At 43.9% G+C, this 71,034-nt stretch overlaps 3 protein-coding genes and 1 long non-coding RNA gene across 15 annotated transcripts in view; 1 reads left to right on the top strand and 3 right to left on the bottom strand.

Moving 5' to 3' along the window:
- The window catches only part of LOC106585945 (ras-GEF domain-containing family member 1B-A), a 147,849-nt gene extending 129,019 nt beyond the window's left edge, over window positions 1-18,830 (top strand). For both annotated transcript variants that reach the window (XM_014172695.2, XM_014172696.2), the window contains 4 exons: window positions 1,073-1,168; window positions 3,106-3,229; window positions 3,670-3,742; window positions 14,178-18,830. In XM_014172695.2, coding sequence (XP_014028170.1) covers window positions 1,073-1,168; window positions 3,106-3,229; window positions 3,670-3,742; window positions 14,178-14,202 — 318 coding nt within the window. In that variant the 3' untranslated portion in view covers window positions 14,203-18,830. The remainder of the gene's footprint in view (window positions 1-1,072; window positions 1,169-3,105; window positions 3,230-3,669; window positions 3,743-14,177) is intronic.
- An 8,459-nt stretch (window positions 18,831-27,289) lies between these two features.
- On the bottom strand, window positions 27,290-42,027 carry LOC106585944 (nucleotide-binding oligomerization domain-containing protein 1). Of its 5 annotated transcripts, XM_045706839.1 has the most exons (8): window positions 41,651-42,027; window positions 41,182-41,265; window positions 40,311-40,394; window positions 37,792-37,875; window positions 35,691-35,774; window positions 35,459-35,542; window positions 35,076-35,159; window positions 27,290-28,988 (listed from the first exon to the last, which is right to left on the bottom strand). In XM_045706839.1, the coding sequence occupies exons 1-8, from the start codon at window positions 41,743-41,745 to the stop codon at window positions 28,919-28,921; spliced, it is 669 nt and encodes a 222-aa protein (XP_045562795.1). In that variant the 5' UTR covers window positions 41,746-42,027; the 3' UTR covers window positions 27,290-28,918. The 5 variants fall into 5 exon arrangements, with proteins under 5 accessions (XP_045562795.1, XP_045562796.1, XP_045562797.1 ...); XM_045706840.1 differs by lacking the exon at window positions 37,792-37,875; XM_045706841.1 differs by lacking the exon at window positions 41,182-41,265.
- A 415-nt stretch (window positions 42,028-42,442) lies between these two features.
- Window positions 42,443-43,532, bottom strand: LOC123730389 (nucleotide-binding oligomerization domain-containing protein 1-like). The gene is made up of 2 exons (XM_045706831.1): window positions 42,729-43,532; window positions 42,443-42,454 (listed from the first exon to the last, which is right to left on the bottom strand). The coding sequence occupies exons 1-2, from the start codon at window positions 43,530-43,532 to the stop codon at window positions 42,443-42,445; spliced, it is 816 nt and encodes a 271-aa protein (XP_045562787.1).
- LOC106585942 (uncharacterized) lies at window positions 43,498-65,841 on the bottom strand. 7 transcript variants are annotated; one of them, XR_006761760.1, is made up of 13 exons: window positions 65,573-65,841; window positions 65,355-65,442; window positions 63,831-63,977; window positions 63,520-63,621; window positions 55,552-55,656; window positions 54,794-54,895; window positions 47,117-47,221; window positions 46,990-47,037; window positions 46,327-46,428; window positions 44,800-44,904; window positions 44,673-44,720; window positions 43,851-44,085; window positions 43,498-43,627 (listed from the first exon to the last, which is right to left on the bottom strand). It is a non-coding gene; the product is annotated as an uncharacterized lncRNA (long non-coding RNA). The 7 variants fall into 7 exon arrangements; XR_006761758.1 differs by having other exon boundaries at window positions 43,851-43,994; XR_006761759.1 differs by having other exon boundaries at window positions 43,498-44,085.
- Between the last annotated feature and the right edge of the window lie 5,193 nt (window positions 65,842-71,034).

Genomic DNA, 71,034 nt, shown 5'->3' with positions numbered 1-71,034 from the left:
CTCAGCATTTTCTGACTTCTCTTTCTGGGTGAAGTGGGGAATTCGTTTGACAGGTGTTTTTTTTGTGTGGTGATTAACAAGAAACTTCATCAGCAAACTGTTACCTGGAAAACCCCTTGTACTGTTACCTGGAAAACCCCTTGTACTGTTACCTGGAAAACCCCTTGTACTGTTACCTGGAAAACCCCTTGTACTGTTACCTGGAAAACCCCTTGTACTGTTACCTGGAAAACCCCTTGTACTGTTACCTGGAAAACCCCTTGTACTGTTACCTGGAAAACCCCTTGTACTGTTACCTGGAAAACCCCTTGTACTGTTACCTGGAAAACCCCTTGTACTGTTACCTGGAAAACCCCTTGTACTGTTACCTGGAAAACCCCTTGTACTGTTACCTGGAAAACCCCTTGTACTGTTACCTGGAAAACCCCTTGTACTGTTACCTGGAAAACCCCTTGTACTGTTACCTGGAAAACCCCTTGTACTGTTACCTGGAAAACCCCTTGTACTGTTACCTGGAAAACCCCTTGTACTGTTACCTGGAAAACCCCTTGTACTGTTACCTGGAAAACCCCTTGTACTGTTACCTGGAAAACCCCTTGTACTGTTACCTGGAAAACCCCTTGTACTGTTACCCAGGCAGCTGAATTAAATCCTCACCTCTTCTCTCTCTTCTCTCTCTTCTCTCTGTCTCTTCTCTGTCTCCTCTTCTCTCTCTCTCTCTCTCTCTCTCTCTGTCTCCTCTTCTCTCTCTCTCTCTCTCTCTCTCTCTGTCTCTTCTCTCTCTCTCTCTCTCTCTTCTCTCTCTCTCTCTGTCTCTCTCTCTGTCTCCTCTTCTCTCTCTCTCTCTCTGTCTCCTCTTCTCTCTCTCTCTGTCTCCTCTTCTCTCTCTCTCTCTCTGTCTCCTCTTCTCTCTCTCTCTCTGTCTCCTCTTCTCTCTCTCTCTCTGTCTCTCTCTCTCTATCTCTCTCTGTCTCCTCTTCTCTCTCTCTCCTTTCTCTGTCTCCTCTTCTCTCTCTCTCTCTGTCCCCTCTCTCTTTCTCTGTCTCCTCTCTCTCTCTCTCTCTCTCTACAGATTGTTATCCCGTTCTTCAGCCTACTGATTAAAGACATCTACTTCCTGAATGAGGGATGTTCCAACAGGATGCAGAATGGACACGTTAACTTTGAGGTGGGACGTTAAATGGGTGTCCTGACTCTCTGTGGTCACTAAAGATCCCATGGCACTTATCGAAAGAGTAGGGGTGTTAACCCCGGTGTCCTGGCTAAATTAATTTAACCCTAGTGTTCAGGATAAATTCACAATATGGCCCTGACAGAGAATGAGGAAGTGAGACTTTCCATTGGTAAACCCCAGCTACACTACATCAGAAAAAATGTGGAATTAACCTTTAAACTACTTTTTATTATTGGAGACCCCCATACATGTCAACATACAGTGCCAGTCAAAGGTTTGGACACACCTACTCATTCAAGGGGTTTTCTTTGTTTTGACTATTTTCTACATTGTAGAATAATAGTGAAGACATAAAAACGATGAAATAACACGTATGGAATCATGCAGTAATATTTTAGATTATTCAAAGTAGCCACCCTTTGCTGTGATGACAGCTTTGCACACTTTTGGCATTCTCTCAACCAGCTTCACCTGGAATGCTTTTCCAACAGTCTTGAAGGAGTTCCCACATATGCTGAGCACTTGTTGGCTGCTTTTCCTTCACTCTGCGGTCCAGCTCCTACCAAACCATCTCAATTGGTTTGAGGTTGGGTGATTGTGGAGGCCAGGTCATCTGGTGCAGCCTGGAGGTGTGTTGAGTCATTGTCCTGTTGAAAAACAAATTATAGTCCCACTAAGCGCAAACCAGATGGGATGGCGTATTGCTGCAGAATGTTGTGGTAGCCATGCTGGTTAAATTCTAAATAAATCACTGACAGTGTCACCAGCAAAGCACCATCACACTTCCTCCTCCTCCATGCTTCACGGTGGGAACCACACATGAGATCATCCGCTCACCTACTCTGCGTCTCACAAAACACGGCGGTTAGAACCAAAAATCTCAAATTTGGACTCTTCAGACCAAAGGACAGATTTTCACCGGTGTAATGGCCATTGCTAGTGTTTCTTGGCCCAAGCAAGTCTCTTCTTCTTATTGGTGTCCTTTAGTAGTGGTTTCTTCAGCAATTCGTCCATGATGGCCTGATTCATGCAGTCTTCTCTGAACAGTTGATGTTGAGATGTGTCTGTTAATTGAACAGTTAACTCTAATGAACTTATCCTCTGTAGCAGAGGTAATTCTGGGTCTTCCTTTCATGTGTCGGTCCTCATGAGAGCCAGTTTCATCATAGAGCTTGATGGTTTTTGCGACTGCAGTTGAAGAAACTTTCAAAGTTCTTGAAATTGTCCGTATTGACTGACCTTCATGTCTTAAAGTAATGATGGACTGTCGTTTCTCTTTGCTTATTTGAGCTGTTCTTGACATAATATGGACTTGGTCTTTTACCAAATAGGACTATCTTCTGTATACCACCCTTACCTTGTCACAACACAACTGATTGGCTCAAACGCATTAAGAAGGAAAGAAATTACACAAATTAACTTTTAACAAGGCACACCTGTTAATTGAAATGCATTCCAGGTGATTACATCATGAAACTGGTTGAGAGAATGCCAAGAGTGTACAAAGATGTCATCAAGGCAAAGGGGTGTCTACTTTGAAGAATCTCAAATATAAAATATCTTTTGATTTGTTAAAAAAAAAATGTAAATGTAGTTACTACATGATTCCATGTGTTATTTCATAGTTTTGATGTCTTCACTATTATTCTACAATGTAGAAAATAGTAAAAAATAAAGCAAAATACCTTGAATGACTAGATGTGTCCAAACTTTTGACTGGTAATGTGTGTGGTCACCAACATACTGTAAGTCAATCAGTGAATGTTATTATCAGGTTGTGGTAGGGTTAAAAAACGTCTTTATTAACATTCATATTGTTTTCACATTGCTGAAATGTGTTCCTCAAATACTAACATTACATCGTTTTTTTTCACAGTGTTTCAAATGTTATTTTTTAAACATTTTTTGTTTATTTTTAACATCGTTTTCAGAAATTCTGGGAGATGGCGAAGCGGGTCAGCGAGTTCATGGTTTGGAAGAAGGTGGAGTGTCCGTTTGAGAAGGACCGCAAAATCCTCCAGTACCTGCTCACCGCACCGGTTTTCAGCGAGGACAGTATGTACAACCACTCATAACCACTCAATGTACTGATGTCATGGTGCCATTCCAACTAAGTCAACTCAGGAAGACTTAGGAACCTGTCCAACTACAGGAAAAGCTGTTTTAATGTCCTGCTGCTGTGACTGTAATGAGTTGAGGCTGATGGTGTTTTTGTGTCCTCTCTCTCTCTCTCTCTCTCTCTTTATCTCTGTCTCCTCTCTCTCTTTCTCTCTCGCTCTCTCTCTCTCTCTCTCTCTCTCTCTCTCTCTCTCTCTCTCTCTCTCTCTCTCTCTCTCTCTCTCTCTCCTCTCTCCCCTCTCTCCTCTCTCTCTCTGTCTCCTCTCTCTCTCTCCCTCTCTCTCTCTCTCTCTCTCTCTCTCTCTCTCTCTCTCTCTCTCTCTCTCTCTCTCTCTCTCTCTCTCTCTCTCTCTCTCTCTCTCTCTCTCTCCTCTCAGCTCTGTATCTAGCCTCTTATGAGAGTGAAGGCCCTGAGAACCACATGGAGAAGGACAGATGGAAGTCTCTGAGGTGTGTGTTCCCTGGGGGTCAGCTTCATTCATCATAGTTGTCACCCCCCCTCCCATCCCCTCCCCTCGTCAACCAAAAGGGGGGGTACATGTTAATCTGCCCCCTAGTCAGTAACTCTCTCACACACACTGTGTTTTCACACACACGCTGACCCATCCACTAGTCAATAACTCACACACACAGTGTTCACACACACACACAGTGTTCTCCCCCTATACACACAAACTAATATCATGTCATCATACACGGTGCTGGGTGTGTAACATGTCATCATACACGGTGCTGGGTGTGTAACATGTCATCATACACGGTGCTGGGTGTGTAATATGTCATCATACACGGTGCTGGGTGTGTAATATGTCATCATACACGGTGCTGGGTGTGTAATATGTCATCATACACGGTGCTGGGTGTGTAATATGTCATCATACACGGTGCTGGGTGTGTAATATGTCATCATACACGGTGCTGGGTGTGTAATATGTCATCATACACGGTGCTGGGTGTGTAATATGTCATCATACACGGTGCTGGGTGTGTAATATGTCATCATACACGGTGCTGGGTGTGTAATATGTGTGTATCTCAGACATGATGGATGAAGAATCAGTGTCTTTGTTCAGTGTGGTTGAATATTATCCTCAGAGCCCAGGGAGCTGACGAAGACCTAGGCCGCCAGTCAGTTAGTCAGCCAGCCAGTTAGCCAGCCAGCCAACCAGCCAGCCAGTTAGCCAGTCAGTTAGCCAGTTAGTCAGCCAGCCAGTTAGCCAGCCAGCCAGCCAACCAGCCAGCCAGTTAGCCAGTCAGTTAGCCAGTCAGTTAGCCAGCCAGTTAGCCAGCCAGCCAGCCAACCAGCCAGCCAGTTAGCCAGTCAGTTAGCCAGTCAGTTAGCCAGCCAGTTAGCCAGCCAGTTAACCAGCCAGTTAGCCAGTCAGTTAGCCAGCCAGCCAGTTAGCCAGCCAGCCAGCCAGCCAGCCAGTTAGCCAGCCAGCCAGTCAGTTAGCCAGTCAGTTAGCCAGCCAGCCAGTTAGCCAGCCAGCCAGTTAGCCAGCCAGCCTGCCAGTCAGTTAGCCAGCCAGTCAGTTAGCCAGCCAGTCAGTTAGCCAGCCAGTTAGCCAGTCAGTTAGCCAGCCAGCCAGCCAGTCAGACAGTTAGCCAGCCAGCCAGTTAGCCAGCCAGCCAGCCAGCCAGCCAGTCAGTCAGCCAGCCAGTTAGCCAGCCAGTTAGCCAGCCAGCCAGCCAGTTAGCCAGCCAGTCAGTCAGTTAGCCAGTCAGTTAGCCAGTCAGTCAATCAGTTAGCCAGTCAGTCAGCCAGCCAGTTAACCAGCCAGTTAGCCAGCCAGTTAGCCAGCCAGTTAGCCACCCAGTCAGCCAGTTAGCCAGCCAGTTAGCCAGCCAGTTAGCCAGCCAGTTAGCCACCCAGTCAGCCAGTTAGCCAGCCAGTTAGCCAGCCAGTCAGCCAGCCAGTCAGCCAGCCAGTTAGCCAGCCAGTTAGTCAGTTAGCCAGCCAGTTAGCCAGCCAGTTAGCCAGCCAGTTAGCCAGCCAGTTAGCCAGCCAGTTAGCCAGCCAGTCAGTCAGTTAGCCAGTCAGTTAGCCAGTCAGTTAGCCAGCCAGTTAGCCAGCCAGTTAGCCAGCCAGTCAGTCAGCCAGCCAGTTAGCCAGCCAGTTAGCCAGCCAGCCAGTTAGCCAGCCAGTTAGCCAGCCAGCCAGCCAGTTAGTCAGCCAGTCAGCCAGCCAGCCAGTCAGTCAGTTAGCCAGTGCTGAAGGATTGTCTGACGGCTAGATGACAGAAACATTGGCATACTAACCACATGGATTGTTCAGTAGGACCTACTCATTACTCCCCACCCCCCATTTATTTTTGGTAGAGCATGGTGTTTGCAACGCCAGCATGGTGTGTGCAACGCCAGAGTTGTGGGTTCGATTCCCACGGGGGGCCAGTACAACAACAACAAAAAATGCACGAAATGAAATGTATGCATTCACTACTGTAAGTCGCTCTGGATAAGAGCGTCTGATACATTAAAACAAATTAATCATAATGAATGTGCAAACAATTGGCTCACAGCAAATACCTAAATCGTCTTTCCCAGGTGATATGTCTTCTATTGTGTATATATATATATATATATATATATATTACACTATATCTGACTGAGCCCAGACCTGAATGTGTACCATCCATCCAGATAGTCCTCTTGCATTAAGTGGCTGGTTAGGCGGGTCCTGGCTCCAGTGGGGTAAGATGGGCTGGGTGAATCCACCTGTCTGTTTCCGGGTGCTGATAGCCAGCCAGCCAGTCAGTCAGTCAGTCAGTTAGCCAGCCGGCAAGGTGAATCCACCTGTCTGTTTCCGGGTGCTGTCGCGTTTCTCTGATAGCCAGCCAGCCAGCCAGCCAGCCAGCCAGCCAGTCAGTCAGTCAGTCAGTCAGTTAGCCAGCCACCCAGTCAGCCAGCCAGCCAGTCAGTCAGTTAGCCAGCCAGCCGGCCAGCCAGTCAGCCAGCCAGTCAGTTAGCCAGCCAGCCAGTCAGTTAGCCAGCCAGCCAGCCAGTTAGCCAGCTAGTCAGCCAGCCAGCCAGTCAGTCAGTTAGCCAGCCGGCCAGGTGAATCCACCTGCCTCTAGCCCCACTGCTGATAAGCCTGGAGTATGGCTAAGAGCCTCTAGTCTCTAGCCCCACTGCTGATAAGCCTGGAGTATGGCTAAGATCCTCTAGCCTATAGCCCCACTGCTGATAAGCCTGGAGTATGGCTAAGAGCCTCTAGCCTCTAGCTCCACTGCTGATAAGCCTGGAGTATGGCTAAGAGCCTCTAGACTCACTGCTGATAAGCCTGGAGTATGGCTAAGAGCCTCTAGCCCCACTGCTGATAAGCCTGGAGTATGGCTAAGATCCTCTAGCCTCTAGCTCCACTGCTGATAAGCCTGGAGTATGGCTAAGAGCCTCTAGCCCCACTGCTGATAAGCCTGGAGTATGGCTAAGAGCCTCTAGCCCCACTGCTGATAAGCCTGGAGTATGGCTAAGAGCCTCTAGCCTCTAGCCTCACTGCTGATAAGCCTGGAGTATGGCTAAGAGCCTCTAGCCTCTAGCCCCACTGCTGATAAGCCTGGAGTATGGCTAAGAGCCTCTAGCCTCTAGCTCCACTGCTGATAAGCCTGGAGTATGGCTAAGAGCCTCAAGCCCCACTGCTGATAAGCCTGGAGTATGGCTAAGAACCTCTAGCCTCACTGCTGATAAGCCTGGAGTATGGCTAAGAGCCTCTAGCCCCACTGCTGATAAGCCTGGAGTATGGCTAAGATCCTCTAGCCTCACTGCTGATAAGCCTGGAGTATGGCTAAGAGCCTCTAGCCCCACTGCTGATAAGCCTGGAGTATGGCTAAGATCCTCTAGCCCCACTGCTGATAAGCCTGGAGTATGGCTAAGAGCCTCTAGCCTCTAGACTCACTGCTGATAAGCCTGGAGTATGGCTAAGATCCTCTTGCTCCACTGCTGATAAGCCTGAAGTATGGCTAAGATCCTCTAGCCCCACTGCTGATAAGCCTGGAGTATGGCTAAGATCCTCTAGCCCCACTGCTGATAAGCCTGGAGTATGGCTAAGAGCCTCTAGCCTCTAGCTCCACTGCTGATAAGCCTGGAGTATGGCTAAGAGCCTCTAGTCTCTAGCCTCTAGCCCCACAGCTGATAAGCCTGGAGTATGGCTAAGAGCCTCTAGCCTCTAGCCCCACTGCTGATAAGCCTGGAGTATGGCTAAGAGCCTCTAGCCTCTAGCCCCACTGCTGATAAACCTGGAGTATGGCTAAGAGCCTCTAGCTCCACTGCTGATAAGCCTGGAGTATGGCTAAGAGCCTCTAGACTCTAGCCCCACTGCTGATAAGCCTGGAGTATGGCTAAGAGCCTCTAGCTCCACTGCTGATAAGCCTGGAGTATGGCTAAGAGCCTCTAGCCTCTAGACTCACTGCTGATAAGCCTGGAGTATGGCTAAGAGCCTCAAGCCTCTAGCCTCACTGCTGATAAGCCTGGAGTATGGCTAAGAGCTTCTAGCCTCTAGCCTCACTGCTGATAAGCCTGGAGTATGGCTAAGAGCCTCTAGCCTCACTGCTGATAAGCCTGGAGTATGGCTAAGAGCCTCTAGCCTCTAGCCCCACTGCTGATAAGCCTGGAGTATGGCTAAGAGCCTCTAGCCTCTAGCCTCTAGCCCCACTGCTGATAAGCCTGGAGTATGGCTAAGAGCCTCTAGCCTCTAGCCTCACTGCTGATAAGCCTGGAGTATGGCTAAGAGCCTCTAGCCTCACTGCTGATAAGCCTGGAGTATGGCTAAGAGCCTCTAGCCTCTAGCCTCACCGCTGATAAGCCTGGAGTATGGCTAAGAGCCTCTAGCCTCACTGCTGATAAGCCTGGAGTATGGCTAAGAGTCTCTAGCCTCTAGACTCACTGCTGATAAGCCTGGAGTATGGCTAAGATCCTCTAGCTCCACTGCTGATAAGCCTGGAGTATGGCTAAGAGCCTCTAGCTCCACTGCTGATAAGCCTGGAGTATGGCTAAGAGCCTCTAGACTCTAGCCCCACTGCTGATAAGCCTGGAGTATGGCTAAGAGCCTCTAGCCTCTAGCTCCACTGCTGATAAGCCTGGAGTATGGCTAAGATCCTCTAGCCTCACTGCTGATAAGCCTGGAGTATGGCTAAGAGCCTCTAGCCTCTAGCCCCACTGCTGATAAGCCTGGAGTATGGCTAAGATCCTCTAGCCTCACTGCTGATAAGCCTGGAGTATGGCTAAGATCCTCTAGCCCAGCAATGTGCTTTATGACTGTTCCAGGACAGGGAAGGGGGTTGGTGTTATTAAGCCTTCTCTAAGTAGACACACAGAACAGACTGTGTTGTATTGATTTCTACAATTGTAGCAGTAATACATAGAATAATCATTGTCTTTGTTCAGTGTGGTTGTATATTATCCTCAGAGCCCAGGGAGCTGACTAAGACAGACCTAGTTAGCCAGTCAGTTAGCCAGCCAGCCAGTCAGTTAGCCAGCCAGTCAGTTAGCCAGCCAGTCAGTTAGCCTGCCAGTCAGTTAGCCAGTCAGTTAGCCAGCCAGCCAGTCAGTTAGCCAGCCAGTTAGCCAGCCAGCCAGCCAACCAGCCAGCCAGTTAGCCAGTCAGTTAGCCAGTCAGTTAGCCAGCCAGTTAGCCAGCCAGTTAACCAGCCAGTTAGCCAGTCAGTTAGCCAGCCAGCCAGTTAGCCAGCCAGCCAGCCAGCCAGCCAGTTAGCCAGCCAGCCAGTCAGTTAGCCAGTCAGTTAGCCAGCCAGCCAGTTAGCCAGCCAGCCAGTTAGCCAGCCAGCCTGCCAGTCAGTTAGCCAGCCAGTCAGTTAGCCAGCCAGTCAGTTAGCCAGCCAGTTAGCCAGTCAGTTAGCCAGCCAGCCAGCCAGTCAGACAGTTAGCCAGCCAGCCAGTTAGCCAGCCAGCCAGCCAGCCAGCCAGTCAGTCAGTCAGCCAGTTAGCCAGCCAGTTAGCCAGCCAGCCAGCCAGTTAGCCAGCCAGTCAGTCAGTTAGCCAGTCAGTTAGCCAGTCAGTCAATCAGTTAGCCAGTCAGTCAGCCAGCCAGTTAACCAGCCAGTTAGCCAGCCAGTTAGCCAGCCAGTTAGCCACCCAGTCAGCCAGTTAGCCAGCCAGTTAGCCAGCCAGTTAGCCAGCCAGTTAGCCACCCAGTCAGCCAGTTAGCCAGCCAGTTAGCCAGCCAGTCAGCCAGCCAGTCAGCCAGCCAGTTAGCCAGCCAGTTAGTCAGTTAGCCAGCCAGTTAGCCAGCCAGTTAGCCAGCCAGTTAGCCAGCCAGTTAGCCAGCCAGTTAGCCAGCCAGTCAGTCAGTTAGCCAGTCAGTTAGCCAGTCAGTTAGCCAGCCAGTTAGCCAGCCAGTTAGCCAGCCAGTCAGTCAGCCAGCCAGTTAGCCAGCCAGTTAGCCAGCCAGCCAGTTAGCCAGCCAGTTAGCCAGCCAGCCAGCCAGTTAGTCAGCCAGTCAGCCAGCCAGCCAGTCAGTCAGTTAGCCAGTGCTGAAGGATTGTCTGACGGCTAGATGACAGAAACATTGGCATACTAACCACATGGATTGTTCAGTAGGACCTACTCATTACTCCCCACCCCCCATTTATTTTTGGTAGAGCATGGTGTTTGCAACGCCAGCATGGTGTGTGCAACGCCAGAGTTGTGGGTTCGATTCCCACGGGGGGCCAGTACAACAACAACAAAAAATGCACGAAATGAAATGTATGCATTCACTACTGTAAGTCGCTCTGGATAAGAGCGTCTGATACATTAAAACAAATTAATCATAATGAATGTGCAAACAATTGGCTCACAGCAAATACCTAAATCGTCTTTCCCAGGTGATATGTCTTCTATTGTGTATATATATATATATATATATATATTACACTATATCTGACTGAGCCCAGACCTGAATGTGTACCATCCATCCAGATAGTCCTCTTGCATTAAGTGGCTGGTTAGGCGGGTCCTGGCTCCAGTGGGGTAAGATGGGCTGGGTGAATCCACCTGTCTGTTTCCGGGTGCTGATAGCCAGCCAGCCAGTCAGTCAGTCAGTCAGTTAGCCAGCCGGCAAGGTGAATCCACCTGTCTGTTTCCGGGTGCTGTCGCGTTTCTCTGATAGCCAGCCAGCCAGCCAGCCAGCCAGCCAGCCAGTCAGTCAGTCAGTCAGTCAGTTAGCCAGCCACCCAGTCAGCCAGCCAGCCAGTCAGTCAGTTAGCCAGCCAGCCGGCCAGCCAGTCAGCCAGCCAGTCAGTTAGCCAGCCAGCCAGTCAGTTAGCCAGCCAGCCAGCCAGTTAGCCAGCTAGTCAGCCAGCCAGCCAGTCAGTCAGTTAGCCAGCCGGCCAGGTGAATCCACCTGCCTCTAGCCCCACTGCTGATAAGCCTGGAGTATGGCTAAGAGCCTCTAGTCTCTAGCCCCACTGCTGATAAGCCTGGAGTATGGCTAAGATCCTCTAGCCTATAGCCCCACTGCTGATAAGCCTGGAGTATGGCTAAGAGCCTCTAGCCTCTAGCTCCACTGCTGATAAGCCTGGAGTATGGCTAAGAGCCTCTAGACTCACTGCTGATAAGTCTGGAGTATGGCTAAGTGCCTCTAGCCCCACTGCTGATAAGCCTGGAGTATGGCTAAGATCCTCTAGCCTCTAGCTCCACTGCTGATAAGCCTGGAGTATGGCTAAGAGCCTCTAGCCCCACTGCTGATAAGCCTGGAGTATGGCTAAGAGCCTCTAGCCCCACTGCTGATAAGCCTGGAGTATGGCTAAGAGCCTCTAGCCTCACTGCTGATAAGCCTGGAGTATGGCTAAGAGCCTCTAGCCTCTAGCCCCACTGCTGATAAGCCTGGAGTATGGCTAAGAGCCTCTAGCCTCTAGCTCCACTGCTGATAAGCCTGGAGTATGGCTAAGAGCCTCAAGCCCCACTGCTGATAAGCCTGGAGTATGGCTAAGAACCTCTAGCCTCACTGCTGATAAGCCTGGAGTATGGCTAAGAGCCTCTAGCCCCACTGCTGATAAGCCTGGAGTATGGCTAAGATCCTCTAGCCTCACTGCTGATAAGCCTGGAGTATGGCTAAGAGCCTCTAGCCCCACTGCTGATAAGCCTGGAGTATGGCTAAGATCCTCTAGCCCCACTGCTGATAAGCCTGGAGTATGGCTAAGAGCCTCTAGCCTCTAGACTCACTGCTGATAAGCCTGGAGTATGGCTAAGATCCTCTTGCTCCACTGCTGATAAGCCTGAAGTATGGCTAAGATCCTCTAGCCCCACTGCTGATAAGCCTGGAGTATGGCTAAGATCCTCTAGCCCCACTGCTGATAAGCCTGGAGTATGGCTAAGAGCCTCTAGCCTCTAGCTCCACTGCTGATAAGCCTGGAGTATGGCTAAGAGCCTCTAGTCTCTAGCCTCTAGCCCCACAGCTGATAAGCCTGGAGTATGGCTAAGAGCCTCTAGCCTCTAGCCCCACTGCTGATAAGCCTGGAGTATGGCTAAGAGCCTCTAGCCTCTAGCCCCACTGCTGATAAACCTGGAGTATGGCTAAGAGCCTCTAGCTCCACTGCTGATAAGCCTGGAGTATGGCTAAGAGCCTCTAGACTCTAGCCCCACTGCTGATAAGCCTGGAGTATGGCTAAGAGCCTCTAGCTCCACTGCTGATAAGCCTGGAGTATGGCTAAGAGCCTCTAGCCTCTAGACTCACTGCTGATAAGCCTGGAGTATGGCTAAGAGCCTCAAGCCTCTAGCCTCACTGCTGATAAGCCTGGAGTATGGCTAAGAGCTTCTAGCCTCTAGCCTCACTGCTGATAAGCCTGGAGTATGGCTAAGAGCCTCTAGCCTCACTGCTGATAAGCCTGGAGTATGGCTAAGAGCCTCTAGCCTCTAGCCCCACTGCTGATAAGCCTGGAGTATGGCTAAGAGCCTCTAGCCTCTAGCCTCTAGCCCCACTGCTGATAAGCCTGGAGTATGGCTAAGAGCCTCTAGCCTCTAGCCTCACTGCTGATAAGCCTGGAGTATGGCTAAGAGCCTCTAGCCTCACTGCTGATAAGCCTGGAGTATGGCTAAGAGCCTCTAGTCTCTAGCCTCACCGCTGATAAGCCTGGAGTATGGCTAAGAGCCTCTAGCCTCACTGCTGATAAGCCTGGAGTATGGCTAAGAGTCTCTAGCCTCTAGACTCACTGCTGATAAGCCTGGAGTATGGCTAAGATCCTCTAGCTCCACTGCTGATAAGCCTGGAGTATGGCTAAGAGCCTCTAGCTCCACTGCTGATAAGCCTGGAGTATGGCTAAGAGCCTCTAGACTCTAGCCCCACTGCTGATAAGCCTGGAGTATGGCTAAGAGCCTCTAGCCTCTAGCTCCACTGCTGATAAGCCTGGAGTATGGCTAAGATCCTCTAGCCTCACTGCTGATAAGCCTGGAGTATGGCTAAGAGCCTCTAGCCTCTAGCCCCACTGCTGATAAGCCTGGAGTATGGCTAAGATCCTCTAGCCTCACTGCTGATAAGCCTGGAGTATGGCTAAGATCCTCTAGCCCAGCAATGTGCTTTATGACTGTTCCAGGACAGGGAAGGGGGTTGGTGTTATTAAGCCTTCTCTAAGTAGACACACAGAACAGACTGTGTTGTATTGATTTCTACAATTGTAGCAGTAATACATAGAATAATCATTGTCTTTGTTCAGTGTGGTTGTATATTATCCTCAGAGCCCAGGGAGCTGACTAAGACAGACCTAGTTAGCCAGTCAGTTAGCCAGCCAGCCAGTCAGTTAGCCAGCCAGTCAGTTAGCCAGCCAGTCAGTTAGCCTGCCAGTCAGTTAGCCAGTCAGTCAGTTAGCCAGCCAGTCAGTTAGCCAGCCAGTCAGTTAGTCAGCCAGTCAGTTAGCCTGCCAGTCAGTTAGCCAGCCAGTCAGTTAGCCAGTCAGTTAGCCAGCCAGTCAGTTAGCCAGTCAGTTAGCCAGCCAGCCAGTCAGTTAGCCAGCCAGTCAGTCAGTTAGCCAGTCAGTTAGCCAGTCAGTTAGCCAGCCAGCCAGTCAGTTAGCCAGCCAGTCAGTTAGCCAGTCAGTTAGCCAGCCAGTCAGTTAGCCAGTCAGTTAGCCAGCCAGCCAGTCAGTTAGGCAGCCAGTCAGCCAGCCAGCCAGTTAGCCAGCCAGCCAGCCAGTTAGCCAGCCAGTCAGTCAGTTAGCCAGTCAGTTAGCCAGTCAGTCAATCAGTTAGCCAGTCAGTCAGCCAGCCAGTTAACCAGCCAGTTAGCCAGCCAGTTAGCCAGCCAGTTAGCCACCCAGTCAGCCAGTTAGCCAGCCAGTTAGCCAGCCAGTTAGCCAGCCAGTTAGCCACCCAGTCAGCCAGTTAGCCAGCCAGTTAGCCAGCCAGTCAGCCAGCCAGTCAGCCAGCCAGTTAGCCAGCCAGTTAGTCAGTTAGCCTGCCAGTCAGTTAGCCAGTCAGTTAGCCAGCCAGCCAGTCAGTTAGCCAGCCAGTCAGTTAGCCTGCCAGTCAGTTAGCCAGTCAGTCAGTTAGCCAGCCAGTCAGTTAGCCAGCCAGTCAGTTAGTCAGCCAGTCAGTTAGCCTGCCAGTCAGTTAGCCAGCCAGTCAGTTAGCCAGTCAGTTAGCCAGCCAGTCAGTTAGCCAGTCAGTTAGCCAGCCAGCCAGTCAGTTAGGCAGCCAGTCAGCCAGCCAGTCAGTTAGCCAGCCAGTCAGTTAGCCAGTCAGTTAGCCAGCCAGCCAGTCAGTTAGCCAGCCAGTCAGTTAGCCAGCCAGCCAGTCAGTTAGCCAGCCAGCCAGCCAGCCATTACTGCTACAATACATAGATAGAGAGATACCTGTTAGATGTCTTGCTAATAGATGTCCTCTTCTTTCTCTCTCTATCTCTATCTCTCTCTCTCTCTCTCTCTCTCTCTCTCTCTCTCTTTCTTCCTGCCCCCCTCAGATCCACTCTGCTAAGTAGAGTCTAGATGCTTCTGAACAGAACCCTGTCAAACCCATCTGACAACCAAGCCTTACCCTGCGGTGATGTCCGGATAACAGCGTCCCTGTTTGGAAGGGAAACAACAATCTGAACTGTACTATTCAGCAGGGGACAGTACCTTTTTCCTGTTCCTCAGTCATGGATTTCTAGCTAAGAATCCCTCCAGTTGATTGGCTCTTCTTCGCGCTACATTTCCAGGACAGCTTTTTTCATCTCTTTGTATGAATTTTGTAGTCTTTTATTAAAGACGTTACGCCCATTAACGACGAGAAGAGGAATACCCAGGGAGATGCTTTGTTGTTGTTGTCCTTTTTCTCGTCTGCTGAAAACCTTTTTTTTTTTTTAAAACACACCATGTATGTATTCACACCAAGTGAAAACCACAGTTGATGCAAATTGTCCCCGTGACATTTTCAAGATGTATTTTCCTTTCTACAGAAGCTAGGAGTTGTCTGCTGGTTAGCCGACTCGGTTCGAACAGGTGCAACGAACGAGATGCTTTTTCTCTCTTTTAAATAAGCCACCATTTTGTTTACTGGGAACCAGTATACTGTGTAATAGTGTTAATCCTAACCTACAGCAACGTTGGTAGAGATATATGAAGCTAACATTATTTGTAGTGTTTGTTTGTTTGTTTGTGTGTGTAATATTTGTTTTAATACGCTTTTTTTTCTCTTCTTCTTCTATGGTCATTTGTTTGTCTACGGTTATTGCAGATGTGTTCCATATTAACCCAGTTTGGTCGACCCAAGCCTTGACAACTTTACCGCTAAATATGTTCAAAGTGCATTGGATAGATATTATGATGTCATTTTTTTTTTGTGTGTTTGTGTTGATATAAAGCTTTGTGATATTCTACAACAGGAAGAAACCCCTTCTCTCCTCATCCTTTCTCAATGGGACACTTCAGCCACGGGCAGAGAGGTGTGTGGGGATTTTGTGAAGATGGATAATGGCACCCTATTCCCTATGTAGTGCACTACTTTTGATAATCAGTGTTATAAGGCTCTGCCACTAGCCAGTATGTCCCTATGTCCCTGTTAATCAGTGTTATAACACTCTGCCACTAGCCAGTATGTCCCTGTTAATCAGTGTTATAACACTCTGCCACTAGCCAGTATGTCCCTGTTAATCAGTGTTATAACGCTCTGCCACTAGCCAGTATGTCCCTGTTAATCAGTGTTATAACGCTCTGCCACTAGCCAGTATGTCCCTATGTCCATGTTAATCAGTGTTATAACGCTCTGCCACTAGCCAGTATGTCCCTGTTAATCAGTGTTATAACACTCTGCCACTAGCCAGTATGTCCCTGTTAATCAGTGTTATAACGCTCTGCCACTAGCCAGTATGTCCCTATGTCCATGTTAATCAGTGTTATAACACTCTGCCACTAGCCAGTATGTCCCTGTGTCCCTGTTAATCAGTGTTATAACACTCTGCCACTAGCCAGTATGTCCCTGTGTCCCTGTTAATCAGTGTTATAAGGCTCTGCCACTAGCCAGTATGTCCCTATGTCCCTGTTAATCAGTGTTATAACACTCTGCCACTAGCCAGTATGTCCCTGTTAATCAGTGTTATAACACTCTGCCACTAGCCAGTATGTCCCTGTTAATCAGTGTTATAACACTCTGACACTAGCCAGTATGTCCCTATGTCCCTGTTAATCAGTGTTATAACACTCTGCCACTAGCCAGTATGTCCCTGTTAATCAGTGTTATAACACTCTGCCACTAGCCAGTATGTCCCTGTTAATCAGTGTTATAACACTCTGCCACTAGCCAGTATGTCCCTGTTAATCAGTGTTATAACACTCTGCCACTAGCCAGTATGTCCCTGTTAATCAGTTATAACACTCTACCACTAGCCAGTATGTCCCTATGTCTCTGTTAATCAGTGTTATAACACTCTGCCACTAGCCAGTATGTCCCTATGTCCCTGTTAATCAGTGTTATAACACTCTGCCACTAGCCAGTATGTCCCTGTTAATCAGTGTTATAACACTCTGCCACTAGCCAGTATGTCCCTGTTAATCAGTGTTATAACACTCTGCCACTAGCCAGTATGTCCCTGTGTCCCTGTTAATCAGTGTTATAACACTCTGCCATTAGCCAGTATGTCCATGTTAATCAGTGTTATAACACTCTGCCACTAGCCAGTATGTCCCTATGTCTCTGTTAATCAGTGTTATAACACTCTGCCACTAGCCAGTATGTCCATATGTCCCTGTTAATCAGTGTTATAACACTCTGCCACTAGCCAGTATGTCCCTGTTAATCAGTGTTATAACACTCTGCCACCAGCCAGTATGTCCCTGTTAATCAGTGTTATAACACTCTGCCACTAGCCAGTATGTCCCTATGTCCCTGTTAATCAGTGTTATAACACTCTGCCACTAGCCAGTATGTCCCTGTTAATCAGTGTTATAACACTCTGCCACTAGCCAGTATGTCCCTATGTACCTGTTAATCAGTGTTATAACACTCTGCCACTAGCCAGTATGTCCCTGTTAATCAGTGTTATAAGGCTCTGCCACTAGCCAGTATGTCCCTATGTCCCTGTTAATCAGTGTTATAACACTCTGCCACTAGCCAGTATGTCCCTATGTCCCTGTTAATCAGTGTTATAACACTCTGCCACTAGCCAGTATGTCCCTATGTCCCTGTTAATCAGTGTTATAACGCTCTGCCACTAGCCAGTATGTCCCTATGTCCATGTTAATCAGTGTTATAACGCTCTGCCACTAGCCAGTATGTCCCTGTTAATCAGTGTTATAACACTCTGCCACTAGCCAGTATGTCCCTGTTAATCAGTGTTATAACACTCTGCCACTAGCCAGTATGTCCCTGTTAATCAGTGTTATAACACTCTGCCACTAGCCAGTATGTCCCTGTGTCCCTGTTAATCAGTGTTATAACACTCTGCCATTAGCCAGTATGTCCATGTTAATCAGTGTTATAACACTCTGCCACTAGCCAGTATGTCCCTATGTCTCTGTTAATCAGTGTTATAACACTCTGCCACTAGCCAGTATGTCCATATGTCCCTGTTAATCAGTGTTATAACACTCTGCCACTAGCCAGTATGTCCCTGTTAATCAGTGTTATAACACTCTGCCACCAGCCAGTATGTCCCTGTTAATCAGTGTTATAACACTCTGCCACTAGCCAGTATGTCCCTATGTCCCTGTTAATCAGTGTTATAACACTCTGCCACTAGCCAGTATGTCCCTGTTAATCAGTGTTATAACACTCTGCCACTAGCCAGTATGTCCCTATGTACCTGTTAATCAGTGTTATAACACTCTGCCACTAGCCAGTATGTCCCTATGTCCCTGTTAATCAGTGTTATAACACTCTGCCACTAGCCAGTATGTCCCTATGTCCCTGTTAATCAGTGTTATAACGCTCTGCCACTAGCCAGTATGTCCCTATGTCCATGTTAATCAGTGTTATAACGCTCTGCCACTAGCCAGTATGTCCCTGTTAATCAGTGTTATAAGGCTCTGCCACAAGCCAGTATGTCCCTATGTCCCTGTTAATCAGTGTTATAACGCTCTGCCACTAGCCAGTATGTCCCTGTTAATCAGTGTTATAACGCTCTGCCACTAGCCAGTATGTCCCTGTTAATCAGTGTTATAACGCTCTGCCACTAGCCAGTATGTCCCTGTTAATCAGTGTTATAACGCTCTGCCACTAGCCAGTATGTCCCTGTTAATCAGTGTTATAACGCTCTGCCACTAGCCAGTATGTCCCTGTTAATCAGTGTTATAACGCTCTGCCACTAGCCAGCCACTCTGCTGGAATAAATATAGACTTGGAGGACTGGACTGTACGCTTCAATCACTCCAGATCATCCATCCTGTGTTAGAGTGCCTGTACCTACACACACACTGCACTCCCTCTCATGAGTTTGATAGTACAGAAATACAATGTGGTTGTATCGCCCCCTGGTGGTTGAGTGAATGAGTTGTCTGTATATGATGTGTGAGAGCTGAGGATTTGGAAGGTTTTTTCCTCTGTTTAATGCTGGATCAAACTTTCCTTTTCTCCTATATTTTTTTTCTTCTTCATATTGTAATTTTCACCAAATGTTGTTTTATTTATGATCCTCTGTGTAGTTATTATTTCATGTTATGGATATTTACGATTATTTTATTGTATTTCTGCTTATTTAATTTTGTACTAGGTACATAATATACTTCAGTAGTTATCAGATATTAGCCTAACAATTTTTTTTTATACAGGTTTATATGAAAACACTTTCGTGGTACAAGCTAACACTATGAAGTAAAAAATGATGGGCGCGTTCCCGGCCGACTACATTGCAGGTGTTGCATAGCCGATGTCTATCCAGGCATTGTGAGATCTAGCAGGCATCTGTAATTTAGTCAGTCTGGAACGTGGCCATTGACTGATGTCTAGCTTGCCTTGTCTTTGCATTTCTCCGCTCTACATGATACTGTGGTTTACTGTGTAAATGATTCTGTTTTTCCTACCTGTGTTTATCTGTTTTAATTTGGACTGTTACGATGGAATAGAGGATCTGTTTATTACTGAGTTAGTTGTGTTTAAAAGAGAAAGTGACAAAGTTAATAAAAGATTGCCTAAAAAGGGACACTGTTCATGTTTTTTAATATATATATTTTTTTTAAAGTCAGAGATTAACCGTGAAATACCAGAACTATCAAACAACACACATTTCAAACACGCTCACACGGACTGATGTTAGATAACGGTTCAATGACAACCCGCCGGTAATAGCCTATCCACAGTAATTACAGATGGGTAGCAATGAACCTTTTTAATATTAACGGACTGACTTTTTAGGATTTCTTTGAGGGTTTTCATGGTCATTTGTGAAAACAGAAGAAGGAAATAGGTAGTTTTAAAAAAACAAAGAGACAAACAGACGGAAAGAAGACAGCAACGAGAGGTTGAGGATAAAGGTGACGGCGTAAAGGCCAAGAAAGTATAGAAAGGAAGGAGACAGGAAGAAAAAAACGGATTGCTAGAGAGTCGGGCCGGAAAGCTGTAGAGAATCATTGAAAACAAGATCAAGGGTACAAAGGCCTTACACCGTAGTGACATGATGTAATAAGGTACATTGACAAATTTATATACCTATTAACCTGGCAGTTACCTTGGCTGCAGATAACAAAGTTACCTTTGTACAGTACAAAGTATTACAGCTTGTCTTGGATTTTGTTTTGCATCTCTAAATATACTGAACAAAAATAAAAAAATAAAAAAAATATATAAACGCAACATCTAAAGTGATGGTCCCATGTTTCATGAGCTGAAATAAAAGTTCCTCCGAAATGTTTCATACACACAAAAAGCTTATTTAGAGAATTTGGCAGTACGTCCAACTGGCCTCACAACCACAGACCACCTGTAACCACGCCAGCCCAGGACCTCCACATCCGGCTCCTTCACCTGCGGGATCGTCTGAGACCAGTCACCCAGACAGCTGATGAAACTGTGGGTTTGCACATATCCAACAACTTCGCACAGCCATTGAAGAGGAGTGGGACAACATTCCACAGGCCACAATCAACAGCCTGATCAACTCTATGTGAAGGAGATGTGTTGCGCTGCATGAGGCAAATGGTGGTCACACCAGATACTGACTGGTTTTCTGATCCACTTCCTTATCTTATTTTTAAAGGTATCTGTTACCAACAGATGTATATCTGTATTCCCAGTCATGTGAAATCCATAGATTAGGGCCTAATGAATTTATTTCAATTGACCTATTTTCTTATATGAACTGTGACTTAGTAAAATCAGTGTTGCATGTTGCGTTTATAGTTTTGTTCAGTGTAGCTTGTTCTGCGGTATTACCAGCTACAGATCGACAGTATAGGTAAGTACATGTCACGGTTGTCGTCGGTTAAGGAGGACCAAAATGCCGCAGGTATGTGTAAACTCATCTTCTTTATTAAATGGAAAGAAGGAAAACCCAAAATAAACACGTATACAAAAGAAACACACCGATAATAAACAGTCCTGTAAGGCTTGATGCTATACACGGAACAATCTCCCACAATTAAACAGACAAACACACCCAACTAATATAGGACTTCCAATCAAAGGCAACACCACACAGCTGCCTTCAATTGGAAGTCCACCCCAATTAACCAAACATAGACATACAACTAACTAGATCAACATAGAAATACGTAAACAAAGAACAGTGCCCAAAAAAACCCGGAATACTTAAATCAAATGCCCTTTTTAGAAAAACACCACCCCTAACCACATAAAACAAATACCCTCTGCCACGTCCTGACCAAAGTACAATACCAATTAACCCTTATACTGGCCAGGACGTGACAGTACATCTCAGTAGTAATAGGCTGTTACAGTATTATAACAAACTGTTAGCTGTTTAATGGTGTCAATAATATTTAACTGCATTGAAACTCTTTAAGGAGCTTGTCTCAATGTTGATCGTCAGTGTTTCTGCTGTAGTGGGAACATGTTGAACATGTTGAACATAATTACATGAATTGAATGTTGCTAATGTCTATATCTTTTTTTTTTTTATTTAACCATTATTTAAATAGCAATCTGCAGTTCAAACAATAGCAAAGCTGTCAATACAACCATCCCAGCTCTGTAGATTTTGCTGCGAAGAGAAAGAATCATTAGATCATTTGTTTTGGTAATGTCCATATGTAGCTTGTTTTTGGTCGCAGGTCCAGGAATGGCTGAAGAATAGCAACATTTAGCACTGCTGGGTGATTTGAAAAGTCAATCGATCAATAATGTAATAACGCTTTTAGCAAAAAATGTTTTATTTAATTTACAATCTCTAGAAACTATCAGAGTAGAAAGGTTGAGAACTTTTGTGAAACATCACAGATTAAAAATACATGGCAAATAGATGTAAAAATTGGATGGTGTTCAGAGATAGATGGGAGGGGTTGAGGGGAGCTGAAGGATGGGACTGGATGGTGTTCAGAGATAGATGGGAGGGGTTGAGGGGAGCTGAAGGATGGGACTGGATGGTGTTCAGAGATAGATGGGAGGGGTTGAGGGGAGCTGAAGGATGGGACTGGATGGTGTTCAGAGATAGATGGGAGGGGTTGAGGGTAGCTGAAAGATGGGACTGGATGGTGTTCAGAGATAGATGGGAGGGGTTGAGGGGAGCTGAAGGATGGGACTGGATGGTGTTCAGAGATAGATGGGAGGGGTTGAGGGGAGCTGAAGGATGGGACTGGATGGTGTTCAGAGATAGATGGGAGGGGTTGAGGGTAGCTGAAAGATGGGATTAAAAACAAGATAACAAATGTAAAATATATTGTGTCCGTAAAATGTATATAGTATAAGCTGGAAGTAGAAACCTAAGTGTTGATGTTCATTAGTTTACTCCAATTAGGAGAGGGGTGGGAGGGTTAGTGGAAAATAATAAAGGAAAATATATTTCAAAAAAGAGAAATGTAACCACTCTGAAATTCAGGATGGAGCTATGGATGCCAGGTCTGACCATCCAAGGTATCTAAATGATAGTTTTAACCATGTTTAGAGGCTATATAGTTTTTGTTTATGATTACATTGTTTACAAACAATGGAATGAAACTAGCTTATTTGGCTTCTGATGGGGGACGGCACTTGAATTAATGAGGCATTTATAGGGGAGAGTGGGGTAAGTTGAGCCAAAGGGGTACGTTGAGCCACCCTTGTTTCTAGGAAACCACGCACAAAATGTATAATTTGACCAAATACTTAGGTAGAGGTCATCATTTCATGGATTCTGTTAGTAAGGAAGAAACCACATGGAAAAAGTGGTAAGCAAGTTAGGTCCAAAAAACAGATTTTCACCAAGTCAAATGAATGTATTGTGTTAGAGGTTTCATGATGCTTCAATCTAAACTTAAGTATATCATTCTAGAATGAAAGTGCATCTTTGTTGCTGTGTGGGCTAATATAGTCAAAATGGGGTAAGTTGAGCCAATATTTGAGCCAATGGCAAGTTGAGCAAATTGAAGTGTTTAACAAGGCCTGGTCTATGTTAAAATAGTTTGTCAGGTATTAAGCCTATTTTAAAAGATGCTTAAAATGATTAACGGGCTCCCAAGTGGCGCAGCGGTCTAAGGCACTGCATCTCAATCCTTTGAGGCGTCACTACAGACACCCTGGTTCAGCGGTCTAAGGCACTGCATCTCAGTGTTAGAGGCGTCACTACAGACACCCTGGTTCAGCGGTCTAAGGCACTGCATCTCAGTGTTTGAGGCGTCACTACAGACACCCTGGTTCAGCGGTCTAAGACACTGCATCTCAGTGTTAGAGGCATCACTACAGACACCCTGGTTCAGCGGTCTAAGGCACTGCATCTCAGTGTTAGAGGCGTCACTACAGACACCCTGGTTCAGCGGTCTAAGGCACTGCATCTCAGTGTTAGAGGCGTCACTACAGACACCCTGGTTCAGCGGTCTGAGGCACTGCATCTCAGTGTTAGAGGCGTCACTACAGACACCCAGGTTCAGCGGTCTGAGGCACTGCATCTCAGTGTTTGAGGCGTCACTACAGACACCCTGGTTCAGCGGTCTGAGGCACTGCATCTCAGTGTTTGAGGCGTCACTACAGACACCCTGGTTCAGCGGTCTGAGGCACTGCATCTCAGTGTTTGAGGTGTCACTACAGACACCCTGGTTCAGCGGTCTAAGGCACTGCATCTCAATGCTTTGAGGCGTCACTACAGACACCCTGGTTCAGCGGTCTAAGGCACTGCATCTCAGTGTTTGAGGCGTCACTACAGACACCCTGGTTCAGCGGTCTAAGGCACTGCATCTCAGTGTTTGAGGCGTCACTACAGACACCCTGGTTCAGCGGTCTAAGGCACTGCATCTCAGTGTTTGAGGCGTCACTACAGACACCCTGGTTCAGCGGTCTAAGGCACTGCATCTCAGTGTTTGAGGCGTCACTACAGACACCCTGGTTCAGCGGTCTAAGGCACTGCATCTCAATGTTTGAGGTGTCACTACAGACACCCTGGTTCAGCGGTCTAAGGCACTGCATCTCAATGCTTTGAGGCGTCACTACAGATACCCTGGTTTGAATCCAGGCTGTATCGCAACTGGCCGTGATTGGGAGTCCCGTAAGGGCGGCGCACAATTGGCCCAGCGTCGTCCGGGTTTGGCCGGTGTAGGCCGTCATTGTAAATAAGAATTTGTTCTTAATTAACTGACTTGCCTAGTTAAATAAAAGTAAAATTAACTAAAAACGAAATACTTCTCTGCTATCTTTAACAGCAAACAATGAAGGAAAGCTAATTACATGGGGGCTAACAGGCAAATATTTCCTTTTTGTTGAAGGAGAAACAGAAAAAGATTGACAGAATTAGGATTATAGATCATACAGTATCATTCAAAGTGAAAAATGCAGCATGTCTTGATTTGATTGGACATCTATCTGTTCTATGTACCGAGCTGTGACGCAAAACGGAAACCTAGCCACTTTCTCGTATCTTAGCAACAGTAACTAGCTATCTAGCTACACAAGGTTTTAGCCAGCTAGCTAACGTTATATCCTGACAACATTGACGCTCAATATATTTTTGTTCTCAGTCATATCTAAGCAATATTCAAAATGGAATTCAAGCCAGATAGCCTTTATTGAAATGATATCTGTTTCGTAAGTTGACGTTGTAACGTTGACCAGGCTCCTCTGTTTGCAGTTTCGTATTAGTAGAAGGCCTGGTCGTGGCTAGATATGTTCGAGTTGCGTTGGGAACAATTGTATCATTTTAGCTAACCCTTTCCTAACCTGCTGCTTAAGTTCTCCTAAACTGTGCTACGAAAAGTCACTTCTGCTAGTAAAAACCTGCAAACCTTCCTTGGGAACAGTCTTGGTTTCCACTAATGCATGGGCTCACATCTCATCTGACCAGCCCAGCAATAGCACAAGTTGGCTAGCTGGCTAGCTAACTGGTTTTACCTTGACAACATTGACCCTCAACATACTTCTTTTGTTCAATTATCTCAGCCACTCCCACAGCAACTCGCCCAAGCCTCCCCCATTTCTCCTTCACCCAAATCCAGATAGCTGATGTTCTGAAAGAGCTGCAAAATCTGGACCCCTACAAATCAGCCGGGCTAGACAATCTGGACCCTCTCTTTCTAAAATTATCTGACGAAATTGTTGCAACCCCTATTACAAGCCTGTTCAACCTCTCTTTCGTAACGTCTGAGATTCCCAAAGATTGGAAAGCTGCCGCGGTCATCCCCCTCTTCAAAGGGGGAGACACTCTAGACCCAAACTGCTACAGACCTATATCTATCCTACCCTGCCTTTCTAAGGTCTTCGAAAGCCAAGTTAACAGATTACCGACCATTTCGAATCTCACCATACCTTCTCCGCCATGCAATCTGGTTTCAGAGCTGGTCATGGGTGCACCTCAGCCACGCTCAAGGTCCTAAACAATATCATAACTGCCATCGATAAGAGACATTACTGTGCAGCCGTATTCATCGACCTGGCCAAGGCTTTCAACTCTGTCAATCACCACATCCTTATTGGCAGACTCAACAGCTGTCACAACTTCCGCCGAAGTTGGTCCCTCTCCTTGTTCGGGCGGCGTCCGGCGGTCGACGTCACCGGTTTTCTAGTTGCCACCAATCCACGTTTTCATTTTCCATTTGTTTTGTCTTCATTGTACACACCTGGTTTCCATTTCGTAATTATTGTTCCCTATTTAACCCTCTGGTTTCCCCCTTGGTTTTGTGCGTGTTTGTTCTGTGTTAAGCTGTCGCTTATATTTTGTGAGCTGGATTATTTTCCCTGTGTGGAATATTTAGTTGTTTTGTTGAGTAAAGTCCTTTATTACTCATTCTCTGTGTCCTGCGCCTGACTCCGTCCCACCTGCTGCACATTGACTCTTAACAACAGCCTTGGTTTCTCAAATTATTGCCTCGCCTGGTTCACCAACTACTTCTCTAATAGAGTTCAATGTGTCAAATCGGAGGGCCTGTTGTCCGGACCTTTGGCAGTCTCTATGGGTGTGCCACAGGGTTCAATTCTCGGGCCGATTCTCTTCTCTGTATCAACGATGTCGCTGTTGCTGCTGGTGATTCTCTGATCCACCTCTACGCAGGCGACACCATTCTGTATACTTCTGGCCCTTCTTTGGACACTGTGTTAACTTTATTTATTTAATTTATTTCACCTTCATTTAACCAGGTAGGCTAGTTGAGAACAAGTTGTCATTTGCATCTGCAACCTGTCCAAGATAAAGCAAAGCAGTTCGACACTTACAACAACACAGAGTTACACATGAAATAAACAAACATACAATCAATAATACAGTAGGAAAATATATATATACAGCATGTGCAAATGAGGTAGTATAAGAGAGGTAGGCAATAAATAGGCCATGGTGGCAAAGTAATTACAATATAGATATTAAACACTGGAATGGTAGGATGTGCAGAGGATGAATGTGCAAGTTGAGATACTGGGGTGCAAAGGAGCAAGATAAATAAATAAATACAGTATGGGGATGAGGTAGATTGGATGGGCTATTTACAGATGAGCTATGTACAAGTGCAGTGATCTGTGAGCTGCTCTGACAGCTGGTGCTTAAAGCTAGTGAGCGAGATAAGAGTCTCCAGCTTCAGAGAGTTTTTGCAGTTCGTTCCAGTCATTGGCCGCAGAGAACTGGAAGGAAAGGTGGCCAAAGGAAGAATTGGTTTTGGGGGTGACCAGTGAGATATACCTGGTGGAGCGCGTGCTACGGGTGGGTGCTGCTATGGTGACCAGTGAGCTGAGATAAAGCGGGGCTTTACCTAGCAGAGACTTGTAGATGGCCCTGGAGCCAGTGGAGAAGGTCCGGTTATTCATAGATTTAGTAGATTTATCCATTGAGATTGATAAGGACCTGCTCCTTGGGATAGATAAGGACCTGCTCCTTGGGATAGATAAGGACCTGCTCCTTGGGATAGATAAGGACCTGCTCCTTGGGATAGATAAGGACCTGCTCCTTGGGATAGATAAGGACCTGCTCCTTGGGATAGATAAGGACCTGCTCCTTGGGATAGATAAGGACCTGCTCCTTGGGATAGATAAGGACCTGCTCCTTGGGATAGATAAGGACCTGCTCCTTGGGATAGATAAGGACCTGCTCCTTGGGATAGATAAGGACCTGCTCCTTGGGATAGATAAGGACCTGCTCCTTGGGATAGATAAGGACCTGCTCCTTGGGATAGATAAGGACCTGCTCCTTGGGATAGATAAGGACCTGCTCCTTGGGATAGATAAGGACCTGCTCCTTGGGATAGATAAGGACCTGCTCCTTGGGATAGATAAGGACCTGGTGATGAAACACAACTGCCAGAGTGCTGTGTTGCACTTCTTGCACAAGATAATAACAACTTTGTTGTTTTTACAAGCTAGACTCCTATCTAAACGCTGGGGGGAATATTTCTGCTGACAACGCAGTTACACGCACACGTTTCTGAAATTGTTCTACTAGTGGCGTTGCGCAACCTAAGGAATGCAACCTCTTGTAACTTTCAAATATTTTCAACTGTTGTCTGTTTATTTAAGGCCTATCTCAAGTTATCTCCTATCAAGTATAATCCGTCTATTGATGTTGCTCTTCTACTGATTCTGGGAACATTTACAGTAATAAAGGTAAATTCACCAGGTGTCCACTGGAACTCAGACTGTTATGTCAGCGGAAGAGACAAAAGTGTTCATATTGACGAAACCTCAGAAACTGCAGGTTGAACAAGGTATTATGGGAACACACACACACATATTATACTGTACATTAGAATAGAATACTATACATTAGAATAGAATACTATACAATAGAATAGAATACTATACAATAGAATAGAATACTATACAATACTATAGAACAGAATACTATACAATAGAATATAAATACTATAGAATACTATAGAATAGAATACTATACAATAGAATAGAAATACTATAGAATACTATAGAATAGAATACTATACAATATAATAGAAATACTATAGAATAGAAAACTATACAATAGAACAGAATACTATAGAATACTATAGAATAGAATACTATACAATAGAATAGAATACTATAGAATGGAATATAATAAAACTTTATTGTCCATCCAGGATGGACATGTTTCTTTGGCATCACCTTCCATTTAAAAGGATCACATATACATCACATATACATCATACGCATTTAAACCAGTCAGTCCATCATGTTACATACAATTACAACAATTACAACAATTACAACATACCTGATATATTATGATATGAAGAGTTCCATGGGCGGTATAAGACAGACAAATAAACAAATAATAAACACATCAATTATTCTGTTATTCACATTGATTTAACACCTCCCCGCAGCATTCAGCGTTCTGGATAAACTCAGAGATGTAGCCAGAGCCATACATTTAGAATAAACTAAGACTGTATTACTTTCCCACAATCATTATAAAGTATTGTGTAGGCACTACAGTTTTGTAGTTTTAAATTTAGATGTTTATTGAGAAAAAAAAAGAATCATAATCGCAATCCTGTTCTTTAAATTTACCTTTATTTAACTAGGCAAGTCAGTTAAGAACAAATTCTTATTTTCAATGACAGCCTAGGAACAGTGGGGTTAACTGCCTTGTTCAGGGGCAGAACAATAGATTTGTACCTTGGCAGCTCAGGGATTTGAACTTGCAACCTTTCGGTTACTAGTCCAACGCTTTAACCACTAGGCTATCCTGCCGCCCCATAGACATATTTATCAAATAGACATATTTATTTGATACAACTCAAAAAATAAAACAATAATGTTTTCACTGGTGACCTGCATTAAATGGACATACAAATGTTTACCAGTACTACAACTTAATTACAAATAACATCACAAAATAGAATGAGTTATGATTAAATACAACTTTACTATTACCTAAACAACAACTATCAGCATACTAATAACGTAATGTAGTTAAAAAAAGATAAAATATTGGCTCACAGATTGAAGAGTACGTGAAAGAGATCAGTGAAACCATACAGTATATCTGTATATACTGTATATATCTGTACTTATTTTCTGATGTGCTTTCTGTACACTATGTTGTATTTGACAATAATTAATAGTTAAACAGTGTAGTTATGGAAAGATGCAATATTTATAATTCAGCATTATTGATCAAATATATATTTTTAAACATCTCTATCGAAATTGTGCTCTCAATTATGCAATGTTTTAATTGAAGAAAAAAATGTGTCATGTCATGCTCACGATATATCCAGTACATCTGAGTGATTAATTAATTAATTAATTATTTATTTTATTTTATTTCACCTTTATTTAACCAGGTAGGCAAGTTGAGAACAAGTTCTCATTTACAATTGCGACCTGGCCAAGATAAAGCAAAGCAGTTCGACAACATACAACAACACAGAGTTACACATGGAGTAAAACAAACATACAGTCAATAATACAGTAGAAAAATAAGTCTATATACAATGTGAGCAAATGAGGTGAGATAAGGGAGGTAAAGGCAAAAAAAGGCCATGGTGGCAAAGTAAATACAATATAGCAAGTAAAACACTGGAATGGTAGATTTGTAGTGGAAGAAAGTGCAAAGTATAAATAGAAATAATAAATAAAAAATAAAATAATATTTTTGTTTATGTCTATGTATATAGTTCTACTGTATGCATGTCCTGCATCAGCCACTGCTCCACCTACAGCTGTTGATCAGAAGACCATTCTGGTCTCGTTCTCAAACTCCTTCACTTCCTCGGCAGAAAGCAGGTTATCCTTCATGCTGTGGGGTAGAGCAACAACATCAAATAGTACTGAGACTGTTACTGTGTAATTAGGGGTTAAAGCCAGCAAAGCTGGGTGGAACCCTACTGTATTTGTCATTATTATTATAATTATTATTTTTGTTATTATTAGGGTTCTTCTGTCAATTTAGTTAGGGAAAAAAATTGCAAATTCCCATGAGATGGTAAGGCCCAGGAGGTTTGCGATTTCGCATGACGGTAAAGGAACAAGGGCCACACCCTCTGATGCAATGCCATCTGGCCACATGGTGGCACCTTAACAAGCGATTGAAAATGCAAACTTGAAAGGTCATGCTCCTCACCCCGTGTGACCTAGGGGTTTTCTCGTTTAGGTAAATCTCTCTCTCTCTCTCTCTCTCTCTCTCTCTCTCTCTCTCTCTCTCTCTCTCTCTCTCTCTCTCTCTCTCTCTCTCTCTCTCTCTCTCTCTCTCTCTCTCTCTCTCTCTCTCTCTCTCTCTCTCTCTCTCTCTCTCTCTCTCTCTCTCTCTCTCTCTCCTCAGTGAACCGGAAAATGATAAGTGGTTGAGGAGTGTGTCAATTCGTTAGTAGGCAAACGGAAAACGATCCTCCTCGATAGCCTCCTTTTGGCGAGGAAGCACAAGTGTATCCTAACTGACTCCTTCACAGAAGAGTTTTGACATCTGCCAGACCCTCTTTGAATCAGCTGTTGCATTGTCATCATGCACACATCTAAAAAATTATTTAAAAAACCTCTTATCCTTTTATCTATAAAATAAGGGTCTGGTTTTAATCATTTGGATGATGTTACGTTTGATGTTTCTATTACAATCCATGGAAAATATATTGAGGATAATAGATTTAAATGCAATTTTATATTTGTTATGATTATTTCTATCAAATCAACACTTGACGTTTTATGCAAATCAAAGGTTGTAAATAATTAGCACTTGTTTTGATGTTTCTATGACAATCAATGACAAAGTTAGTTGCAAACAAGATATTTAAATGCATTTGTATATGATTTGATCTAAATAATGCATTTAATTCTCTTTATTGCGAAAAAAAAAAAAAAAAAGATTAAAATGCAATTTTATATGATTTGTTTACTTCTATCAAATCAATACTTGACTTTATCTATCCGGGTCCCAAAACAAAAATATTCACTTTTGAAAGATCCTTCATAGTAATCAGAGAGGAATGAAAATTGTCGTCAACGTTTAAATAGGCTAACGACGAATATCTTTTGAAATGTCTGATATACCTTGGTTGTCAGTAAATGTAGGTAATTATATATATATATTTTTTTAAATATTACGGTCACAAACGCTCTAGATAAACTGTAAACAGTCTAACCAGCTCTGCTAGGGCGAGTAATATGATATGAATGAGATGTTCTCTCATTATGTGTCTACATGTAGCTAGCAAGCTAGCCGACGTTAGCCAGTTAGCTTGGAAGCTTGACTGACGTTGTGAGGAATGCTCGGATCACACAGTGGCGTCAGTTCAGCTAAACTTGGGGTAAGGGCAAAGTGGGTTGTGTAGAAATACCCCCAACAGTTGAAGCTCATTTACTGTACTTCTACACCATTTTAAAAACTCTAAAAAAAAAAAAAAAGCTATTTGGAGAACAACAAACACAAAACAAAATGTCCCTCAGACATTATCACCTCAATATTAGGTTTATATTAGGTTTGGCGTGTACGATGTGGAATGACGTGTACAATGTACTGCTCAACCTCGTCGTACATTGACTCATTTAGCCTACTTGTGAAAAAAAGTGCACGTGGTACAACATGAAATAGATGTACAACACACGGTATCAAGGCCCACTTCAAATACCGACGTCAATGTGAAAGTAACCGGAGCGTCAAACAGCTGAATGTAAATGCAAACTATGCCAGAGAAATCCTACACATTGAAATATAAAAAGGCAAACATCAAAGAACTTACTGAGGCAATCTTACAAAAGACTTACAATCGACAAGAACGCATGAAGCAAAAACAAACTCGACTAAGCAATTAAGAATACAAAAGGAAAATGTACACATTAAGCCCATGATTCAGCAGCGCTGAATGGACTGAGCCTTGGTACAGGTAGACATAGTGGAGCTCTGTGGGCTGAATGGACTGAGCCTTGGTACAGGTAGACATAGTGGAGCTCTGTGAGCTGAATGGACTGAGCCTTGGTACAGGTAGACATAGTGGAGCTCTGTGAGCTGAATGGACTGAGCTTTGGTACAGGTAGACATAGTGGAGCTCTGTGAGCTGAATGGACTGAGCCTTGGTACAGGTAGACATAGTGGAGCTCTGTGGGCTGAATGGACTGAGCCTTGGTACAGGTAGACATAGTGGAGCTCTGTGGGCTGAATGGACTGAGCCTTGGTACAGGTAGACATAGTGGAGCTCTGTGGGCTGAATGGACTGAGCCTTGGTACAGGTAGACATAGTGGAGCTCTGTGGGCTGAATGGACTGAGCCTTGGTACAGGTAGACATAGTGGAGCTCTGTGGGCTGAATGGACAGAGCCTTGGTACAGGTAGACATAGTGGAGCTCTGTGGGCTGAATGGACTGAGCCTTGGTACAGGTAGACATAGTGGAGCTCTGTGGGCTGAATGGACTGAGCCTTGGTACAGGTAGACATAGTGGAGCTCTGTGGGCTGAATGGATAGAACCTTGGTACAGGTAGACATAGTGGAGCTCTGTGGGCTGAATGGACAGAGCCTTGGTACAGGTAGACATAGTGGAGCTCTGTGGGCTGAATGGACAGAGCCTTGGTACAGGTAGACATAGTGGAGCTCTGTGGGCTGAATGGACTGAGCCTTGGTACAGGTAGACATAGTGGAGCTCTCTGGGCTGAATGGACTGCATCTCTGTCTAGTAGCCAGCTAGAGTTATTCAGTTTGTGTGCAGTTAGAATTTATTTGGGGGGGGCACAGTTGAGTAGCCTACAATGCTTATATGAAAATCATAACTGGCACGCAGATCTTTAGAAATTGTAGGAACAATTGTAAATTGTCACTCAAATGAAAAAGGTTGCAGACCCCCGTGATATAGTCTATATGAAGTCACCCTTGTGGAACAGCACATACAGTCTACTGCGACAGTGTCATTGTCTCGTACTCTTCCTACCAAAGTTGTTGCTCTGCATTCAGAGATGTTCCTTATAAGGTGTGCACCCAGCATAGTTTTATATTTGCCTGTCTATTTGCATTATTCTCCAGGGAAGGGAAACATTCTGAGAATATTGAAGCATTTTGTATCAACACAATCAGAATACTAATGTATGTGTGCTACAGAAGGCTATATAAACTCAGCAAAAAAAGAAACGTCCCTTTTTCAGGACCCTGTCTTTCAAAGATAATTCGTAAAAATCCAAATAACTTCACAGATCTTCATTGTAAAGGGTTTAAACACTGTTTCCCATGCTTGTTCAATGAACCATAAACAATTAATGAACATGCACCTGTGGAACGGTCGTTAAGACACTAACAGCTTACAGACGGTAGGCAATTAAGGTCACAGTTATGAAGACTTAGGACACTAAAGAGGCCTTTCTACTGACTCTGAAAAACACCAAAAGAAAGATGCCCAGGGTCCCTGCTCATCTGCGTGAACGTGCCTTAGGCATGCTGCAAGGAGGCATGAGGACTGCAGATGTGACCAGGGAAATACATTGCAATGTCCGTACTGTGAGACGCCTAAGACAGCGCTACAGGGAGACAGGACGGACAGCTGATCGTCCTCGCAGTGGCAGACCACGTGTAACAACACCTGCACAGGATCGGTACATCCGAACATCACACCTGCGGGACAGGTACAGAATGGCAACAACAACTGACCTGAGTTGTTGACAGTGAGAGGACTAGTTTAGTTCCGCTAGTACAGGACTGGTAAAGGCCCAGTGCACTACTTTTGCGTAAAAAAAACAAATATCCCGAAAATATTTGTATTTTTCTTCAGATTTTTAAAATTACTTTTTTTTAGGGGGTGCTGCAGCACCCTCAGCACCCCTACTCCCCGAGGCTATGTGTAGGGGGACTTCCGTGGTGCTGCAGCACCCTCAGCACCCCTACTCCCCGAGGCTATGTGTAGGGGGACTTCCGTGGTGCTGCAGCACCCTCAGCACCCCTACTCCCCGAGGCTATGTGTAGGGGGACTTCTGTGGTGCTGCAGCACACTCAGCACCCCTACTCCCCGAGGCTATGTGTAGGGGGACTTCCGTGGTGCTACAGTACCCTCAGCACCCCTACTCCCCGAGGCTATGTGTAGGGGGACTTCCGTGGTGCTGCAGTACCCTCAGCACCCCTACTCCCCGAGGCTATGTGTAGGGGGACTTCTGTGGTGCTGCAGCACCCTCAGCACCCCTACTCCCCGAGGCTATGTGTAGGGGGACTTCCGTGGTGCTGCAGTACCCTCAGCACCCCTACTCCCCGAGGCTATGTGTAGGGGGACTTCCGTGGTGCTGCAGTACCCTCAGCACCCCTACTCCCCGAGGCTATGTGTAGGGGGACTTCTGTGGTGCTGCAGCACCCTCAGCACCCCTACTCCCCGAGGCTATGTGTAGGGGGACTTCCGTGGTGCTGCAGTACCCTCAGCACCCCTACTCCCCGAGGCTATGTGTAGGGGGACTTCTGTGGTGCTGCAGCACCCTCAGCACCCCTACTCCCCGAGGCTATGTGTAGGGGGACTTCCGTGGTGTTTACATATTAGTAGGAATCCATTCAGGTGTATTTTTTGGGCTTTTGGCAAATGCTTTCTAATGATCTAAAGTAGCATTCTAATGATCTAAAGTCGCATGATCTAAACACACAGTCCAGTTCAAAGTGAATGTTAGCAGGCCCAACTGCCTGTAAACACAGTCCAGTTCAAAGTGAATGTTAGCAGGCCCAACTGCCTGTAAACACAGTCCAGTTCAAAGTGAAAGTTAGCAGGCCCAACTGCCTGTAAACACAGTCCAGTTCAAAGTGAATGTTGGCAGGCCCAACAGCCTGTAAACACAGTCCAGTTCAAAGTGAATGTTGGCAGGCCCAACAGCCTGTAAACACAGTCCAGTTCAAAGTGAAAGTTAGCAGGCCCAACAGCCTGTAAACACAGTCCAGTTCAAAGTGAATGTTAGCAGGCCCAACTGCCTGTAAACACAGTCCAGTTCAAAGTGAAAGTTAGCAGGCCCAACTGCCTGTAAACACAGTCCAGTTCAAAGTGAATGTTGGCAGGCCCAACAGCCTGTAAACACAGTCCAGTTCAAAGTGAATGTTGGCAGGCCCAACAGCCTGTAAACACAGTCCAGTTCAAAGTGAAAGTTAGCAGGCCCAACAGCCTGTAAACACAGTCCAGTTCAAAGTGAAAGTTAGCAGGCCCAACAGCCTGTAAACACAGTCCAGTTCAAAGTGAATGTTGGCAGGCCCATGTGGCAAATGACTTATTTGCATATAAGCCTACTGTAGCTCTGATTGGCTGTGGCGCACTGGTCTGCACAGATGTTTTTACTTGGTTTTATTGACTGCAGTGTCTGGTAATTGTCCAAACAGAAGGCCGCCATCCCATAATATATCGCTATAGAATTCTCACAAATGCCTTACATTCCCAAACATTCTAAGAATGTATGAAAATGTGAAAATTACCATTTTTAAGTGTTCGCTTGTCAGAAATGATACAAAAATTTAATAAAAGTTGTCCTATTCATCCTGGGGGTGTATATGAACAGATTTGAATAAGATTTTATTTTGCTAAAATGCTGCCAGTTCCACTTTAAGGAACACCATGATGGATTTTCTACCATTTAGGATGTTGTGAAAATCTCTTAAAACATTTCTCCTCTGGTGCCGAATGACTGATCTGCACAAAACTTGATACATGGTATCTATGGACCAAACTCTTACAAATAAAGTTTTTCCAGGATAGCATCTAAAACAAAATGGCCGCTTACTGACCAATAAACATTTAGGAGTACAGAACAGTAGCTCATCCTAGGGTGATGTGTCCTGATGGTGCAAAGTGGACCCACACCTTGAACCCTGGCATTGCTGCTTGCAGCTATATTTATTTATGTTTTTTGTATTCAGAACAATGTCATGTCTGCCTAACAAATGTAAAGGAAGTCTCACCACAACATTGTAATTGATGGGTTGTATTGAAGGGAACTGGCCAGTAGCCTGACTCCATTCACCGTCATCTTGTTGTTTATGAACCTGAGGAAACATAAATAAAGGGTTTCTATTCTCATATCTCCATAGGACTGGAGGCAACCAATGAAAGCACATGGGGACAATTTATAATATTTATTTTCCAGTACCTAATATCTAAGTTCAAGTGTGTATTTCAATTTGTACCTCAAATTTATATAACTTTTGTGTTGTCCATCTTCTGAAACTATTGTTTTTCACATTTGACAGCTTGGTTTACACGCATGGTCGATTTAACTGTTGATACATTCTAGGATATGATTGACAGTTTGAAATGAGTTGAATGTGTGTAGGTTTCTTCTTACCAGAGTTGATGTATTGTTGTACTGGACCTTATTACTTCAGCAAAATCTGCTGCATTATCGTCTGTCAACTCATTGTCATGCAACCTAATGAATCAGGGATTCAATGCGAAAGACAATTTCACATAAATCCTTTTCAAGAATTCTCTCAGATCGTCGTTTTTCTCTACTCCACTTTTGGAGGATTTTAGTACTTTATTTGTTCGTATAGAAAAAGAAATGTGTATTTTCTTACCAGAGACTCTTGAGAACTGTGTTCTCTTTGAGTGCAGCAGCCAGACTTTTCCCTCCACTGAATGTTATTCCATTGGCAGCAAGGCTTTACGAGAATGAGAAATCAATTAATGTTCATATTTGTATTATTATTACTCAATCCAATTACCTTTGACCAGACTACAAGTAGAGTACCATGAATTATTCAGATAGATGTCTATCTTTGCTATTACTATACACTTACCATGTCAAATACGCATAGCTACAGTGAGGTCCAAAATTATTGGCACCCTAAAGTTGAGCAAAGAAGAGCTCTTTGGCCATGCATACTAGTGGTGGATTTGGCATTGAAATAAGAACGCATAAGCAGAAAATAACCCCATACCTACTGTAAAATATGGTGGTGGTTCTTTAATGTTATGGGGCTATTTAGCTTCCACTGGTCCTGGGGGGCCCTTGTTAAAGTCAACGGCATCATTAACTTTACCCAGAGAAAAGTTTCCTCTGCCAAGAGGCTTAAACCTGACCACAGCAAGACAATAACCACAGTCACTAGTCAAAATCCACAAAGAAATTATTACCGTAATTTCCGGACTATAAGCCGCTACTTTTTTCCCAGGCTTTGAACCTTGCGGCTTAAACAATGATGCGGCTAATATATGGATTTTTCCCGCTTTCAATTTTTTTTCTTCTAAAAAAAATATATATATTCTGTGACGTGCTCAGTTTTTTGGCGGCATGAAGCTTTCATTAGACCAATGAAATTGCCGAACGGGTTAAGGTCAAACAACTTTTTGGTTTACTGTTTAGATTAAATCGAGCGTTCTCAAACTTCCCATCATTCTGATTACGGTAGTCATTTTGTCACCCTGATTCCTGGGGGTACAACAAAGTATTTGCAGCCACTCGACATCAGTGTAAATCGTGCATTTAAGGTGGCGCTCCGTGTTCAGCGGGAGGCTTGGATGACAAGTGGGGAGAAATCCTTCACTAAAACGGGCCGCATGCGAAGAGCAACTTATGGTCAAGTCTGCCAGTGGGTCCTGACAGCGTGGAGCATTGTCAAAAAATCCACTATCATCAACGGGTTTCGAAAGGCTGGACTGCTGCGTGTTGAAGAGGGCTCAGCGGGGTATTTGCCTCCGGGTGAAAGTGACGAGAGCGACAATGAAAACGATCCAATATTGGATGAAGCAATTCTGAGGCAATTCGACTCCGACACCAAAGGAGATGACATCAGTGGTTTCAGTGCACAGGAGGAGGAAGATAGTGACCAATGACTTTCTTGGTAGGCTACTGTTTACTGCTAATTTTGTATTTTTTGTTACAAGCCGTGTTTCGTTAAAGCCTATTTATTTTTGTTACAAGCCGTGTTTCGTTAAAGCCTATTTATATTTGTTACAAGCCGTGTTTCGTTAAAGCCTATGTATTTTTGTTACAAGCCGTGTTTCGTTAAAGCCTATTTATTTTTGTGGCCATCTCAGTCTTCGTACTTGAACCCCATTGAAAACCTGTGGTTTGAATTGAAGACGGCAGTCCATAAGCACAGACAAAGAATATGAAAGATCTGGAAAGATTCTGTATGGAGGAATGGTCCAAGATCCCTTCCAATGTAATAAAACATTTTAGAAAAAGGCTCAGCGCCATTACCCTCGTAAGGTGAGGTATTGAAAGGTATTGAAAACATGGCTGTCAATCATTTGAGATTATTATTATAAAATAATATCATTTCCCTCCGCCAAAATAGCATACAATATAGTATTTAGAATATATAGTATATATATAGTATTTGTATGATTTCTTTTATACAGTGTTTTTTGCTCATCTTCATCAACGGTGCCAATCATTTTGGACCTGACTGTATGTCTAAAACTCTTCACATTTTCACATGCCGCTTAAAAAAAAAAAAGTGTCACATCAGGGCTTATATTTATTGATCTTCTTGGTGATGAGAATTATTCCCCCCAAAAAAGGACAATTTGAAGGTTTGTCTGAAAGCCATACGGACACATAATATTCAGTACATGATGTTGATTAGCTGAAAATGTAAAATGCAATCTATTAGACTTTTCATTCATTCATTTACAAACAGGATGGGATCCAAGTAAAAATGTTAATCTAACCTCACAGCTGACAAATTGGGATGGTTTCTGATGGCCTCTGCAAAGTGTTTAGCTCCTTCATCTCCAATTTTGTTACCCCACATGCTGTAGCCGAGAATAAAGGCAACAAAAAAAAACAGGAATATGCATCAACTCTTTTAAAATCCCATACAGTGCATTCGGAAAGTATTCAGACTTTTGGGGGAAAATAATGTAGTATTTCATTATTCTTTTTGCAACAATTTCAAAAAAACAGTTTTTGCTTTGTTATTATGGGGTATTATGTGTAGATTGAGGAGGGGAAAAAAACAACTGAATTCATTTTAGAATAAGTCTGTAACGTAATAAAATGTGGAAAAAGTCAAGGGGTCTGAATACTTTCCGAAGGTACTGTAACTATGGGGTGAGCTTGCCCCTTATCAATAGAGTATTAGCATTTAAGCTGGAATCCGTACTTGGTGAAACTGCCACGTCCTTTGGGATATTACAACAACGACAACGAGTTACGTCAAACAACGAACACTGATTTTTCTTCTCTGAAATCCTTGCTCGTGTGATAGAATACCAGAATAGGTACTGCAAAAATGTTTTACCACGCTGCCGGACGCTCCTCTCCTCCGTTTCAACCTCAAAAATAAAAACAATAACAAAGGCGCTGCACTGTTTCCTCTTATGAGGATTCCAGCTTTAACGATGGAATTTAGCTTTTTCACAATACCTTGTTAGAGCTGCAAATCAGCAGTTGAAACAATAATAAAGTTGAGGGATGGGTCTGGAGAAATGTAACCACTCTGAAGTTCATAGAGCTATGAATGCAAGGTCTAACCATCCATGACATCGACATTATAGTTAGAACCATGTTATGAGGCTATACAGGACTGACCATCCATGATATCAACATTATAGTTAGAACCATGTTATGAGGCTATACAGGACTGACCATCCATGATATCAACATTATAGTTATAACCATGTTATGAGGCTATACAGGACTGACCATCCATGACATCGACATTATAGTTAGAACCATGTTATGAGGCTATACAGGACTGACCATCCATGATATCAACATTATAGTTAGAACCATGTTATGAGGCTATACAGGACTGACCATCCATGACATCGACATTATAGTTAGAACCATGTTATGAGGCTATACAGGACTGACCATCCATGATATCAACATTATAGTTAGAACCATGTTATGAGGCTATACAGGACTGACCATCCATGATATCAACATTATAGTTAGAACCATGTTATGAGGCTATACAGGACTGACCATCCATGATATCAACATTATAGTTATAACCATGTTATGAGGCTATACAGGACTGACCATCCATGACATCAACATTATAGTTATAACCATGTTATGAGGCTATACAGGACTGACCATCCATGATATCAACATTATAGTTATAACCATGTTATGAGGTTATACAGGACTGACTATCCATGATATCAACATTATAGTTATAACCATGTTATGAGGCTATACAGGACTGACCATCCATGATATCAACATTATAGTTATAACCATGTTATGAGGCTATACAGGACTGACCATCCATGATATCAACATTATAGTTATAACCATGTTATGGAGGCTATACAGGACTGACCATCCATGATATCAACATTATAGTTATAACCATGTTATGAGGCTATACAGGACTGACCATCCATGACATCAACATTATAGTTATAACCATGTTATGAGGCTATACAGGACTGACCATCCATGACATCAACATTATAGTTATAACCATGTTATGAGGCTGTGCAGTATTTGTTTACAATACCCCTTTGTTGACAAACATTGGAGTAAAACAAGTTTATATTTTGGGTTCTGATGGGGAAGACAGTAGAACTAAGCTCATGGGGAAGTTATATTCTTCAACAATCAATAGGTAGGAATGTTTAGGAACTTCAAAAAAATGTTGGTACAAAATAAATCTCATCCCCAAATCAGTATTTATAGGAATAGTAAATCTCACCCCCAAATCAGTATTTATAGGAATAGTAAATCTCACCCCCAAATCAGTATTTATAGGAATAGTAAATCTCACCCCCAAATCAGTATTTAAAGGAATAGTAAATCTCACCCCCAAATCAGTATTTATAGGAATAGTAAATCTCACCCCCAAATCAGTATTTATAGGAATAGTAAATCTCACCCCCAAATCAGTATTTAAAGGAATAGTAAATCTCACCCCCAAATCAGTATTTATAGGAATAGTAAATCTCACCCCCAAATCAGTATTTATAGGAATAGTAAATCTCACCCTCAAATCAGTATTTATAGGAATAGTAAATCTCACCCCCAAATCAGTATTTAAAGGAACAGTAAATCTCACCCCCAAATCAGTATTTAAAGGAATAGTAAATCTCACCCCCAAATCAGTATTTACAGGAATAATAAATCTCACCCCCAAATCAGTATTTAAAGGAATAGTAAATCTCACCCCCAAATCAGTATTTATAGGAATAGTAAATCTCACCCCCAAATCAGTATTTACAGGAATAGTAAATCTCACCCCACATAGTAGATGGCTTTGCTCCTTTGAATCGCATTAGCCAAGTACCTCCCTCCCTCACCGGTAATTCTGTTGTTTCCAAGTCTAAAAAGAAACACAATTTTTTTAAAGATAATTGTATCTGTGTAACATCATGGTGACACTTTTACAGTATGTTACATTTTTCTATTATTTATTTTACTTTTATTTAACAAGGCATGTCAGTTAATAACAATTTCTTATTTACAATGACAGCCTACCCTGGCCAAACCCGGACGACGCTGGGCCAATTGTGAGCCACTCTATGGGACTCCCAATCACGGCCATTTGTAATATAGCCTGGAATCAAATCAGGGTCTGTAGTGACGCCTCTAGCACTGAGATGCAGTGCCTTAGACTGCTGCGCCCACCCGGGAGCCCAGTTTGAGTGCACAGTTTGAGAAGGCAACTTTGGAAGTTGCATTCTTGCATTAGCTTTATTCCAAAACTTAACAGGCAACATTTTTGTAGGTGCAAAAAGCACTGTGCAAAGAGCCCCAAAAAACTATAAACCATTTTTTTTTTTATCTTGCAGTGTGATTGAATTCAAACTTTTCTTCAACAATTTGCGTTTTGAAAGAGGCCACTGTTTATGTATTGCTCAATTTATCCTATTTCAATAATCACCTCCATAATTCCTTCATTGTTGAAGAAAAGTTTCAAATGAAATCAAACTGCGAGATTATAATGAGGTTTACAGTATTTTTTTGCTCTTTGCACAGTGCTTTTGAACTTTGAAAAACGACATCCAACGTCTCTTATAATCTTAATTACCAAGCGACGCCAATACAATTTATGGTAGTAATGGTAATTCTTTGACATTATTAACAAACAAAAAAAATGATATACATACGCAAGCCGTCGGAAATGGGGGCACTCTTCAATAATCCTTGCAATGTGTTTTGCGCCAATGTCAGTGATTTGATTGGTGAAAAGTCTGGTAAGAATATATATATTTTTTGAATACAAGCAAATTAGTTACAATCAAAATGATTATCTCATGAAATGTGGAAAAAACTAAATCTGAGTTAGGGTCAATTGAATTGAAAATGGCCGATAAATTCAAATTTGATTCTAGAATTTCATTTCAAATAGTGAAAAGGATGCAGTTTTAATTGAAGGATTTCTTTCTAAACAAATGTTTAGTTTTATGACTCAGTTGAATTAATTTGAATGTAAAGGAATTCAATTGTACTTCCTTAAATTCAAATTCTGCATCCTGTGGAGTCTGTCAAATTTCAATTAATTAACAAAAAAATGTTAATTGCCCACAACCCATAAACATTTATGCAATTGTTCTACTGCAACATGTTTGTACTCACGTGAGTCCCTTTAACGCTTTGTACTTCAGAAATTCATTTGTAAATATAGCCACACCCTCATCTCGGATTTGATTGTCACAAAGCCTGCATAGCATAATTACAAACCATTAGGAATAATTACAAACTATGGGGAACGTGCAATTGTTGTCATGCTTGACCAACCCAGAACAGAATGGGTCAGCCAGAAATAGTTTTGTAATATTTCTGAGGCGATTACTCCTCTTTACCTTAAGGTGGTCAGGTTACTGAACAATGGTTTTAGCTGCCGAATGCCATAGTCTGAAATGTTGTTGTTATCCAGGTTTATACAGTAGAATTCCTTTTGATACTGCAGTACAAAGGCGAGCACTCCACAGTCCACCGAGTCTACTTTACAGTATGTGAGCTTAATGACCTGAGCAGAGAAGCCTTTGGCAGCCAACTTGGCCAGCTTGTCACTCCTTGTTTCAAAGATGTACCTTAGCATCCGTAGCATGTCGTGTGTCAGTCGCACTGCAATCCCGTCATCGATTTTGTCCAGGGGTAAATTTCTGAAATTCAACTTCACATTATCTGAGAGGAAAGAAATGAGAAGCTCTTGTTTCTTTCTCAACAAAGGTTGAGACATTAAGGGCTCTTGCAGGTCATTGTTTTGTTTGGAAAGCAGACCGCACAAGAAGAGATTGGTGTAATGATGATGCTCGTTGGTCTGAGAACTGCTCTTAGTCTGAGATTTTGATCCCCCTCTCCATGGCAAATGAAGAAAGTGCTGACTCTGCAACTGTGGAAAGAATTGCACAATGCCTCTTGTACTCATCTGTTCTTCTAGCACAAGATGGAGAGCAGTGAGGAAAGACTGGAGAGTGAGATGCATGAACTGAAATGTTGCAGTTTTGCCATTATCATAATAGCTTGCTGGTATTAAGATCCCCACCTTTAAGTCCTTTTCTCCAATACCACAAGAGTATAAATGATCATAGTTGAGCACAAACTTTTCTTTCTCCATCCCGAGATGGGCCAACTTCGCAAAAGCTCTAAGCTTCCAACTGCCAGCCTCTGTGTATATGTTGAGATTTGAGCGGCTAAAGAAAGCCCTGACCAGGACCATGAAGATACTGGTTAGGGTCACACCATGATCCAAAGTTTTCAAGATCTCCACCGATTGACTGCAACTCTCAAAGACAATCCAGCAGAACAGAGGAATTAGGCAGAGGCTTTGGAGGAGGTGGTTAGAGTTTATTTGGACACTAACCAGCTTCTGATCCTCATTTCCGTGGGAATATTTGTCAGTGTACTTCTGCAACTGATCAATTGAGAAGCCTTTTAGAATTACCCTCTTTCGAACCAACATACTCAGGAATTCTGTGCCAGTTCGAGCTGTCACAACCTTCTGCGACCCATTGAGTAACTTCCCGCTGAGTAGGCTCTTCAGCAACACTAATGGATGTGCTGTCTCCTCAGTTGAGGAGATCTCATAGTCGGTTCCCTGATCAAAATTACTGTTGATCTCATCATATCCGTCAAATGTAAAGATCGCCATCTCTGGGTTCTTAAGGATGCATTCAACAACGTTGTTTCTCATATCTCCATCTGGGCATGTGTAGTTATGCTTGAAGATGAGATCCCAAAGAGAAATCTTATCCGACTCTTGGAATGCACTGAACTGTCTGCAGGAGAACGCGAAGAGGAACCTCGCCCCTGTGTCCAGTTCACCTTTGGACCAGAGACTCTGTGACTGTTGAAGCAATATAGATTTGCCAGTCCCAGCATCGCCCGTGATGAAAGTGACCTGTGCTTTATCATTAAAAACTCCTTTTTGACTTAGTAGTTGATCCACACCTTCTAGGTATCCTAGTCTCTCGTTCTTGTCACTAAGCAGTTCCATTAAGGTGTCTGTGTACATATATTGCAGTTGAACTTTCTCTCCCTGAGTGATAGTGGGGAGGAAATATGTTTGTTGTTTTAGTTGGTGCTGTAGCTTCTCACAGAACTGACAGACTGGAAGACAAAATGTATTTTCGTATATTAAACAAATATAGCACTCTGTAACATGTGGACTGGTAACAACATACTCTATATTTTTAATGAAGTAAATAAATACTATTTACCACTATTTATTGGCTAAATATGGCACCAATATTAAAGAATATGAGTGCAAGGTATAATCAAGTAAGTGAAATGACCTCGTAATTGAATCAAACCAAAAAGACAGAATTCATACCTCCCTCGTCTCTCTGCAGTGAATCAGCAAGTTCATTCTGATCCATGTTCTTCAGGATGTTCACAGTGGCCCTGAAAGCCCCCTCTTTGAGGCTCACAAGTATGTTTTTGACAACTTCAAGGGCACTCTGATTGTACAGATCGCCTGTGAAGATTGAAGGGTATTTCTTGTTCAGATGGGTCATGAACTGCTCCCACTCATCCTCTGTCAACTTCTCTAACGGGCTTTTGAGTGCCTGGTATGAGAGAAGACACATGGCATGTTTAATAGGAACCCACCCCCAAAAATAATTTTTTGGTGAACTAACACTCGCACTTTACTTTTTTTCCCCCCCCTTTACTAGCTCTGACTTTGCTGATAGCTACTTTAATGAGGGAAAATGTACTTACTATGACTGTGCCACCTAGCTATCTTAAGATAAATGCACTAACTGGAAGTCACTCTGGATAAGAGCATCTGATAAATGTATATGCTATTTTTTTTTTTTAAATCTTTATTTAACTAGGCAAGTCAGTTAAGAGCAAGTTGTTATTTACAATGACAGCCTAGAGTACAGTGGGTTAACTGCCTTGTTCAGGGGCAGAACGACAGATATTGACCTTGTCAGTTCAGGGATTCAATCTTGCAACCTTTACGGTTACTAGTCCAACACTCTAACCACTAGGCTACCTGCTGGTTACTAGTCCAATTCTCTAACCACTAGGCTACATGCCACCCCAAGTTTTGTGAAAATGTATCAGCCAGAACAAAAATGTCCAATCAAACAGTTTAGCCAGAATAATCAATAACTATGATGCTCGATCTTAAAAAGTATGTGCAAACCTGGATTGGAATTTTGTGTGTCTTCTCAAATTGATTGTCTTCTGGAGGCTGTGTAAGACAGAGGCACAAGTCCCATCAAGCTGTTATTATTATCTGGTGATTCAAACTAGAGAAGCATGTTTCTAACCTTGAATCATGAGGAAACAGCCCTGTGAAGTTTTCTGGTCGGAACATTGAACTTTCACTTTTCAATGACAGACGGTCTGGTGATGTTGGTCTCTCCTGCTGTGTACTGAAATAAAAAACACATAGACAATAGAAGTTGGACGTAAGTTTCTACTAGGTTATTTAGTGTGCTTTGGATGTTTAGTGTAACGCAGGTCAACTAATGGTGAATACTTATCGTTACTAGTGAGATTCCACTAACCAATCATATTATATTGTGATGTGTTTAAAGGTTGACAGCTATTACAAACTATTTTAGTTTTCATAGTTCTATAAAATCCGTCTTGGTACACAGTTATGTTTTAGATTAATTTAAAATAAATGGTTTATAGGTGTGACCACTAGTACTTTCCATTTGACCAGTCTAGTTTATTGTTTAGTTCACGTGAGCCTGGTGCTGTAGTTAAAGTGTAAAGTCCTCAGTATTGTCCAGTCTAGTTTATTGTTTAGTACACGTGAGCCTGGTGCTGTAGATAAAGTGTAAAGCATTTTGACTAAGTTTGTCACGTCCTGACCAGTAAAGGGGCTGTTTGTTATTGTAGTTTGGTCAGGGCGTGGCAGGGGATGTGTGTTTAGGGTGTTTCGGGGTTGTTTGGGTTATGTTCTATGTTAGTGTATTTCTATGTTATTTCTAGTTGGTCTATTTCTATGTGGTGTTTATTGGGTTGACCTTCAATTGGAGGCAGCTGCTTCTCGTTGCCTCTGATTGAAGGTTCTATTTATAGGGGTGTTTGTTCTATGGGGGTTTGTGGGTAGTTATTTCCTGGTTTAGTGTTTGTTCCACCTGACGGGACTGTTTGGAGTCGTTTGTGTTGTATACGTGTTTATTTAGTTTTTCCTTCTACAAATAAAAAAAGACCTCATTGTACAAATTTCACATATCAATATTTACTGAATGTGATTCTTTAAAAATATATATATTTTCATTTACAAAAGTCAAGCCGGGATTCTTTTCCTAAATTATTCAGTTGTTACGGTCGTCATTTCTCCCTACTGCTCAAGTAGCGAACCTAACTGGTCCAATTGAGTTTAAGTTTAAACACACAGTAGCCCATAGTGTTAAGCAATTGTTACATTAGCATCAGCGATCTGGATACTGATGTTAGCATGCTAATAATGGCTCTCACTCACTTACTAGCTGCTCAATTGCTAGCTGCTTAAACTAGCTTGTTAATCTGATCTTGAATCATGATGTTCAAAGAAGTAGGACTGAACTTCCTACTATCTAAAAAAAAAAAATCCACTTTTTATTTGCAGAATGAGATGTTGTTTTCTTATATTAAGTAGACAGTGAAAGTAGACAGCGAATATAAACTGTCAATCATCGTACGAGTCTAAGACACATTCAAATGCAAATGAACGATATTCTACAACAAAATGTATGTAATTACTAACACAAATACATATTGAGTCTTATCTTATCTGCCTCTGATTCAACCCTTTGTAATATGATTGAAATGTAGTGAAACTACCAGGATATACGTATCACCTTGAATCAAGAATGTCCTTATCAGTGACGTCATTGGAGAAGACATCACTCTCCATTGACAGCACACTGGATACTGGAGACGCAGGTCTCTCAAGGTTGCCGCTAGAGGGAGAGAAAAACATGGACACAGAACATTCTTATCAATTAATAACTTCATAACAGACTGAACCAGATATTCCTCTTGGATTTTGCCTGTGCTTAGCTCTATTCCATATATATATATAATGTGTATATGTATATACACAGTACCAGTCAAAAGTTTGGACACACCTACTCATTCCAGGGTTTTGCTTTATTTTTAATATTAATTAGAATAATATTGAAGACATCAAAACCTTCGTTTAACTAGGCAAGTCAGTTAAGAACAAATTTACTTTCAATGACAGCCTAGAGTACAGTGGGTTAACTGCCTTGTTCAGGGGCAGAACGACAGATTTTCACCTTGTCAGTTCAGGGATTCAATCTTGCAACCTTTTGGTTACTAGTCCAACACTCTAACCACTAGGCTACCTGCTGGTTACTAGTCCAATTCTCTAACCACTAGGCTACATGCCACCCCAAGTTTTGTGAAAATGTATCAGCCAGAACAAAAATGTCCAATCAAACAGTTTAGCCAGAATAATCAATAACTATGATGCTCGATCTTAAAAAGTATGTGCAAACCTGGATTGGAATTTTGTGTGTCTTCTCAAATTGATTGTCTTCTGGAGGCTGTGTAAGACAGAGGCACAAGTCCCATCAAGCTGTTATTATTATCTGGTGATTCAAACTAGAGAAGCATGTTTCTAACCTTGAATCATGAGGAAACAGCCCTGTGAAGTTTTCTGGTCGGAACATTGAACTTTCACTTTTCAATGACAGACGGTCTGGTGATGTTGGTCTCTCCTGCTGTGTACTGAAATAAAAACCACATAGACAATAGAAGTTGGACGTAAGTTTCTACTAGGTTATTTAGTGTGCTTTGGATGTTTAGTGTAACGCAGGTCAACTAATGGTGAATAGTAATCTCAAAATTGGGTTACTTAATGTTAGATCCCTCACTTCCAAGGCAGTTATAGTCAATGAACTGATCATAATCTTGATGTGATTGGCCTGACTGAAACATGGCTTAAGCCTGATGAATTTACTGTGTTAAATGAGGCCTCACCCCCTGGTTACACTAGTGACCATACCCCCCGTGCATCCGGCAAAGGCGGAGGTGTTGCTAACATTTACGATAGCAAATTTCAATTTACAAAAAAAAAACAATGACGTTTTCGTCTTTTGAGCTTCTAGTCATGAAATCTATGCAGCCTACTCACTCACTTTTTATAGCTACTGTTTACAGGCCTCCTGGGCCATATGCAGTGTTCCTCACTGAGTTCCCGGAATTCCTATCGGATCTTGTAGTCATAGCAGATAATATTCTAATTTTTGGTGACTTTAACATTCACATGGAAAAGTCCACAGACCCACTCCAAAAGGCTTTCGGAGCCATCATCGACTCAGTGGGTTTTGTCCAACATGTCTCTGGACCTACTCACTGCCACAGTCATACTCTGGACCTAGTTTTTTCCCATGGAATAAATGTTGTGGATCTTAATGTTTTTCCTCATAATCCTGGATTATCGGACCACCATTTTATTGCGTTTGCAATCGCAACAAATAATCTGCTCAGACCCCAACCAAGGAGCATTAAAAGTCGTGCTATAAATTCTCAGACAACCCAAAGATTGCTTGATGCCCTTCCAGACTCCCTCTGCCTACCCAAGGACGTCAGAGGACAAAAATCAAAACATCTGTCATAAGAAACTAGCTCCCTGGTATACAGAAAATACACGAGCTCTGAAGCAAGCTTCCAGAAAATTGGAACGGAAATGGCGCCACACCAAACTGGAAGTCTTCCGACTAGCTTGGAAAGACAGTACCGTGCAGTATCGAAGAGCCCTCACTGCTGCTCGATCATCCTATTTTTCCAACTTAATTGAGGAAAATAAGAACAATCTGAAATGTCTTTTTGATACTGTCGCAAAGCTAACTAAAAAGCAGCATTCGCAAATGGAGGATGGCTTTCACTTCAGCAGTAATACATTTATGAACTTCTTTGAGGAAAAGATCATGATCATTAGAAAGCAAATTACAGACTCCTCTTTAAATCTGGGTATTCCTCCAAAGCTCCGTTGTCCTGAGTCTGCACAACCCTGCCAGGACCTAGGATCAAGGGAGATACTAAAGTGTTTTAGTACTATATCTCTTGACACAATGATGAAAATAATCATGGCCTCCAAACCCTCAAGCTCCATACTGGACCCTATTCCAACTAAACTACTGAAAGAGCTACTTCCTGTGCTTGGCCCTCCTATGTTGAACATAATAAACGGCTCTCTATCCACCGGATGTGTACCAAGCTCACTAAAAGTGGCAGTAATAAAGCCTCTCTTGAAAAAGCCAAATCTTGACCCAGAAATTATAAAAAACTATCGGCCTATATCGAATCTTCCATTCCTCTCAAATTTTTTTGAAAAAGCTGTTGCACAGCAACTCACTGCCTTCCTGAAGACAAACAATGTATACGAAACGCTTCAGTCTGGTTTTAGACCCCATCATAGCACTGAGACTGCACTTGTGAAGGTGGTAAATGACCTTTTAATGATGTCAGACCGAGGCTCTGCATCTGTCCTCGTGCTCCTAGATCTTAGTGCCGCTTTTGATACCATCGATCACCACATTCTTTTGGAGAGATTGGAAACCCAAATTGGTCTACATGGACAAGTTCTGGCCTGGTTTAGATCTTATCTGTCGGAAAGATATCAGTTTGTCTCTGTGAATGGTTTGTCCTCTGACAAATCAATTGTAAATTTCGGTGTTCCTCAAGGTTCCGTTTTAGGACCACTATTGTTTTCACTATATATTTTACCTCTTGGGGATGTCATTCGAAAACATAATGTTAAATTTCACTGCTATGAGGACGACACACAGCTGTACATTTCAATGAAACATGGTGAAGCCCCAAAATTGCCCTCGCTAGAAGCCTGTGTTTCAGACATAAAGAAGTGGATGGCTGTAAACTTTCTACTTTTAAACTCGGACAAAACAGAGATGCTTGTTCTAGGTCCCAAGAAACAAAGAGATCTTCTGTTGAATCTGACAATTAATATGGATGGTTGTACAGTCGTCTCAAATAAAACTGTGAAGGACCTCGGCGTTACTCTGGACCCTGATCTCTCTTTTGAAGAACATATCAAGACTGTTTCAAGGACAGCTTTTTTCCATCTACGTAACATTGCAAAAATCAGAAACTTTCTGTCCAAAAATGACGCAAAAAATGAATCCATGCTTTTGTTACTTCTAGGCTGGACTACTGCAATGCTCTACTTTCCGGCTACCCGGATAAAGCACTAAATAAACTTCAGTTAGTGCTAAATACGGCTGCTAGAATCCTGACTAGAACCAAAAAATGTGATCATATTACTCCAGTGCTAGCCTCCCTACACTGGCTTCCTGTTAAGGGCTGATTTCAAGGTTTTACTGCTAACCTACAAAGCATTACATGGGCTTGCTCCTACCTATCTTTCCGATTTGGTCCTGCCGTACATACCTACACGTACGCTACGGTCACAAGACGCAGGCCTCCTAATTGTCCCTAGAATTTCTAAGCAAACGTCTGGAGGTAGGGCTTTCTCCTATAGATCTCCATTTTTATGGAATGGTCTGCCTACCCATGTGAGAGACGCAGACTCAGTCTCAACCTTTAAGTCTTTACTGAAGACTTATCTCTTCAGTAGGTCCTATGATTAAGTATAGTCTGTCCCAGGAGTGTGAAGGTGAACGGAAAGGCTGGAGCAACGAACCGCCCTTGCTGTCTCTGCCTTGCCGGTTCCCCTCTCTCCACTGGGATTCTCTGCCTCTAACCCTATTACAGGGGCTGAGTCACTGGCGTACTGGTGTTCTTCCATGCCGTCCATGGGAGGGGTGCGTCACTTGAGTGGGCTGAGTCACTGACGTGGTCTTCCTGTCTGGGTTGGCGCCCCCCTTGGGTTGTGCCGTGGCGGAGATCTTTGTGGGCTATACTCGGCCTTGTCTTAGGACGGTAAGTTGGTGGTTGGAGACATCCCTCTAGTGGTATGGGGGCTGTGCTTTGGCAAAGTGGGTGGGGTTATATCCTGCCTGTTTGGCCCTGTCCGGGGGTTTCATCGGATGGGGCCACAGTGTCTCCTGATCCCTCCTGTCTCAGCCTCCAGTATTTATGCTGCAGTAGTTTATGTGTCGGGGGGCTAGGGTCAGTCTGTTACATCTGGAGTATTTCTCTTGTCTTATTCGGTGTCCTGTGTGAATTTAAATATGCTCTCTCTAATTCTCTCTTTCTCTCTTTCTTTCTTTCTCTCGGAGGACCTGAGCCCTAGGACCATGCCTCAGGACTATCTGGCATGATGACTCCTTGCTGTCCCCAGTCCACCTGGCCGTGCTGCTGCTCCAGTTTCAACTGTTCTGCCTGCGGCTATGGAACCCTGACCTGTTCACCGGACGTGCTTGTTGCACCCTCGACAACTACTATGATTATTATTATTTGACCATGCTGGTCATTTATGAACATTTTAACATCTTGACCATGTTCTGTTATAATATCCACCCGGCACAGCCAGAAGAGGACTGGCCACCCCTCATAGCCTGGTTCCTCTCTAGGTTTCTTCCTAGGTTTTTGGCCTTTCTAGGGAGTTTTTCCTAGGGAGTTTTTCCTAGCCACCGTGCTTCTTTCACATGCATTGCTTGCTGTTTTGGGTTTTAGGCTGGGTTTCTGTACAGCACTTTGAGATATCAGCTGATGTACGAAGGGCTATATAAATAAATTTGATTTGATTTGAATACTTATCGTTACTGGTGAGATTCCACTAACCAATCATATTATATTATATTGTGATGTGTTTAAAAGTTGACAGCTATTACAAACTATTTTAGTTTTCATACTTCTATAAAATCCGTTTTGGTACACAGTTATATTTTAGATGACTTTGTAAGAAATGGTTTATAGGTGTGACCACTAGTACTTTCCATTTGTCCAGTCTAGTTTATTGTTTAGTTCATGTGTGCCTTTTGCTGTAGTTAAAGTTTAAAGTCCTCAGTATTGTCCAGTCTAGTTTATTGTTTAGTTCATGTGAGCATGGTGCTGTAGCTTGTTTAAAGTCCTCAGTATTGTCCAGTCTAGTTTATTGTTTAGTACACGTGAGCCTGGTGCTGTAGTTAAAGTTTCAAGCATTTTGACTAAGTTTGTCACGTCCTGACCAGTAAAGGGGCTGTTTGTTATTGTAGTTTGGTCAGGGCGTGGCAGGGGGTGTTTGTTTAGGGTGTTTCGGGGTTGTTTGGGTTATGTTCTATGTTAGTGTATTTCTATGTTATTTCTAGTTGGTCTATTTCTATGTGGTGTTTATTGGGTTGACCTTCAATTGGAGGCAGCTGCTTCTCGTTGCCTCTGATTGAAGGTCTTATTTTGTATGGGTGTTTGTTCTATGGGGGTTTGTGGGTAGTTATTTCCTGGTTTAGTGTTTGTTGCACCTGACGGGACTGTTTGGAGTCCTTTGTTTTGTTTAGGTGTTTATTTTTGTTTTTCCTTCTTCAAATAAAAAAAGAAGATGAGTATACATTTTCCAGCTGCGTTTTGGTCCACTCCTTACGACAAGCGTGACAGAACTACCCACCACCAATGGACCAAGCAACGGAGGAAGGAGCAGCAGCAGAGCTATAAGGAATCATGGACATGGGAGCAGATACTAGCGGGAGAAGGACCGGGAACGTTATGTGGGAACACGACTGGCAAGGAAACCTGAGAGGCAGCCCCAATAAAAAAAATTTGGGGGGCCACACGGGAAGATTGGCTAGGTCAGGCAATAGACCTGAGCCAACTTCCCGTGCTTATTATGGGGAGCAACGGATCATGAGAGCACCGATGTATGCGGAAGTGCGCACGATCTCGCACATGCGAACGCACAGTCCGGTGCGAGCTATCCCAGCTCCTCGCAAGTGTCGTGCTAGAGTGGGCATCCAGCCGGGTAGGAGTATGCCTGCACAGCACATGTTGCCACCAGTGCGCCTCCTAGGCCCAGGCTACCCTACGCCTGCTCTACGCACGGCAGCCATCAGGCCTCTGCACAGCCCAGTTCGCCCTGTGCCAGCACTCCGCTCGTGCAGGGCTACTATTACCATCCAGCCAGGACGGGTTGTGCAGGCGGTGCGCTCCAGACCGCCGGTGCCCACTCATGACCCAGTGTATCCAGTTCCCGCTCCTCGCACTAGCCTTGAGGTGCGTGTTTCCAGTCTGTCGCCTCCAAAGCCAGCACCACGCACCAGGCCTCCAGTGCGTCAGCCCAGTCCAGTACGTCCTGTTCCCGCTCCTCGCACTAGCCTTGGGGTGCGTGTCTCCAGTCTGGTACCTCCAGTACCAGCCCCACGCACCAGGCCTCCAGTACGTCAGCCCAGCCCAGTCCAGTTCGTCCTGCTCCTGCTCCTCGCACTAGCCCTGTGGTGCGTGTCCCTAGTCTGGCGCCTCCAAAGCCAGCCCCACGCATCAGGCCTTCAGTGCGCAGTCCCCGTCCAGAGCTTCTGGTGACAGTTCCCCGTCCAGAGCTTCCGGCGACAGTGCCCCGTCTAGAGATGGCCCACAGTCCGGAGCCTGCAGAGGTGGCCCACAGTCCGGAGCCAGCAGAGACGGCCCACAGTCCGGAGCCAGCAGAGACGGCCCACAGTCCGGAGCCAGCAGAGACGGCCCACAGTCCGGAGCCAGCAGAGACGGCCCACAGTCCGGAGCTCCCAGAGTCGCACTCTAGTCGGAGGTCTCCAGCGACGCGCTACAGCCCGAGGTCTTCAGCGATGCACCTTAGCCCAGAGACTTCAGGAGGGGTAAATAATAATAAGCAGTTAGCGGGGGTGGACAGGTTAGGTTGGGGAGTAAGACCGGAGCCTGAGCCACCTCCATAGTAGGAGGTTGGGGAGGGGGGGTGTAGCACTAGAACCGTCGGTGACGGTGGCCACCCTCGCTTCCCTCCCTTTAGTTAGGGGATTATTTGTGTGTTGGGGTTTATCTTTGTGTTTTTTTTGTTTTTTGTTTAAGGTGCATCAGGGGTCTGCACCTTTGGGGGGGGGGGGGTCCTGTCACATCCTGACCTGTAAAGGGGCTGTTTGTTATTGTAGTTTGGTCAGGGTGTGGCAGGGGGTGTTTGTTTAGGGTGTTTCGGGGTTGTTTGGGTTATGTTCTATGTTAGTGTATTTCTATGTTATTTCTAGTTGGTTTATTTCTATGAGTATACATTTTCCCGCTGCGTTTTGGTCCACTCCTTACGACAAGCGTGACAAAGTTTTATCTTCTTGTTCCTGTAAGAGATTAAAACTAAGCACTATATTAATGTTAATATAGAAAGGTACTCATTGTACATATATATATTGTGTGATCCTGTTTGTAAAAAAAAAAAGTCTGTTTTTTTGAGTATGGATTCAGTTCCACCATTGAACCCAGGACATCCGTAAGAAGATTTGCATGCAAATATTTATTTTTCCTTTCCCTTGGAGGACACTGAATTTGCACCAAACATTGCATTGGGACTGTCATAAGCACATAGCACATCTACACACCTTACAGTGTTTATTGATATGCACAGTCACTCACCTTTGATTCCATCTCATAGTGCTTTATAAGTCAGTATTTTTTTTAATTGGGTTGTGTTTTTCTGTGGATTCATGTTTATTATATTTGTATTGAACTTTGAGCATTGAAAGCTGAGATACCCTAGCAAACTATAAGCAGGATATATGGGAGATATCTACGTTTATTGTACTGTTTATGTATTGAATTCATATTGAGCTCATTGTACAAATTTCACATATCAATATTTATTGAATGTGATTCTTTAAAAACATATATATTTTCATTTACAAAAGTCAAGCCGGCATTCCTTTCCTAAATGATTCAGTTGTGCGGTATTCATTTCTCCCTACTGCTCAAGTAGCGAACCTAACTGGTCCAATTGAGTTTAAGTTTAAACATACAGTAGCCCATAGTGTTAAGCAATTGTTACATTAGCATCAGCGATCTGGATTCCACTGGATACTGATGTTAGCATGCTAACAATGGCTCTCACTCACTAACTAGCTGCTCAATTGCTAGCTGCCTAAACTAGCTTGTTAATCTGATCTTGAATCATGATGTTCAAAGAAGTAGGACTGAACTTCCTACTATCTAAAAAAAAAATATCCACTTTTTATTTGCAGAATGAGATGTTGTTTTCTTATATTAAGTAGACGGTGAAAGTAGACAGCGAATATAAACTGTCAATCATCGTACGAGTCTAAGACACATTCAAATGCAAATGAACGATATTCTACAACAAAATGTATGTAATTACTAACACAAATACATATTGAGTCTTATCTTATCTGCCTCTGATTCAACCGTTTGTAATATGATTGAAATGTAGTGAAACTACCAGGATATACGTATCACCTTGAATCAAGAATGTCCTTATCAGTGACGTCATTGGAGAAGACATCACTCTCCATTGACAGCACACTGGATACTGGAGACACAGGTCTCTCAAGGTTGCCGCTAGAGGGAGAGAAAAACATGGACACAGAACATTCTTATCAATTAATAACTTAATAACAGACTGAACCAGATATTCCTCTTGGATTTTGCCTGTGCTTAGCTCTATTCCATATATATATATAATGTGTATATGTATATACACAGTACCAGTCAAAAGTTTGGACACACCTACTCATTCCAGGGTTTTGCTTTATTTTTAATATTAATTAGAATAATATTGAAGACATCAAAACCTTCGTTTAACTAGGCAAGTCAGTTAAGAACAAATTTACTTTCAATGACAGCCTAGAGTACAGTGGGTTAACTGCCTTGTTCAGGGGCAGAACGACAGATATTGACCTTGTCAGTTCAGGGATTCAATCTTGCAACCTTTTGGTTACTAGTCCAACACTCTAACCACTAGGCTACATGCCACCCCAAGTTTTGTGAAAATGTATCAGCCAGAACAAAAATGTCCAATCAAACAGTTTAGCCAGAATAATCAATAACTATGATGCTCGATCTTAAAAAGTATGTGCAAACCTGGATTGGAAATTTGTGTGTCTTCTCAAATTGATTGTCTTCTGACTGCAGGAGGCTGTGTAAGACAGAGGCACAAGTCCCATCAAGCTGTTATTATTATCTGGTGATTCAAACTAGAGAAGCATGTTTCTAACCTTGAATCATGAGGAAACAGCCCTGTGAAGTTTTCTGGTCGGAACATTGAACTTTCACTTTTCAATGACAGACGGTCTGGTGATGTTGGTCTCTCCTGCTGTGTACTGAAATAAAAACCACATAGACAATAGAAGTTGGACGTAAGTTTCTACTAGGTTATTTAGTGTGCTTTGGATGTTTAGTGTAACGCAGGTCAACTAATGGTGAATAGTAATCTCAAAATTGGGTTACTTAATGTTAGATCCCTCACTTCCAAGGCAGTTATAGTCAATGAACTGATCATAATCTTGATGTGATTGGCCTGACTGAAACATGGCTTAAGCCTGATGAATTTACTGTGTTAAATGAGGCCTCACCCCCTGGTTACACTAGTGACCATACCCCCCGTGCATCCGGCAAAGGCGGAGGTGTTGCTAACATTTACGATAGCAAATTTCAATTTACAAAAAAAAAACAATGACGTTTTCGTCTTTTGAGCTTCTAGTCATGAAATCTATGCAGCCTACTCACTCACTTTTTTATAGCTACTGTTTACAGGCCTCCTGGGCCATATGCAGTGTTCCTCACTGAGTTCCCGGAATTCCTATCGGATCTTGTAGTAATAGCAGATAATATTCTAATTTTTGGTGACTTTAACATTCACATGGAAAAGTCCACAGACCCACTCCAAAAGGCTTTCGGAGCCATCATCGACTCAGTGGGTTTTGTCCAACATGTCTCTGGACCTACTCACTGCCACAGTCATACTCTGGACCTAGTTTTGTCCGATGGAATAAATGTTGTGGATCTTAATGTTTTTCCTCATAATCCTGGATTATCGGACCACCATTTTATTGCGTTTGCAATCGCAACAAATAATCTGCTCAGACCCCAACCAAGGAGCATTAAAAGTCGTGCTATAAATTCTCAGACAACCCAAAGATTCCTTGATGCCCTTCCAGACTCCCTCTGCCTACCCAAGGACGTCAGAGGACAAAAATCAAAACATCTGTCATAAGAAACTAGCTCCCTGGTATACAGAAAATACACGAGCTCTGAAGCAAGCTTCCAGAAAATTGGAACGGAAATGGCGCCACACCAAACTGGAAGTCTTCCGACTAGCTTGGAAAGACAGTACCGTGCAGTATCGAAGAGCCCTCACTGCTGCTCGATCATCCTATTTTTCCAACTTAATTGAGGAAAATAAGAACAATCTGAAATTACTTTTTGATACTGTCGCAAAGCTAACTAAAAAGCAGCATTCGCAAATGGAGGATGGCTTTCACTTCAGCAGTAATACATTTATGAACTTCTTTGAGGAAAAGATCATGATCATTAGAAAGCAAATTACGGACTCCTCTTTAAATCTGGGTATTCCTCCAAAGCACCGTTGTCCTGAGTCTGCACAACCCTGCCAGGACCTAGGATCAAGGGAGATACTAAAGTGTTTTAGTACTATATCTCTTGACACAATGATGAAAATAATCATGGCCTCCAAACCCTCAAGCTGCATACTGGACCCTATTCCAACTAAACTACTGAAAGAGCTACTTCCTGTGCTTGGCCCTCCTATGTTGAACATAATAAACGGCTCTCTATCCACCGGATGTGTACCAAGCTCACTAAAAGTGGCAGTAATAAAGCCTCTCTTGAAAAAGCCAAATCTTGACCCAGAAATTATAAAAAACTATCGGCCTATATCGAATCTTCCATTCCTCTCAATTTTTTTGGAAAAAGCTGTTGCACAGCAACTCACTGCCTTCCTGAAGACAAACAATGTATACGAAACGCTTCAGTCTGGTTTTAGACCCCATCATAGCACTGAGACTGCACTTGTGAAGGTGGTAAATGACCTTTTAATGATGTCAGACCGAGGCTCTGCATCTGTCCTCGTGCTCCTAGATCTTAGTGCCGCTTTTGATACCATCGATCACCACATTCTTTTGGAGAGATTGGAAACCCAAATTGGTCTACATGGACAAGTTCTGGCCTGGTTTAGATCTTATCTGTCGGAAAGATATCAGTTTGTCTCTGTGAATGGTTTGTCCTCTGACAAATCAATTGTAAATTTCGGTGTTCCTCAAGGTTCCGTTTTAGGACCACTATTGTTTTCACTATATATTTTACCTCTTGGGGATGTCATTCGAAAACATAATGTTAAATTTCACTGCTATGCGGACGACACACAGCTGTACATTTCAATGAAACATGGTGAAGCCCCAAAATTGCCCTCGCTAGAAGCCTGTGTTTCAGACATAAAGAAGTGGATGGCTGTAAACTTTCTACTTTTAAACTCGGACAAAACAGAGATGCTTGTTCTAGGTCCCAAGAAACAAAGAGATCTTCTGTTGAATCTGACAATTAATATGGATGGTTGTACAGTCGTCTCAAATAAAACTGTGAAGGACCTCGGCATTACTCTGGACCCTGATCTCTCTTTTGAAGAACATATCAAGACTGTTTCAAGGACAGCTTTTTTCCATCTACGTAACATTGCAAAAATCTGAAACTTTCTGTCCAAAAATGACGCAAAAAATGAATCCATGCTTTTGTTACTTCTAGGCTGGACTACTGCAATGCTCTACTTTCCAGCTACCCGGATAAAGCACTAAATAAACTTCAGTTAGTGCTAAATACGGCTGCTAGAATCCTGACTAGAACCAAAAAATGTGATCATATTACTCCAGTGCTAGCCTCCCTACACTGGCTTCCTGTTAAGGCAAGGGCTGATTTCAAGGTTTTACTGCTAACCTACAAAGCATTACATGGGCTTACTCCTACCTATCTTTCCGATTTGGTCCTGCCGTACATACCTACACGTACGCTACGGTCACAAGACGCAGGCCTCCTAATTGTCCCTAGAATTTCTAAGCAAACGTCTGGAGGTAGGGCTTTCTCCTATAGATCTCCATTTTTATGGAATGGTCTGCCTACCCATGTGAGAGACGCAGACTCAGTCTCAACCTTTAAGTCTTTACTGAAGACTTATCTCTTCAGTAGGTCCTATGATTAAGTATAGTCTGTCCCAGGAGTGTGAAGGTGAACGGAAAGGCTGGAGCAACGAACCGCCCTTGCTGTCTCTGCCTTGCCGGTTCCCCTCTCTCCACTGGGATTCTCTGCCTCTAACCCTATTACAGGGGCTGAGTCACTGGCGTACTGGTGTTCTTCCATGCCGTCCATGGGAGGGGTGCGTCACTTGAGTGGGCTGAGTCACTGACGTGGTCTTCCTGTCTGGGTTGGCGCCCCCCTTGGGTTGTGCCGTGGCGGAGATCTTTGTGGGCTATACTCGGCCTTGTCTTAGGACGGTAAGTTGGTGGTTGGAGACATCCCTCTAGTGGTATGGGGGCTGTGCTTTGGCAAAGTGGGTGGGGTTATATCCTGCCTGTTTGGCCCTGTCCGGGGGTTTCATCGGATGGGGCCACAGTGTCTCCTGATCCCTCCTGTCTCAGCCTCCAGTATTTATGCTGCAGTAGTTTATGTGTCGGGGGCTAGGGTCAGTCTGTTACATCTGGAGTATTTCTCTTGTCTTATTCGGTGTCCTGTGTGAATTTAAATATGCTCTCTCTAATTCTCTCTTTCTCTCTTTCTTTCTTTCTCTCGGAGGACCTGAGCCCTAGGACCATGCCTCAGGACTATCTGGCATGATGACTCCTTGCTGTCCCCAGTCCACCTGGCCGTGCTGCTGCTCCAGTTTCAACTGTTCTGCCTGCGGCTATGGAACCCTGACCTGTTCACCGGACGTGCTTGTTGCACCCTCGACAACTACTATGATTATTATTATTTGACCATGCTGGTCATTTATGAACATTTTAACATCTTGACCATGTTCTGTTATAATATCCACCCGGCACAGCCAGAAGAGGACTGGCCACCCCTCATAGCCTGGTTCCTCTCTAGGTTTCTTCCTAGGTTTTTGGCCTTTCTAGGGAGTTTTTCCTAGGGAGTTTTTCCTAGCCACCGTGCTTCTTTCACATGCATTGCTTGCTGTTTTGGGTTTTAGGCTGGGTTTCCGTACAGCACTTTGAGATATCAGCTGATGTACGAAGGGCTATATAAATACATTTGATTTGATTTGATTTGAATTCTTATCGTTACTGGTGAGATTCCACTAACCAATCATATTATATTATATTGTGATGTGTTTAAAAGTTGACAGCTATTACAAACTATTTTAGTTTTCATACTTCTATAAAATCCGTTTTGGTACACAGTTATATTTTAGATGACTTTGTAAGAAATTGTTTATAGGTGTGACCACTAGTACTTTCCATTTGTCCAGTCTAGTTTATTGTTTAGTTCATGTGTGCCTTTTGCTGTAGTTAAAGTTTAAAGTCCTCCGTATTGTCCAGTCTAGTTTATTGTTTAGTTCATGTGAGCATGGTGCTGTAGCTGGTTTAAAGTCGTCAGTATTGTCCAGTCTAGTTTATTGTTTAGTACACGTGAGCCTGGTGCTGTAGTTAAAGTTTCAAGCATTTTGACTAAGTTTGTCACGTCCTGACCAGTAAAGGGGCTGTTTGTTATTGTAGTTTGGTCAGGGCGTGGCAGGGGGTGTTTGTTTAGGGTGTTTCGGGGTTGTTTGGGTTATGTTCTATGTTAGTGTATTTCCATGTTATTTCTAGTTGGTCTATTTCTATGTGGTGTTTATTGGGTTGACCTTCAATTGGAGGCAGCTGCTTCTCGTTGCCTCTGATTGAAGGTCCTATTTTGTATGGGTGTTTGTTCTATGGGGGTTTGTGGGTAGTTATTTCCTGGTTTAGTGTTTGTTGCACCTGACGGGACTGTTTGGAGTCGTTTGTTTTGTATAGGTGTTTATTTTTGTTTTTCCCTCTTCAAATAAAAAAAGAAGATGAGTATACATTTTCCAGCTGCGTTTTGGTCCACTCCTTACGACAAGCGTGACAGAACTATCCACCACCAATGGACCAAGCAACGGAGGAAGGAGCAGCAGCAGAGCTATAAGGAATCATGGACATGGGAGCAGATACTAGCGGGAGAAGGACCGGGAACGTTATGTGGGAACACGACTGGCAAGGAAACCTGAGAGGCAGCCCCAATAAAAAAACATTGGGGGGGCCACACGGGAAGATTGGCTAGGTCAGGCAATAGACCTGAGCCAACTTCCCGTGCTTATTATGGGGAGCAACGGATCATGAGAGCACCGGTGTATGCGGAAGTGCGCACGATCTCGCACATGCGAACGCACAGTCCGGTGCGAGCTATCCCAGCTCCTCGCAAGTGTCGTGCTAGAGTGGGCATCCAGCCGGGTAGGAGTATGCCTGCACAGCACGTTGCCACCAGTGCGCCTCCTAGGCCCAGGCTACCCTACGCCTGCTCTACGCACGGCAGCCATCAGGCCTCTGCACAGCCCAGTTCGCCCTGTGCCAGCACTCCGCTCGTGCAGGGCTACTGTTACCATCCAGCCAGGACGGGTTGTGCAGGCGGTGCGCTCCAGACCGCCGGTGCCCACTCATGACCCAGTGTATCCAGTTCCCGCTCCTCGCACTAGCCTTGGGGTGCGTGTTTCCAGTCTGTCGCCTCCAAAGCCAGCCCCACGCACCAGGCCTCCAGTACGTCAGCCCAGTCCAGCTCGTCCTGCTCCTGCTCCTCGCACTAGCCCTGTGGTGCGTGTCCCTAGTCTGGCGCCTCCAAAGCCAGCCCCACGCATCAGGCCTTCAGTGCGCAGTCCCCGTCCAGAGCTTCCGGCGACAGTTCCCCGTCCAGAGCTTCCGGCGACAGTTCCCTGTCCAGAGCTTCTGGTGACAGTTCCCCGTCCAGATCTTCCGGCGACAGTGCCCCGTCTAGAGATGGCCCACAGTCCGGAGCCTGCAGAGACGGCCCACAGTCTGGAGCCAGCAGAGACGGCCCACTCCGGAGCCTGCAGAGACGGCCCACAGTCCTGAGCCAGCAGAGACGGCCCACAGTCCGGAGCCAGCAGAGACGGCCCACTCCGGAGCCTGCAGAGACGGCCAAAAGTCCGGAGCCAGCAGAGACGGCCCACAGTCCGGAGCCTGCAGAGACGGCCCACAGTCCGGAGCCAGCAGAGACGGCCCACAGTCCGGAGCCAGCAGAGACGGCCCACAGTCCGGAGCCAGCAGAGACGGCCCACAGTCCGGAGCCAGCAGAGACGGCCCACAGTCCGGAGCCAGCAGAGACGGCCCACAGTCCGGAGCCTGCAGAGACGGCCCACAGTCCGGAGCCTGCAGAGACGGCCCACAGTCCGGAGCCAGCAGAGACGGCCCACAGTCCGGAGCCTGCAGAGACGGCCCACAGTCCGGAGCCAGCAGAGACGGCCCACAGTCCGGAGCTCCCAGAGTCGCACTCCAGTCGGAGGTCTCCAGCGACGCGCTTCAGCCCGAGGTCTTCAGCGATGCACCTTAGCCCAGAGACTTCAGGAGGGGTAAATAATAATAAGCAGTTAGCGGGGGTGGACAGGTTAGGTTGGGGAGTAAGACCGGAGCCTGAGCCACCTCCATAGTAGGAGGTTGGGGAGGGGGGGTGTAGCACTAGAACCGTCGGTGACGGTGGCCACCCTCCCTTCCCTCCCTTTAGTTAGGGGATTATTTGTGTGTTGGGGTTTATGTTTGTGTTTTTTTTTTTGTTGTTTAAGGTGCATCAGGGGTCTGCACCTTTGGGGGGGGGGTCCTGTCACATCCTGACCTGTAAAGGGGCTGTTTGTTATTGTAGTTTGGTCAGGGTGTGGCAGGGGGTGTTTGTTTAGGGTGTTTCGGGGTTGTTTGGGTTATGTTCTATGTTAGTGTATTTCTATGTTATTTCTAGTTGGTTTATTTCTATGAGTATACATTTTCCCGCTGCGTTTTGGTCCACTCCTTACGACAAGCGTGACAAAGTTTTATCTTCTTGTTCCTGTAAGAGATTAAAACTAAGCACTATATTAATGTTAATATAGAAAGGTACTCATTGTACATATATATATTGTGTGATCCTGTTTGTAAAAAAAAAAGTCTGTTTTTTTGAGTATGGATTCAGTTCCACCATTGAACCCAGGACATCCGTAAGAAGATTTGCATGCAAATATTTATTTTTCCTTTCCCTTGGAGGACACTGAATTTGCACCAAACATTGCATTGGGACTGTCATAAGCACATAGCACATCTACACACCTTACAGTGTTTATTGATATGCACAGTCACTCACCTTTGATTCCATCTCATAGTGCTTTATAAGTCAGTATTTTTTTAATTGGGTTGTGTTTTTCTGTGGATTCATGTTTATTATATTTGTATTGAACTTTGAGCATTGAAAGCTGAGATACCCTAGCAAACTATAAGCAGGATATATGGGAGATATCTACGTTTATTGTACTGTTTATGTATTGAATTCATATTGAGCTCATTGTACAAATTTCACATATCAATATTTATTGAATGTGATTCTTTAAAAACATATATATTTTCATTTACAAAAGTCAAGCCGGCATTCCTTTCCTAAATGATTCAGTTGTGCGGTATTCATTTCTCCCTACTGCTCAAGTAGCGAACCTAACTGGTCCAATTGAGTTTAAGTTTAAACATACAGTAGCCCATAGTGTTAAGCAATTGTTACATTAGCATCAGCGATCTGGATTCCACTGGATACTGATGTTAGCATGCTAACAATGGCTCTCACTCACTAACTAGCTGCTCAATTGCTAGCTGCCTAAACTAGCTTGTTAATCTGATCTTGAATCATGATGTTCAAAGAAGTAGGACTGAACTTCCTACTATCTAAAAAAAAAAAATCCACTTTTTATTTGCAGAATGAGATGTTGTTTTCTTATATTAAGTAGACAGTGAAAGTAGACAGCGAATATAAACTGTCAATCATCGTACGAGTCTAAGACACATTCAAATGCAAATGAACGATATTCTACAACAAAATGTATGTAATTACTAACACAAATACATATTGAGTCTTATCTTATCTGCCTCTGATTCAACCCTTTGTAATATGATTGAAATGTAGTGAAACTACCAGGATATACGTATCACCTTGAATCAAGAATGTCCTTATCAGTGACGTGATTGGAGAAGACATCACTCTCCATTGACAGCACACTGGATACTGGAGACGCAGGTCTCTCAAGGTTGCCGCTAGAGGGAGAGAAAAACATGGACACAGAACATTCTTATCAATTAATAACTTCAACTTTGTAAAACGTCCTGTTCGGTTCTTAAAGGTGGTGGGAAGATAACATTGTACACTTCCTTCATGGCGTAAAATATCTAAACTATGAATTGAATCAAATGTCTGGAATCCAAAAAACATGATAACGAAAGAGACAAACACAGTGTTCTCTGACCTTTCAGTTTCCCTCTCTGGAATATCTGCATCATCTTCAGACAGACTCATTTTGAGGGAATATATCTCCTTAAGATCCTCAGAATTGCAGGATGACTTCTTCATTGAGGAAGACTCCATGTCTGGCTTCTGGTTCATATCAGTTGACCTGTAAGTAAATGTAAGGCCTAATGTGCCTTCAGAAAGTATTCACACCCCTTTGATTTATTCCCACATTTTCTTGTAACAATGTGGGATTTAAAATGGATTTCATTGTCATCTTTTTTCAATGATCTACACAAAATACTCTACTGTCAAAGTGGAATAAAAATTCAACTTTTTTTTTTATAAATGGAAAATAAAGCTGTAATATACAGTATGTTGATTAGAAAGGCATTCAACCCCCTGAATCATTACATGTTAGAATCACCATTGGTAGCGATAACAGCTGTGAGTCATTCTGGGTAAGTCTCTAAGAGCTGTGAGTCTTTTTGGGTAAGTCTCTAAGAGCTGTGAGTCCTTCTGGGTAAGTCTCTACGAGCTGTGAGTCTTCCTGGGTAAGTCTCTAAGAGCTGTGAGTCTTTTTGGGTAAGTCTCTAAGAGCTGTGAGTCCTTCTGGGTAAGTCTCTAAGAGCTGTGAGTCTTTTTGGGTAAGTCTCTAAGAGCTGTGAGTCTTTTTGGGTAAGTCTCTAAGAGCTGTGAGTCCTTCTGGGTAAGTCTCTACGAGCTGTGAGTCTTCCTGGGTAAGTCTCTAAGAGCTGTGAGTCTTCCTGGGTAAGTCTCTAAGAGCTGTGAGTCTTTTTGGGTAAGTCTCTAAGAGCTGTGAGTCTTTTTGGGTAAGTCTCTACGAGCTGTGAGTCTTCCTGGGTAAGTCTCTAAGAGCTGTGAGTCTTCCTGGGTAAGTCTCTAAGAGCTGTGAGTCTTCCTGGGTAAGTCTCTAAGAGCTGTGAGTCTTCCTGGGTAAGTCTCTAAGAGCTGTGAGTCCTTCTGGGTAAGTCTCTACGAGCTGTGAGTCTTCCTGGGTAAGTCTCTAAGAGCTGTGAGTCTTCCTGGGTAAGTCTCTAAGAGCTGTGAGTCTTTCTGGGTAAGTCGCTAAGAGCTTTGCACACCTGGATTGTACAATATTTGCACATTATTCTTAATTAAATTCTTCAAGCTCTCAAGTTGGTTATTGATCGTTGCTAGACAGCCATTTTCAAGTCTTGTCATAGATGTTCAAGCTGATTTAAGTCAAAACTGTAATGAAGCCACTTAGGAACATTCAATGTTGTCTTAGTAAGCAACTTCAGCGCATATTTGGCCTTGTGTTTTGGGTTACTGTCCTGCTGAAAGGTGAGTTTATATATATACGGTATAGGTATACAGTACCAGTCAAAAGTTTGGACACACCTACTCATTCAAGGGTTTTGCTTTATTTTTACTATTTATTACAATAATAGTGAAGACATCAAAACTGTGAAATAACACATATGGAATCATGTAGTAACCAAAAAAGTGTTTAACAAATCAAATATATTTTATGTTTGAGATTCTTCAATGTAGCCACCTTTTGCCTTGATGGCAGCTTTGCACACTCTCGGCATTCTCTCAACCAACAACTTCACCTGGAATCTTGACCTCTACAACGGTCCTACCTGTCATATAACAAATATGAACAATTAATATGCAACATATCATAGATATAAAGCATACAGTAAAATAATGGTACAGCTAACAAGTATTTTACAGTATATTGTATAGTATTACTGGTTGTTTGATACTTACCTCTATACTGTAGATTGTTATCCCTCTTAGTCAGAATAAACGATTTAATCCAGAAGAAAAGTAAATCCAAACCAAGCTCAAAATGCACGCAGACTATTCCTGTCTCTCTTTCCTTCTGTCTCGTATGTCTTGAATGACCTGCCCTGCAGGTTTATTGGTCTATTTGGTTTCATATTGTACGGGTATCTGTCACGCCCTGACCTGTGAGAGTCGTTTTTCTCTGTTTGGTTAGGTCAGGGTGTGACATGGGGTGGGCATTCTATGTGTTGTATGTCTATGTTGTTTTTGTATTTCTTTGTTGGGTCGAGTATGGTTCCTAAACAGAGGCAGCTGTCTATCGTTGTCTCTGATTAGGAACCATACTTAGGCAGCCTGTTCCCCACTTGTGTTTGTGGGTTATTATTATTTCTGTGTGTGTACGGCACAGTGTGTTACGTGGCTTGCTGCGGACCTGTTTATTGTTTTGTTTTGGTTCGTTTTCCTTAAATAAAGATGTGGAATTACCGGCACGCTGCGCCTTGGCTCCTTTATGACAGGGAATTTGAAGACAGCACACGTGACAGTATCATATTACAAATAAACGATTTAATCCAGAAGAAAAGTCAATCCAATCCAAGCTCAAAATGCACGCAAACTATTCCTGTCTCTCTTTCCTTCTGTCTTGAATGATATGTCTTATTGCCCTGCAGGTTTATTGGTCTATTTGGTTGATATTGTACGGGTATCATATCACATTGCAAGAACATTGTACTCTGACCTTGTTTTCAGCTAACTCATTCTTTGACATGTTTGAACTTGGAACGGTAAGAAGATTCTACTTGAGATCAAGCAGTTCAGACCCTGCCAGTTCAGACCCTGCCAGTTCAGACCCTGCCAGTCCAGACCCTGCCAGTCCAGACCCTGCCAGTTCAGACCCTGCCAGTCCAGACCCTGCCAGTTCAGACCCTGCCAGTCCAGACCCTGCCAGTTCAGACCCTGCCAGTCCAGACCCTGCCAGTTCAGACCCTGCCAGTCCAGACCCTGCCAGTCCAGACCCTGCCAGTTCAGACCCTGCCAGTCCAGACCCTGCCAGTCCAGACCCTGCCAGTTCAGACCCTGCCAGTCCAGACCCTGCCAGTTCAGACCCTTACTTATTTGAAGTGCCCAACTCAAGATTTTAACCAATAAACCAGTAACCAGCAACTACAGGTCCATATCTCAAACTGTTAGACACCTGTTAGTGTGTCGTACCAGATCTTTATCTGAGGTCACAGAGCAGTGTGTTGGAGAACATGTTTAATACCACAGAGCAGTGCGTTGGAGAACATGTTTAATACCACAGAGCAGTGTGTTAGAGAACATGTTTAATACCACAGAGCAGAGTGTTGGAGAACATGTTTAATACCACAGAGCAGAGTGTTGGAGAACATGTTTAATACCACAGAGCAGAGTGTTGGAGAACATGTTTAATACCACAGAGCAGTGTGTTGGAGAACATGTTTAATACCACAGAGCAGTGTGTTGGAGAACATGTTTAATACCACAGAGCAGTGTGTTGGAGAACATGTTTAATACCACAGAGCAGTGTGTTGGAGAACATGTTTAATACCACAGAGCAGACTGTTGGAGAACATGTTTAATACCACAGAGCAGTGTGTTGGAGAACATGTTTAATACCACAGAGCAGTGTGTTGGAGAACATGTTTAATACTACAGAGCAGTGTGTTGGAGAACATGTTTAATACCACAGAGCAGAGTGTTGGAGAACATGTTTAATACCACAGAGCAGAGTGTTGGAGAACATGTTTAATACCACAGAGCAGAGTGTTGGAGAACATGTTTAATACCACAGAGCAGAGTGTTGGAGAACATGTTTAATACCACAGAGCAGAGTGTTGGAGAACATGTTTAATACCACAGAGCAGTGTGTTGGAGAACATGTTTAACACCACAGAGCAGTGTGTTGGAGAACATGTTTAATACCACAGAGCAGTGTGTTGGAGAACATGTTTAATACCACAGAGCAGTGTGTTGGAGAACATGTTTAACACCACAGAGCAGTGTGTTGGAGAACATGTTTAATACCACAGAGCAGAGTGTTGGAGAACATGTTTAATACCACAGAGCAGTGTGTTGGAGAACATGTTTAACACCACAGAGCAGTGTGTTGGAGAACATGTTTAATACCACAGAGCAGTGTGTTGGAGAACATGTTTAATACCACAGAGCAGTGTGTTGGAGAACATGTTTAATACCACAGAGCAGTGTGTTGGAGAACATGTTTAACACCACAGAGCAGTGTGTTTTTCTATACATTTTATTGGACAGCAGGCTATGGTCATTCCTCCTTTAAGTGTAGTTTTACTTACATTAAAACACATTAAAACTAGTACCTGAGACGGGGCTAAATTAGTGTTAGTTAGTCATCTGAGGGACTGGTCAGAAACAATTATTTTTAAATTACTAACTTACATTGGCCACGGAGAACGAAAGCACACAGTCCTCGTGAGCGGCAGGGGCCTAAGCATTTCTAAAATGTAGTCCTGAAGCTTTAAGCGTGTTAACCCTCGCAAGGCTGCCGACCATGTGTAGACCAGCTGGCTGGAGTGTTAACGGACATATTCAATCTCTCCCTATTTCAGTCTGTTGTCCCCATTTGCTTCAAGATGTCCACCATTGTTCCTCTACCCAAGAAAGCAATGGTAACTGAACTAAATTACTATCTTCCCTTAGCACTCACTTCTGTCATCATGAAGTGCTTTGATAGGCTAGTTAAGAATCATATCACCTCCACCTTACCTGACACCCTAGACCCACTTCAATTTGTATACCGCCCCAATAGATACACAGACGACGCAATCACAATTGCACTGTACACTGCCCTATCTCATCTGGACAAAATAAATACCTATGTAAGAATGCTGTTCATTGACTAAGGCTCAGCCTTCAATACCATAGTACCCTCAAAGCTCATCACTAAGCTCAGAGCCCTGGGCCTGAACCCCTTTCCTGTGCAACTATGTCCTGGACTTCCTGATGGGCTGACCCCAAGTGGTGAAGGTAGGCAATAACACCTCCACTGCGGTGATCCTCAACATAGGAGCCCCACAAGGGTGCGTTCTCAGCCCCCTCCTGTACTCCCTGTTCACCCATGACTGCGTGGCCACGCACGCCTCCAACTCAATCATCAAGTTTGCAGACGACACAACAGTAGTAGGCTTGATTACCAACAATGACGAGACGGCCTACAGGGAGGAGGTGAGAGCCCTGGCAGAGTGGTGCCAGGAAAATAACCTCTCCCTCAACGTCAACAAAACAAAGGAGATGATCATGGACTTCAGGAAACAGCAGAGGGAGCACCCCCCTATCCACATCGGTGGGACCGCAGTAGAGAAGGTGAAAAGCTTCAAGTTCCTCGGCCTACACATCACTGACAAACTGAAATGGACCACCCACACAGACAGTGTGGTGAAGAAGGTGCAACAGCGCCTTTTCATCCTCAGGAGGCTGAAGAAATTTGGCTTGGCTCCTAAAACCCTCAGAAACTTTAGGGTTCTCTGTCTCCTGGTTGCAGGGTAACGGTTAGGGTTCTCTGTCTCCTGGTTGCAGGGTAACGGTTAGGGTTCTCTGGCTCCTGGTTGCAGGGTAACGGTTAGGGTTCTCTGTCTCCTGGTTGCAGGGTAACGGTTAGGGTTCTCTGTCTCCTGGTTGCAGGGTAACGGTTAGGGTTCTCTGGCTCCTGGTTGCAGGGTAACAGTTAGGGTTCTCTGTCTCCTGGTTGCAGGGTAACGGTTAGGGTTCTCTGTCTCCTGGTTGCAGGGTAACGGTTAGGGTTCTCTGGCTCCTGGTTGCAGGGTAACGGTTAGGGTTCTCTGGCTCCTGGTTGCAGGGTAACGGTTAGGGTTCTCTGGCTCCTGGTTGCAGGGTAACGGTTAGGGTTCTCTGGCTCCTGGTTGCAGGGTAACGGTTAGGGTTCTCTGGCTCCTGGTTGCAGGGTAACGGTTAGGGTTCTCTGGCTCCTGGTTGCAGGGTAACGGTTAGGGTTCTCTGGCTCCTGGTTGCAGGGTAACGGTTAGGGTTCTCTGGCTCCTGGTTGCAGGGTAACGGTTAGGGTTCTCTGGCTCCTGGTTGCAGGGTAACGGTTAGGGTTCTCTGTCTCCTGGTTGCAGGGTAACGGTTAGGGTTCTCTGTCTCCTGGTTGCAGGGTAACGGTTAGGGTTCTCTGTCTCCTGGTTGCAGGGTAACGGATAGGGTTAGAGGGTCAGAGGGTAACAGGGTTAGGGGTTAGGGGATTAGGGACAGCTAGTTTAGAGAAATGACTCCTGTGCCGAGAAGCTTTGAGGCTGCCACCACAGACAAACTCCCCAGGCATGAGTCCGATCCGGGGTCTGAGATATAAACCGTTCTCAGTAACGACAGATGGGATCTAATGTATGAACAGATCTGTCGTTCAGGTAAATAGTTCCATTGTACAGCAGTACGTTATCCCTGAGTTCTTCCACTAGGTGGTGCTATTTATATCCTTTACTGACATGTCTATTGCTTCTCTGAGTCTGGAGATGTGGGGTACGGTGTCTGATGTACACTGACAACAACAGTGACCTAACAGCAGACAGCAATGTATATGAACCAGTGTTATGGTCTATAGTGCTGCCACACTATCTCTCTAGGTCTAAGATGACCATTTTGGAAACAACAGGTTTTAATTCATACTTTTAATACTTTTAAGTTCTATCTTCTGGGGATACAATGTACATCTTGCTGTATCTGTTTTTACCCGGCAGTGTTCTGCTGTTGTGTCTACTCTAAGACTAGCTAGGGGGAGGAGAGAGACTGTCTGTGGATAAGGGGAGGAGAGAGACTGTCTGTGGATAGGGGGAGGAGAGAGACTGTCTGTGGATAGGGGGAGGAGAGAGACTGTCTGTGGATAGGGGGAGGAGAGAGACTGTCTGTGGATAGAGGGAGGAGAGAGACTGTCTGTGGATAGAGGGAGGAGAGAGACTGTCTGTGGATAGGGGGAGGAGAGAGGAGAGAGACTGTCTGTGGATAGAGGGAGGAGAGAGACTGTCTGTGGATAGGGGGAGGGGAGAGACTGTCTGTGGATAGGGGGTGGAGAGAGACTGTCTGTGGATAGGGGGAGGAGAGAGGAGAGAGACTGTCTGTGGATAGGGGGAGGAGAGAGACTGTCTGTGGATAGGGGGAGGAGAGAGACTGTCTGTGGATAGGGGGAGGAGAGAGACTGTCTGTGGATAGGGAGAGGAGAGAGAGAGAGACTGTTTGTGGATAGGGGGAGGAGAGAGACTGTCTGTGGATAGGGGGGAGGAATGAGACTGTCTGTGGATGGGGGAGGAGAGAGACTGTCTGTGGATAGGGGGAGGAGAGAGACTGTCTGTGGATAGGGGGAGGAGAGAGACTGTCTGTGGATAGGGGAGGAGAGAGAGAGACTGTCTGTGGATAGGGGAGGAGAGAGAGAGACTGTCTGT

The sequence above is a fragment of the Salmo salar genome, chromosome ssa24 (genome assembly GCF_905237065.1).
Source record: "Salmo salar chromosome ssa24, Ssal_v3.1, whole genome shotgun sequence".
Lineage (NCBI taxonomy): Eukaryota > Metazoa > Chordata > Actinopteri > Salmoniformes > Salmonidae > Salmo > Salmo salar.
This window is presented reverse-complemented; position numbering and strand designations above follow the sequence as displayed.

What these genes read in the sequence shown, in the direction of transcription:
- LOC106585944 (XM_045706839.1), bottom strand. Translation starts at nt 41,745, where the DNA reads ATGCTATGCAGGCTTTGTGACAATCAAATCCGAGATGAGGGTGTGGCT. An exon ending in CCCCATTTCCGACGGCTTGC is followed by an intron (nt 40,395 to 41,181) that starts GTATGTATATCA and finishes GTTTCTTTTTAG; the next exon opens with ACTTGGAAACAACAGAATTA. An exon ending in ACAGTTCTCAAGAGTCTCTG is followed by an intron (nt 35,543 to 35,690) that starts GTAAGAAAATAC and finishes CTGATTCATTAG; the next exon opens with GTTGCATGACAATGAGTTGA.
- LOC123730389 (XM_045706831.1), bottom strand. Translation starts at nt 43,532, where the DNA reads ATGTACACAGACACCTTAATGGAACTGCTTAGTGACAAGAACGAGAGA.